At 36.0% G+C, this 72089-nt stretch overlaps 3 protein-coding genes across 3 annotated transcripts; 2 read left to right on the forward strand and 1 right to left on the reverse strand.

The window, feature by feature from the left end:
- The first annotated feature begins 3360 nt into the window (after positions 1 to 3360).
- On the forward strand, positions 3361 to 11529 carry LOC125649704 (proline-rich protein PRCC-like). Its single transcript, XM_048877412.2, has 7 exons — positions 3361 to 3674; positions 4825 to 4988; positions 5129 to 5185; positions 5505 to 6023; positions 7401 to 7466; positions 8156 to 8356; positions 10810 to 11529. The coding sequence occupies exons 1-7, from the start codon at positions 3374 to 3376 to the stop codon at positions 10894 to 10896; spliced, it is 1395 nt and encodes a 464-aa protein (XP_048733369.2). The 5' UTR covers positions 3361 to 3373; the 3' UTR covers positions 10897 to 11529.
- Positions 11530 to 12887: 1358 nt separating this feature from the next.
- Positions 12888 to 30611, reverse strand: LOC125649709 (protein PRRC1-A-like). Its single transcript, XM_048877420.2, has 10 exons — positions 30426 to 30611; positions 30177 to 30318; positions 26367 to 26467; positions 25240 to 25277; positions 25028 to 25125; positions 20646 to 20800; positions 20357 to 20411; positions 18842 to 18951; positions 15902 to 16059; positions 12888 to 14603 (listed from the first exon to the last, which is right to left on the reverse strand). Exons 2-10 carry the CDS (start codon positions 30280 to 30282, stop codon positions 14291 to 14293), a joined length of 1134 nt encoding a protein of 377 aa, XP_048733377.1. The 5' UTR covers positions 30283 to 30318; positions 30426 to 30611; the 3' UTR covers positions 12888 to 14290.
- A 9371-nt stretch (positions 30612 to 39982) lies between these two features.
- Positions 39983 to 52808, forward strand: LOC125651123 (sushi, nidogen and EGF-like domain-containing protein 1; the record flags this gene model as incomplete). The annotated part of the gene is made up of 12 exons (XM_048879713.2): positions 39983 to 40120; positions 41954 to 42244; positions 42532 to 42624; positions 42715 to 42862; positions 42996 to 43109; positions 43377 to 43487; positions 45739 to 45849; positions 46538 to 46648; positions 46762 to 46872; positions 51433 to 51543; positions 52364 to 52454; positions 52625 to 52808. Coding segments are annotated over 12 exons (1614 nt in total), but the record flags the coding sequence as incomplete, so codon positions are not given.
- Between the last annotated feature and the right edge of the window lie 19281 nt (positions 52809 to 72089).

Genomic DNA, 72089 nt, shown 5'->3' on the forward strand with positions numbered 1-72089 from the left:
CTCTGAAATATTGCTCATTGAACTTAGCACAATGAACCCCTTGGATAACAACTGACCCTGTCTGATAGAAGTTTATTTTCACAAAAGTCTCTGTGCCATCAACATCAAATGTAGTTTTGATGACATTGCCATTTTTAAGTTTCGTTGAGTTGTTTTCGCCAAAATAACGGACTACTGATGCTTTCCATTGGTCTACACTCTCAGGTGCAATTCGAAACGAGACATTATTTACTTTGCCGTCACATTGCAAGTGCTCTTTAGGTTCTGTTTTTTCATTCATACTCATTATCATTGAGTCAAAGTCATCACCTGTTAGACATTCGTCGTATTTGGCGGGTTGTTTTACTTTATTTCCACGTGTTGACATGGTTGACGCCATTTTTTTTGGGTGGGTGTAAATGTAGTCCGGGACATACGTCCCGCGATGTCCGATATTGATATTCGCCGATTTAACGTTTTATGTTAGTTTTTCGTTAAATATCTTACTAAATGTGTTTTAAGACAATCACCAAGTGTCTTCATTGTGAATTTGGTGTATGAAAATTCCCTAATTATTTAATAAATGACTTTTATTTATTCTTTTGGGTGTAAAAGTAGTCCCGAAAATTTTACGAAGAAAACTCATTTCCGGTTTTTGTTTCTGCCTTGTTCATAATTAAAATAAAAGGCCGGCAATTGGGTATAAAAGCAGCCAATCGGTGAAAATGGTGGAATATATGAATTTTCTGGTCACATTCAGATTGCAGCACTTATTTTGCAAAAATAAAGATTAAGCTGTTGTACTGAAATTTTAAAATAGGTATGCTTGTTCCCCTCATAACTGTGCATATATTGACCATATCTATTTTAGATATAAATTCTCATGAAGTTTTAATTTTGGCCTCAAAAATCTGAAGCAGGGCTAAATTTGTATTTCAAACTAGAGATTGGCAGTTTGTGGGTGTGATTATCTTTTGTTATTGTTTACACCGGATGTTGACTCACATATTGCAGGAGCATGCTTGTCTAGTTCTAGATAAGAGGGATTGCACCAAAGGCAACATGTAATCAAATCACTGTATAAAGTGGAAAAAAAGTACTTACTCATATATCATTGGTAAATCCAAATTTTATTTTTTAATTATATATAATCACATTCCATTAAAAAAATTGGTTAACTTTATGAAAATAACTCATTAGGACTGTTCAGTCTGATCACTGTTTCAGAGTTTTGCAGGATTGCTGGTACCTTTTCTTGAATAATGTTAAGCATGATGTTTGTCTGATTAAGCAACAATCTCCTAGGCCAGTTGTGTAACTCCCATTAATTGTCTCTCACCAATGATGACAAATGTCCAATTGATCAACCATCACTCTAAAATTACTCGCAATCTGGACTCTTACATGTGAACATTACAAAGTCAAAAGAGACAATCACAGATAGTAGGTCTCCAAATATCATAATGGACAAAATGTTTCTTAATAACCCTTCAATGCACATGTCCTCCATTGCACAGCTACAATTTCCCCCCAAATTCTTCTCATAATTGAAAGGTACCAAGAGGAAAATCATAAGTATTAGTATATAATATATACCAATATTTGTGTATATTATAAAAAAAAACTACACGTTTTAAAAGACATGGATAAAACAATGATGAATTCATTTTGTAGTTCCTAGGGTGAAGTTTTGTTAAAGTAAAAACATAGCCTTTCAGTGCCTCACAGATCGAGCAGAGAGGTAGAAAAATGCGGGAAAACTTTAGTCTATTTTGATAAATCATGCCAGTCTCCCTGTTCAAAATATCGTCTGCTACAGAGCACGTGTAGAGTCAAGCATCAGATTGCTGCTTATTCTGATAACACTGCTAAGCCCTGCCCTCTTGCCATATATGCTTAATTGCTGTAGGGGTGTAAATTTATCTAGGTTACTCCCGGCCTTGTTTTAATGTGTTTTATTTGGCTGTTGATTTTGCTTGGATATTGTTTTATATCATAATAAAAAGATTTATTAAATATTCCACTTGTTATATGAATGCTCGTCCTTCTTTTTATGGGACATCGCTTCGATGGTTGATCCAATACGAAAGAGTGTAAAAATAAAACCGGAACAAGGTGACAGTTTCAACCCTTTTGGTAGTTACATGCATATCAAAGTAAGTAAAAATAAATATTCAAAACATGACATAAAACCAAAAAAATTATTAAAGAAAACTAATAAAAATGTCTCTCAAAATTTGATTTCAGCAGACCTACCCTTTCGGGCTTCCTTACTAGGAAACGGTGCTGCATAAATTCCTGAACATCTTAACTTAAATGAATTTAAATCTTACATTTCTTTGTGTCATTTATTTGGTAATTTCGGTGATTAGCGGTAATTTCGGTGATTCTATGTACCGTTCTTTTAGACACAAATCTTTTTTACCGCCGTCGCCATTACCGGAAGCGGATCAGTGATAGCGGGTAAATCCAAGCGGTGTGTCCGTCCGATCAGTGATAGCAGGTTAATCCAAGCTGTGTGTCCGTGTACATGGTTCTGAACTGTATAATTTTGATGATCAAAATAAAACTCTTTTTAAATACATGATTAGATATTAGGTTTGAAATTATACATTTTCTATATACATGTAGCTGGCGTGACTTGACACTCTGGCACATGTGAAGAAGACTTCTTTAGGACCATTCAAAGAATATTGTTTTATATTGTATTATTGCTTAATATTATTGTTTAATACACTCGATCTCCAATTATGCATATCTACAAGAAACTGGACAGGTGGAACTGTGGAACACATGAACAGTGGTTTAATACCCCACCCTTTTAGATTCCTTAACTCTCTCTCTCTCTCTCTCTCTCTCTCTCTCAGTAAAACGTGTAAAGTGTGGACAAATTTCAACCAATGGACAGAAGGGCATCATCATGTTATTCGCTCCGTGAAGTGAATTAGCATATATTCTACGTACTTGATTATAGCATTTATTCCGTAAATGTGAATGAACGATTTTTGCTTTTTTAAACGGAATAAATAGCATGATTATAAAAAGTAAAAAGTCAATAGTTAACACGTATAAACCAAACATGTTAAACTAATTCGCCCCGCGGAGCGAATAACATGATTATGCCGACAGAAGTTGTGAGGACAGAATTGCACTATGAGGACCAAAAAAAAAGAAAAAAAAAAGTGAAAGATGTAGATAAAAAATATATATATATTCTCTCTCAAAAACCTTTTTTTTTTTCATTATTCGAAAGAGAGTATGATAAACTTTACCTAACATAGAACATTTTTGCCTTTAGAATAATATGTGTGTGTATTCTCTTCTACACATGGTGAGGATGTCCTGTAGGTGAGAGAGAGAGAGAGAGAGAGAGAGAGAGAGAGCATCGGGCTCGATGTTCATCAAATTCTATATTTTTCAGATTTATTGTTTTCAGTCATATTTTATCGCGATATCATACTTATGTAGATCTAGAATGTCTCTTGTTGCTTATTGTGCCAGTGATGATAGTGAGGATAGTGACATAGAAGATGACACACAAAAGGATAACGGAACAGATGTGGTACAACCTGTTCAACTCCCGAAAGAGGAATCCCAACGTGCAAAAAATGGAGAAATATCCGATTCTGAATCTGACAACGATGTCAGAAATGAAGACTACGCAGACGACGCAGTCTTAAATGATAAACTGAGGGGTACTACAATTTATTATTCTGCGTACCGTCTTACTCTGAATTGGAATTTATCTGGACACCAGGCACTACAATGTAGTATCATAAAAGTTGTTCTCTTCAGAGAAAAAATTTACAACTTTCAAGGGGGTGACTCCCCACACCCCACCCCTCCGGCGACTCAGCTTCAAAATATTTTTATGGTTCATCTGTCCACATTACATAACGCTTTATTGTAAAACACTGGTCAGTGTCATTGTATATATTCCTAATTAAGAAACCTCTCCGTCATCCATGAAATCCATGTTGTTTTGCTTTGTCAGATTGACTGTAAACAGTAGGCCAAGCCATTTGAAATCTTGTCGGTACTCCATGATTTTCCCAGTTGTTTGACATACATATAGTAACATACTGGTAGTTTTATTTTCCAGTTTAAAACCAGATTCTAATTATAACTACCCACCTGCTTGTTAAAGGTTTTAATACTGGCCTTCAATATATTTTCTTAAGAATTTCAAGCCACTTTTAAATACATGTACATTAAGTGTTCCAATAATAATTTAAATTATGTTTCATGTTTATTGACCTGTTGAATTATGCATAATGTAAGAATAGAGATGTGACTGACAGTAAGTAATGGAGTAAAAATGGGGGTACCCAGAAATACAAAAATGCCCCCAGAAGTGACCAAAATGCCCCCTAAAACTATTTTTAAAAAATTCCCCTTTAAATGTAATAATGTATACATTGATGCATATCGAGTCTATAATATATACATCATGTCTGTTCAATTTTGATAATAAAATGCTATATTGTGATTGTAAATATAGAATCTCGCATTCACAATGTTTCAAACAACAACTCTAGCAAAATTTGTACATGTATATATCACCAGTTTTTGTACATATAATTTTCAGGTTTCAATTTTTGTAATTTTTTTCCCTATAATATTTGTTTGAATTGTTGATTTTTGTTTGTTGGATATTTTCATTATTAAGATTAATTATTCATATTATGGAATGATTTGAAAATAGTTTTCAGTCTCTTTATTTATTTTTTTAAGGATTTTTATTTTTAAGCTATTGAACTAAATTCTGAATATGAATATTTATATCTTATAAATTCTTTATTTCATCATGATGAAAGTTTGATATTTGCTGTATGTGTGTTTTAGCTTTACCGGAACCTAAATATAAACCTGCTGTAAAGGGAATACCTGAAACGGATGAATTAGAAGAAGAGGTGAAACCCAAGCCAGCAGAGCTAGCAGATGCTCCAAAGCCACCTCCAAAAAAATCCAGACAGCCTGTCAGGATTACTATTCCAGCTCTGAATCCAGTAGGACTCATAATCTTCTGTAGCATTTTAGAAATATTTTTGGTTCATGTATTTTCATCACTAGTAGGATTAGTGACTCACTGTAAAACTGAGAATTTTCCCCCCCATTTTGATATTATGCATATGACTTTTTGTTGCAGGATTCTGATGATGAAGAACCCCCCAATAAACATGCTAAAACAAGTAACAGTCGTAAGGTAAGATCATCAACAGATAAACTTGGTTTATACATAATGATATTTTAAAATCCATATTTGTTGTTGGCTATAGTGTATTTTGAACAGTTTTTTCACAAGAATGGAGTAACATTTTGGCAATGCAAGTCTTGCAAAAATCTTGCATTCAAAATGCATAAAAATACATGACCAATGCAGAAATCTCTTTTATTATCAAAAGAGTTTATAAGAGGAGTGGTCGTACCTCTTAACAGATTAACGGTTTTGTTTCTATCGAGAATAAAATTAGGATTTTTTGATAGTGTCTTCTTATACAAGGAATGGAACATGTTTATTTCAGGGTAAGAGTGGACTGTTTGCTTTATTGCCACCACCAGTACATGCTGCCATCAAAGAAACAAACAGGACATTAATTCCTCACACGCTGACCAAAAAGCCAGCACCTGTCAAGGCAAAGGCCAGTTCATCCAAGGAAGTGGTGGGCCCCCCTAAGCCAGCTCTACATGACAGTGACAGTGAGGGAGAGGATCAACCCTCCAGTTTCTTTTCTTTGGACTCGGGAGACAGTAAAACATCCACTGTGCCTGGTTTTTCATCCAAGAAACTATCACTGCCACCACCTATTGCAGCTAATTCTGATCTTGATAAAAACTTTGTCTCCGAGGCCTCAAGACCTACGGTTCATGTGTCACAGAACCTTACAGGAAATTCAATGTTTAGGAAAGATGTAGATTCACAAAATGCACCTTTACAGTTTAAGGCGTCTGTTCAGGATATGTATCCGTCTTATGGAGCTGGACCAGCCCCTACAGACACATCTTCCTCCACAGAACAATTTGATAAAGATGATGAAATTGAGGTTAGTTAAATGTACTTAGTATTAGTAGCAGTATATACAGTTTTGCATTCCATTAATATATTTTAATACCGTGGAATCAAATTTATGGGGGATTGTCAAAATTTTACAATTTTGTAGGGATGTAATTTTAGAATTTCATTGAAATGCATATAGATTTTGTACATTTTAACATGGTATATATGAATTATTGATTACACTGAGGTTTTAAATTCATACTCACAAAAGTCCACCATTAGAACTTTCTAAAGAACATTGTCACCTTTTAGGACATAGGTATGCGAGGGCATTATTGATCTGACAGATCATTATACATTGTAACAATTAAAAAACTTTACAATCTAAAATTACATGTAGATATAAATGTGCTCCTCTTTATGCTTGTTATTTTATTTTATTGACACATTCTAATTGATTACTAAAAGAGCTTGCATTTAATGAGGTCAAGGGTAGTACATACCCAGCTTGTGACAATGTCATTATGGCTGATAGCAGTGCGTCACTTGCAGGCTTCATTATTGATGTAAACATGACAATGACAGTGAATGTGCTGTATGAAGATTGTTTCAAGTATAATCAAGTTAAATTATTATCATAGTTCTCTTGGAGAAATTGTGTGTGTGTTCCTTGATTGACCATTCTAATAACTAATAAGCCCAATTAAGAATTTGTGTCACCACACTAATGAAATTTTGATGACAGAGAAGAAAGTACACTGTAGGCTTCGTGGGTTATTCTTGGTATTCAGGTTCATATGTTTGTATGTATGTATATACCGAATAAACATTCATTTATTTTATTTATGCAAGATACTTAACAGAATGCAAAATATTCCATATTTAGATTTTTATTCATTGAAAATTAGTCTGACACCTGAGCAATCCGTTTCATTGGACATTCCGACCCTTATTTTCATTCTCATTGTTTTTTACACTGTTTATTCTGACAAAATTATTGTCACCTAGATCAACTCAGATTAGACAGGTTTCATTGTATATGTATCACCATCCCTTAATTAGTGGAGAAATTGCAGGGACTTGGTAATAACATGAATGGTGATGTTCTAATGAAGGGATATTTTGTTTTGCAATCTACATTGTTTTTGTGTTCTGACATGTTCTAAATTGGATTGCAACTTCTGATAATTGTTCTAAATTTTCAATATTGTAAAGAAATAATCATATGGGCAAATGATGGACCAAGCTATCTTTAATATTCAAAAGCTATTCAGGAAATTGTAAAAATTGGTAGGAGTCAGTAGGCCAAATTGATAACTTAAGCCAAACCCCTCCTATCAAGGGCTTGGCTGGGGGCATGGATCTGTATAAATGGCCATGAGCATAGTACTTTAAACAGATTTTGTGTTTGTTTTGTCTGTAGAGACGCAGTGCTCCAACCGTTCATACTGGGGAGGAAGAGTTCCAACAGCTGCTACAGAGTGATGAGGTGAGGCAATGAGGATTAAGAAATCAATTTCATTTTCAAAAATACATGAGGGTATGATCACATTTTTTCATGAAAAGTCTCCATGCACAGTTTTGCAAGACTCGTCTGACATTTGCAAAAGTTTGGTTCTTGCGAATAAACTCTTAGATGTAGAAGACTTGAGAAATAAATAATGATTTGCGAAAGTTATGTCTCACATGAATAAGGAGATCATTGTGTCTTTGCAAAAATAAGGTCGTATGAAATAAGTGATGTATATAGCAGAGTTTAGCACTGCATTTTGGGGGGGAAAAACCTTCAAGAATTTTTTTTCCCCATATTTGTATGTCATGTGAAACAAAGCAACACAGACTATTTAGGGATCCCATTGTTCTTCATACATGTATGTCTGTTGTATTCACTGTATATCTTGAATGTCTGAGGAGTACCTTCGCCTTTACGTGAATGATCTGAATATTCCTTGTGAATGTATTGTAATTTGTATTTCAATTGCAATTTGTATTGTAATTTGTATTGCAATTGCAATTTGTATTGTATTTTGTATTGTAATTTGTATTGTAATTTGTATTGTATTTTGTATTGTAATTTGTATTGTAATTTGTATTGTAATTTGCCTGTAACACGTCATGGATCTCTCTAGTTAATATATATATATTTATATATATAAATTTATAATGTGGTCATTTCAGTTTCTAAAGATGCAAGGTAAAAAACAAAGAGGAAAAGAATCCATCAACATTGTGGATGTCAATGCTGATGATTTCATCAGTACTGTAGACGTACACAAATCCATGACGGAAGAACAGCCTGTCCGGATGTCACACAAAAAGGGAGATGGACCCACATCTCAACAGAAACGCAAACACCAAATCACTTACCTAGCTCATCAGGTATAATCTTATTCAAGTATCAGCATGTTCACATAGCTCATCAGGTATAATCTTAGTCAAGTATCAGCATATTCACATAGCTCATCAGGTATAATCTTATTCAAGTATCAGCTTGTTCACATAGCTCATCAGGTATAGCATGTTCACATAGCTCATCAGGTATATTCTTATTCAAGTATTGGCATATTCACATAGCTCATCAGGTATAATCTTATTCATGTATCAGCTTGTTCACATAGCTCATCAGGTATAATCTTATTCAAGTATCAGCATGTTCACATAGCTCATCAGGTATAATCTTAGTCATGTTCATTTAAAGGGGCATTAGCTGTGAAAGTGATGACAATTTACCATTTTTTCCCTAAAAATCTCAATGTCATAGGAATATATATTAATGACTAATATAAAATAAAAACATTTATTTTGTACAAAAACAAGAGAAACCTAATAAAACTATGTTAGATAGTAAAGAAATAAATAAGGAAGAATTATTGTCTTGCAAGACAATAATTATTTAATTACCAAATTTGCATATTCATGTGCCTGTTATGAGGTTAAAAATTGTTTGAAATAATTGAATACTGGTGTTATTACTAATATATATATATATATAATATAGAACAATTTTCATTGAATTCAATTTTTGGTGACAAAATTACAGATAATACACCTTTAATAACTAAATAAAAATGTACTTATACCTGGTCAAAAGCATTCATAACAACATGCAAGATCTAGACCAGGCTCAAATTTCATGAATTTGTCAGTTATACGAGTTTTTAAAGCATGTCTTTCAGAGATTCGAGTGGTCTAGTACAAAAAGTCGTGTGTATCATTATGCATTGCATCTGCAACATCTAATAATATGAGGTGATGTTGGATCATGATACAACACTATTTAATGTGGTAATATCAATTGTTAAGGTCAATAGTTCATGAATTATAGCATTAATGGTTTAAAAGAACAAGGTACGATTGTTTACATAAAAAAGTACCAAAAATTTCTGTTTTAAATGTGTTTGGAATAAAGCTTGATCTGTGTTTTAAGTAATTTAAATATATGCGAAGTATACTATATCAACTAAATCAAAGTTAATATTACTTACATTTGATAGCATTATTACATCATAAATAAGACTTTTCCCTACCTTTTTATACTCCATGCAAGGAAGTTGCGAAAGGTATGTTTTTGACCCGTCTGTCAGTCCCCCTTTTTTTGTCAACGCAACTCTTCTTGAGACCGCTCAACAGAATTTCGTGAAACTTTGTAGTTACTAAGGACACACTATGTAGATGTGCATATTCCCAAAAAATTCTGATTCAATAATTTTTGTGGGAATTATGCTCCTTTTGAACTTAGAATTTCGAACCCATAGTCCTGTTGTCAGCGCAACTCCTCTGAGACTGCTCAACAGAATTTTGTTAAACTTTGTAGTTAATAAGGACACACTGTGTAGATATGCATATTCCCAGAAAATTCTGATTCAATAATTTTTGTGGGAGTTAAGCCACTATAGTATTAAATCTAGGATTTAGATAGGGCATACATATCATATGTTCAAAAGGGCACTTTTCGTCGCATCAAGACAATTTCGGGGCACTTTTATTGTATCATATTATGATAGTAATAGAATGATCATTTAAAAGTTTATACCTGCTGCCTTGATTTTAAACTTTTCAATCAACCTTGTGAAATAAAGAACAATTGTTTATATTAACAAATATTTTAAAAAAAATTATAGAGAAAAAAAGGGCATGGCGTGGCACCATGCTAGTTTGCTTTAGATTTAACACTACACTATTGAACTTAAAATTTTGAGCCCGTCTGTCCTGTTCTTGCAGTAATGCATAGCATTACCATTCATTATGTGAGGCATTGGCAAGCAATGTTGGAGCGTGGGGTATGTGAGCTTGCTCACCTCTGCTTTCTTTCATTTTAAAAAGAGCTTGATAACTGTTAAATTTCATCAAGTTTATTGCTTAGGAAAAGGTGTGCCCATCTGTTGAGCTTAATCAAATTAATATATATATGTATATATGTGTTAATAGAAGATGAAAAATGTACTTGAATATGAATTTGCTTGATGCATGGGCTATATCTTTTCTGAAAGGAAAACCCTTGAATTTATGAATTTTTTCATTGATTTTGGCATTTTTATGCCAACTTCACGCTCCTGTTATAGAACACAAAGCAATTTTGGATCAAATTAAACATAGTTTAGGTTTGCCTATATGGCACTTATTTGAATGCCAGATTTTGGGACTCCTACTGAAATCATCCATTTTCTGGGCCAGATGAAACTGTACCCGCTTCTTAAGCTGTAATGAAACATATCATCATGCATTGTAACTGCAATGGTTCTTACAGTGGTTTCTTACTCCTCAGACTGTCTGCCATTATTCTTCATCAGTCAGTCAGCAAAATACGAGTAATAATTTTTCTCAATTTTCAGGCACAGGAACGCGAGATAGAATTAAAGAATGAATGGTCACAGAACCGAGCAACAAGGAAACAGACTCAGGCGAAGTATGGATTTTGAGGAAATTACCATCGCCAGATCATCAGTTGTTGGATATACAGTGCTGGATTTTGAGGAAATTACCATCGGTAGATCATCAGTTGTTGGATATGTAGTGTGCTGGGTCTACCAGTTGCCCACAAGTGTGTGTGTACTATAATAACATATCCCAGAGTTGTGTCCATGCAATGATGGGACATAAATACAATACGTTTAAAAAGTGTCAATGCTATCACGTCTACAATATTCATTTTAATATCATTTGTGCTGTAGAATGATAGTTCAAATTTTTCCAAGTGCAAATTTTAGATTAATGATAAGGTGATAAAAACTTATATCCTTTTCTCCTTACATTTTTTTTCTTCATGCCAAATGCTTGAAGGATACTTGCAAGTATACTGCCAATTTGAAATAATGCATTAAAATTTGTGAATCTTATTTGACCAAATTCTTTAAATCAAATTGTAGGAAATATATAATGGTCAGAGGCATTATGATCCCAATCAATGTGATTTCTGGATTTTGATACATGTAGGTTGGGGATATTTTCAATATATCAGATATGTTTACTGCATTTCCCAGACAACCATGCTTCAATACTTGAGCATGCTGTATATATATTGAATAAAATATCTTTTTAAAAAACCCAACAAATGTTGCTGTATTGCCAGCATTCACTTGCACTAGTGCATTGGAGCGATACTGGAATGTTGAATATCTTCCAGTCAGTTGCATGGAGGACAATATTTCTAAAAAGTAGAGAAAACATTTCAACCTCTTTTTGGAGGATTCAAAGCTCATTTGAGCTGAAAGTTTTATAAATTGGCTTTTGTTTGCCATCCATCTGTAAATTTTTCCTTTTCATCTTATCCTCCAGAACTATAATCTGTCTATAAATTTTTCACATTTTCATCATATTCTCCAGAACCACTGAGCCAGTTTCAATCTGACTTTGCACGTATCATCCTTGTTTAAAGGGGATTCAAGTATGTTCAAATGAAGGGTCTTCAAGGGGAGATAATCAAGAAAAGTAAAAAAATAAGGTGGGGGTCATTTAAAAATCATCTTTTCAAGAACCACTGGGCCAGAAAAATTTTGCAAATTCAGATTTGTTCAAATCTCTCCCCCCCACCCACCCCACTAGGGTGGGGCCACATTGAGGAATCAACATTTTAATGTAAATATAGTGGAAATCTTTAAAAATGTTCTTCTCGAGAACCACTAGTCTAGCAAAGTTGAAATTTACATGAAAGCTTCCTGACATAAGAGTAGATTTAAGTTTGTTCAAATCATGGGATGATATGATTAGTCATATTTAGATGCAAATATCATCAGGTAGTTCAAATTCAAGTTTATTCAATTCAGGGGTATGATGGGGCCTCAATAGATCAAAGTTTTACATGGGAATATACCAAACATTAATGATAACAAATCCCTTTCAAGATTAGCAGGGCTACACTAAATCATATGCAAATGTTCCCAAGTTGTGGGGAATCAAGTTTTTTATGCCTCCATGACCATAACTGGGGGCATATATTGTTTTGTCCAGTGTCCGAAACTTTAACCTTGCTCTTAACTTCAAATGACTCTTGTATTTCACATGTACATTCCCTCTGACAAGACCTATTTTTGGTACCAAAGTTTTTAACCTTTTGACCATGAAGTTTGACTTACTTTTAAGAAAAATTACCTATTCAGTATCTGCTGAACTATTCAAGGTAGGGCTTCATAATGTGCAAATAGATTCTTTATGGTAAGGCCTTAAATTTCATACTTGATCTTCGACCTTGTGACCTTCACCTTGGAGTTTGACCAAAATTTCTACCATACTCATATCTTTTGAATATCGAGTGATAGGGCCCTTGTATTCCATATATACTTTCTTTCAAAATTCTATGTCAGAGCTACATTAAAGGTACATGAATGTGTATATAGTACTACATATAGTAAATGCTCAAATCTGTATTTTGGAAAGATCACTTTCGTCACAACATTAATGATAATACACACCATTCATCTTTGAAAGATTTATTGATAATTTTTCACTATTTTCAGCGATGTCAAGAATAGTTTTTTCAATTTTCATACTTGGTAATAAATACAGGTTCCTTGCATGTGCAATATGTGTTCATTTTGGAACCGTAATGCACCCCTTTTGGAGTTTCTGTTTCAAACTTTGCTGTTCACTGAAGTTATTTCATTAAATTCAAATCAATGATAGCATTTGAAATTTTCAAGCTGCATGTTTACATTTGAAAACAAATTTTCGTCTGACAAATAACAATTTTTTAGATAACACATTGATATACATGTAATGTTAGAGGGGCATGGACATGATTTTTGATCGATATGAAATTGACAATATCTTGTTATACAAAATAAAGATCTTTCATGAAAAATTGGATTAAAAATATTTTTACACTGGATATACTTTGTATTTACATAAAATCCGGATCCCCAGATCGTTTTGGTCAACCTGCTATCCAGGAAACATCAAGATTTCTAAAAAGTATGTCAAAAGCACTAAAGCATTTTGACATGTTAATGATAAATCAATTCCGGGTACAAGCACAAATAAGGGAGAACATAAAATTTTACTTATAAAAGCCTTTTTTCACCAAAGCCATCAACTGATGGTTGAGTCATGTGACATGTTAACATAAATAGGGGTTGTGCCTTGTATTGAACAGAAAAAGTTTTGATGTCTCAAATGCATCTTTTCATCAGTTTTTGAAATGTAAGTTTGATGCTATGTTTTACACGAATCAAATACTATCATAATATCAATGAAATATCTAAATATTTTTTTGTACCAAAATTGTGTCCATGTCCCTTTATTCTTCATCTTTTCTTCCTGTTTTGTTTTGTATGTTACTACCAAGTATGTAATATAGCATAATAAAACATACCCTTTTCCATATCAACCCTCAACCAATATCTGCCTTTGGGCCCCTGTCTGCCATTGTGGTCTTGGGTTAATATAAGGTGAGGGAAAAATGTGTACATAATAAATCCAAGTACATGAACATCATACTTGTTTAACTAAATGCCCTCAAAATATAAAAAAAAAAACCTTGTCTGTTAAACTTCAAACAAACCAGACTTAAATTCCCATATGTAACATAAAATTTACATGGAACTAGATTTGGTAATGTACATGTATATACACTGTAGGTAACTAGTATTGAATTTTACATTTATCAAAACACTGCATAAAATAATTCCATGAAGAATATTGTTGAAGAACAAATTTTTATGGAAGCAAAGCAATATATTTGTTTAGTCAAGAATCAATCACGTGCATGATTCTAAAGACTGATCTGCGTAAATCATTTGTGTGCAAGTAACTGGTTTCTACAGATGACAAAGAGCAAATGGTATCGAAATGACATAAATAAAAATAGATGTATAATATTCATACAGCAGGGCAGGGCAGTCTCTGCTTATACATATAAGCCAGAGTCTTAGCTGCCAAAGTCAGAGATTCACGTCTACTGACACCAGTCAGTGCTGCCTGCCAGTCAGATCGACCAATGTGAGGCATGGACTCTTCCACAATTTGACCAATTGAAACTGCCAGTCCAGCCCAACGTAGGGGGTAATCTGATGGTGTCCTGTCCTGGGCTTGGAGAATGTATTCAGCTGGGATGGCAGCTGGTTGTGAAAATGCTCGGAGTTCAATCCTATGAGCAGGATCTTGTAGAATCAAGCAACTCATCTCATACCATCTGTACTCAAAAAGAAATATATATCAACAACTATAATTATACCCCCCGAACGAAGTTCGGGGGGGTGGGTATATAGGAATCACTGTCTGTCTGTCCGTCTGTGCAGATTCGTGTCCGGGCCATAACTTCTTTGTTCTTTGACATAGGCATACCATATTTGACACATGAGTGTATCACCATGAGACGATGTGTCATGTACCTTCATGACCTCCATATGACCTTGACCTCAAGGTCAAAATTAAAGGTTTTTACAATGGATTCGTGTCAGGGCCATGCCTTCTTTGTTCTTTGACATAGGCATATCATATTTGACACTTGAGTGTATCACCATGAGACGATGGGTCGAGTACCTTCATGACCTCTATATGACCTTTAACTTTGACCTCAAGGTCAAAATTGATTATAGGGTTTTGACATAGTCATACCATGAGACATGGGTGTATCACCATGAGACTATGTGTCATGTACATTCATGACCTCTTTATGACCTTGACATTTGATCTCAAGGTCAAAGTTGATTTTGTTTAAGAACAAGATTTATTCTGGGGAAAGGAAGGGAAATCTGAAAGAAACACACCAGGGTAGAGTGGGACCACAAAAGGGGATCAAAGTTTTATACAAGAATACATAGTGAAACATCTTTTAAAATAATCTTTCTCAAGAATAACGGGGCCATGATTAGTCATATCAATATGCAAGCATCTTCAGGTAATTTTAAGCTTTTTCAATTCAAGGACCCCAGTTGTAGGGTGGGACCACAATAGGAAGTCGAAGTTTTATAAAGGAAATTGATTAAAACAAATTCTGTTCAAGAGTAGCAGGCCCACACTAAATCATATTTTGTATATAGATTCCTTATGGCAAGACCTTACATTTCTTGCCAGGATTTTTGACCTTATGACTTTGTATCATGGTTATGTTGTGGCCCTTTGGGACTAGGTTGGGGCCACACTATTAGGTCAAAATTTTTCATAGGAATAAAGATTGAAAAAAATCTCAAAACATCACAACAGCTAAACACCAGCATGGCCAGGGTGAGCAATGTGGCCTATGGGCCTCTTGTGCAACTGGGCCCTAGCCAGTAGCTGTCAAGTATAATTTTGATCCCTGGCCTCTCCCAGCGATGATGTCTTAGAACATAAGGTAAAGATATTTTTTAAATTTCAACACCTACCATTGCTTTTCAATTTTACCAAAGTAATATCACTGCACTTCCAAATTATAAAGGAAATCTCTGGATGAAATCTCACCTGTCTGGGAGTAATTCGACAATGAATCCTTCCACTGACAAATCTCACCTGTCTGGGAGTAATTCGACAATGAATCCTTCCACTGACACAATTGGTTGTCCTTCTGGTAAATTTCCCTTTTCCCGAAGATTTTGGATCCTCTCCTCAGCACCTTTTAAACCACATGTATAACCAACAGGTTGGGTTGCAGTTGTTGAACTGCTTTCCTGCAAGACCAGAAATCAATTGAATGATGATTTACAATTCAACAAGAGTACCACAAACGGTACAATATACGCTCGTCAGACAGTGAACTTCAACCTGGAAAGTGGGTCATGGTGCACCAATCCATCTGACATGAAATGATTATGTATTTCTCTGAGAGGGAGGTTGTGACAAAATGTCGGTGCAATATCTATCTATGATGATTAAAAGTCCAGGAAACCATTTGATCTACTTTTATCCCTAAAGTAGGTCATGCTGTACCAATGAAGTTGAAATGTGAACTGATTATGTATTTCTCTGAGAGGGAGGTTGTGACAAATTTCCGAGCAATACCTGTGACCACACCGAAAAAAAAATCTGGAAAACTGTTTGACCTACTTCTACCCCTAAAGTAGGTCATATTGCACTAATCCAGCTGACATGCTAACTGCACTTGTATTCCTATGTTAGGAAGCCTTTGACTAAATATCAGTGCAATATCTGTATCCGTAATGAAAAAAAAAAAAAGCCTGGGAAAACTGTTTGACCTATTTTTAGCCCAAAAGTAGGTCAAGGATGGAACAATCCAGCTGAAATGCAAACTGAGCTTGTATTCCTCTGAGAGGAAACCTTTGACTAAATATCTGGGCAATATCTGTATCCGTAATGAAAAAAACAAGAGGCCCATGGGCCACATCGCTCACCTGAGTCACCTTGGCCCATATCTGAAGACTTTCCATATATATTTGCATGTAAAACCTTAGTCCCTATTATGGTCCAAACTACCCTTTGCAAACTTGAATCTACACTATGTCAGAAAGCTTTCATGTAAATTTCTTTGGCCCAATGGTTCTTGAGAAGAAGATTTTTAAAGCTTTTTCCTATATTTGTATGTAAAACTTTGAACCCCCCCCCCCCACTTGTGGCCCCATCCTACCCCCGGGGGCCATGATTTGAACAAACTTGAATCTGCACTATGTCAGAAAGTTTTCATGTAAAAATCAGCTTTTCTGACTCAGTGGTTCTTGAGAAGAAGATTTTTAAAGATTTTTCCTATATATTTGTATGTAAAACTTTGATCCCCTATTGTGGCCCCATCCAACCCCCGGGGCCCATGATTTGAACAAAATTGAATCTGCATTATGTCAGGAAGCTTTCATGTAAATCTCAGCTTTTCTGGCTTAGTGGTTCTTGAGAAGAAGATTTTTAAAGTTTTTCCCTATATATTTGTATGTAAAACTTTGATCCCCCCTTGTGGCCCCATCCTACCACCGGGGGCCATGATTTGAACAAACTTGAATCTGCAATATGTCAGGAAGCTTTCAGGTAAATTTCAGCTCTTCTGGCCCAGTGGTTCTTGAGAAGAAGATTTTTGAATGACCCCACCCTATTTTTGCATTTTTGTGATTATCTCCCCTTTGAAAGGGACATGGCCCTTCATTTGAACAAACTTGAAAGCCCTTCACCCAAGGATGCTTTTGGCCAAGTTAGGTTGAAATTGGCCCAGTGGTTCTGGAGAAGAAGTCGAAAATGTGAAAAGTTTACGAACAGACAGACAGACAGACACCGGACAAAATGTGATCAGAATAGCTCACTTGAACCTTCGGTTCAGGTGAGCTAAAAAGCCCGGAAAACTGTTTGACCTATTATTAGCCCAAAAGTAGAACAAGGATGGACCAATCCAGCTGAAATTCGAACTGAACTTGTATTCCTCCAAGAGGAAGCCTGTGACTAAATTTCAGTGCAATATCTGTATTTGTACTGAAAAAAAGCCTGGAAAACTGTTTGACCTATTTTTAGCCCAAACGTAGGTCAAGGACAGACCAATCAGATGAAGCGCAAACTGAACGTGTATTACTCCAAGAGGAACCCTGTGTCTAAATATCAGGGCAATATCTGTACCCATAATAAATAAAAAGCACGGAAAACTGTTTGACCTACATTTAGTCCTGATGTAGGTCATGGACGGATGGACCAATCCAGCTGAAATGTAACCTGAACTTGTATACCCTCGAGAGGAAGCTTATGTGTAAATTTCAAGGCAATATCTGTATCTCTAACACAGAAAAGTCTGGAAAACTGTTTGACCTACTTATAGCCCTAAAGTATGCCAATGACGGACCAATCCAGCTGAAATCATATGTAAACTCACTCTAACACTTCTTGAGGGAGAAATTGTGACCAAATTTCAAAGTCGTACATGCATCTGTTACAGAAAAAAGTCAGAAAAACATGACGTCGGATGGACAGACAGCCAGTCAAGCAGACTGACACATGGACAGCGCCATAACATAATACGTTCCGTCTAATGACAGGCGTATAAAAACTAATATACTGAATTTTGTTTACTGTACTATACACCCCAATTTCTCACTACATTTAATTCAATGTTCAGACACCCCTATTTTTCTCATGTTGGTTGATTACTATATGATCGTATGCCAATTAAGTGGGAAAAGATTTTGCCACATGAGTAAGAACACACCTCTCCCCGTGTCTCAGTAATTAGAACACTTACAACATTACACTTTCTTTATACTGTAAACACACATTTTTATGTGCAGTACTTATTTCCGCCATGTCTGCGGTCACATAAAGTCTGCATAATTTCATATCAGCAGACTTAAAAGGTACATGTATATAAGCTATTTTCATATAAATCATATGCAACTCAGTAGATTTTCGTACCCACGAACTATATCAAAAAATGATAATCCACGAAATTATGACTGTGGAAATAAATACGGCTATAGTATTTAAATAATACAAGTCACAATAAACAATGCTTTGCGTTTGAACACATACCATTCCTCTGACAATAGCCTTGCCAAACACAGTCTGAAATGCCTCTCGGATTGCCCCGACTTTATTCTCTTTCTCTGACGTCACCACTACATAGATATCACCACCAGTTCCTGGGATTAAAACAAACCAGGTCGGTGTAAGTACAATTCTAAATTTGACATGTTGCACTATTATGTAATTTGTTGGCCTGTTAGTTAGAGTGATTTCATAATATATTTTTAGTTTGAAACAAGATGCCTATAAGCCACAACGCTCACCTGGGCAACCTTAGTTCTGCTATTCTTCAGAAGATTTAGAAAAAAATATTTCTCCTCTATTCCCATGAAAAAATTGTGGTCCCACCCTAACTACGGGGTCTCTGAGTCCACACAACATGGGGATGCTTCAATATCAATATGACAAACATAAGGCCTTGATATTATGGAGACGAAAGTTTTGTTTCTTATGTATAAACATTATGTAAAATTTGATCCCCAATATTAGCTCAACCAGGGTCCATAATATTGAAAAGAATAAATTTAATCCACACATATTGCAATTTTTTTTCAAATTAATGATTCTATTGTGGTTGTGGAGAAGATTTTCCCCTGTATATTCCCATGTCAAACTTTAATCCCTTATTGTGTCCCCATCCAAGGGCCTTGGATTTGATTCAAACAAATTTGAATCTGCACTATCTGCAGATGCTTTCATATTAACACCTCTAATCATGGCCCTATTGTTTTTAATACTTTCCCCTATATATTCCCATGTAAAACTTTGATCCCCCTATTGTGGCCCCATCCTACCCTGGGGGACCACAATTTGAACAATTTAAAATCTATACTATGTCAGAAAACTTTGATCAGAAAACCTCACTTGAGCTTTTAGCTCTGGTAAGCTAAAAACTTGAGTCTGCACTACCTGAGGTTGCTTACATTTTAATATGACTAATCATGTCCCTGCTGTTTCCCCATTGTGGCCCAACCCTACCATCGGGGGCCATGATTTGAACGAACTTGAATCTGAACTACCTAAGGATGCTTGCATATTGATATAACTAATCCTGGCCCTGCTGTTTTTGAGAAAATTTTGAAAGATTTTCCCCAATAAATTCCCATGTAACACTTTGATCCCCATTGTGGCAACATCCTATGCCCAGGGTCATGATTTGAACAAACTTTAGTCAGCACTATAAACTGAGGATGCTTAAAATAATTTTCATCTCTTAGCCCAGTGGTTCTGGAGATTTTTAAATACCCCACCAATTTTCACTATTTCTTAACTATTTCCTCTTAAAGAGGGCATGGATTTTCCTTTGAACAAAATTGAATCTCCTTCACCCAAGGATACTTTATGGAAAGTTTGGTTGAAAATGGCGCACTGGTTCTGGAGAAGAAGTCTAAAATGTTGACAGTTTGCGGTTAGCAGACAGATGCTGGACAAAATGTGATCAGAAAAGTTCCCTTTAGCTCTCAGCTCAGGTGAGCAAAAACCACGTATTGTCTGAACTACAGATTTCTGAGTTTTTCTTACTGATGACCTCTTTCATCCCAGGATCAAGAGTTGTAATCATGCTCTCCATGGAACTCTGGGTAAAAAAAAACAACAAACAAGTGTGACTTTCCTTCTTTTTACAAACAATGCTTTTATGGATACTTTTCCTGTATGTCAATGTCTCCTATACAGAATTTACATTTTAAAATTTTCAACATTACATAAAAATAATGTCTTCCAACATTTCAACATATATATATAGCTACCAACATTTTAACATAAATATGGCTACATACTGAAAAGAATGCAGGAAATTATAAATTCTCACCTTAGTTTTCTCCACCATTTTGTTGACAATGTTACTTCCTCCTATCCACGAGAATAACCCTCCTCCCTGGTTACTTGGACTTCTGGAGTACTCTGGAATCATCTCGACTGGGACCGGGATTTGAGAACTGGCTTCCCTGGGGGTCTCTATTGGAGCTATATGATGATTAAAGAAGTAAAGAATTAAAACAACTAAAGTAAACACAGTTTACTAACAGCATGTTTGTAATATGACTGAAAACTTGTATAGATTTACAATGTACATATGTATGTTATTTCCAGTGTCACAGAGACCTATGGTTTCCACTAACAATAAACATATATGTAAGGTGGCTCATATGTAAAATAATCATTTTGCGAAATGGAAGACTATCATCCAAATGCACATGTATACAGTTTGTTTTTGAGAAAGACACTTTTTGTTTTTTCACTTTGAAGAGATATGTTGCTTCTTTTTTGGTTTTGTTTTTACCTCGGGAGACAAATATTTTTTTTCCCTTTTAATATACATGTATATGAGTGAGCTATGTTGTTTTTAATGTGGTTGAGCTGTGCTTGGTTTTTACCTGAGATTACTACATTTCAATGCTGCTCCTTTTTTAACAAAAGGAGTCATGTTGCTATCTAATACCTTGGGATGACATACTATTTTCCTAAAAAGAGGGGGGGGGGGCTATGCTGGGCATATACCTGAGGGAGCTAAGCTGGGTATTTACCTGATGGAGCTGTGCTGGGTCTATACCTGGGAAAGCTATGCTGGGTATCTAATTGAAGGAGTTATTCTGGGTTTTAACCTAAGGGAGCTATGCTGCTTTTTTTTTTTTACCTGGGGAAGCTGTGCCAAGTTTTTACTCAAGGGTGCTTTGCTGGATTTTGGTCATTGGGAACTATGCTGGATTTTGGTCTTTGGGAACTATGATGGATTTTGACCTTGGGAAGCTATGCTAGATTTTCACCTTGGGGAGCTATGCTGGGTTTTGACAATGGGGAGTAATGGTGGATTTTGATTGAGGGGAGCTATGGTGGATTTTGACCTAGGCGAGCTATGCTGAGGTTTAACGCTGGAGAGCTATGCTGGATTTTGAACTTGGAGAGCTTTGCTGGATTTTTACTCTGGGAATCTATGTTGGGTTTTGACCCTGGGGAGTTGTAGATTTTGACCTGGGGGAGCTATGCTGGATTTTGACTGAGGAGAGCTATGCTGGATTTTGACCTTGGGGAGCTATGCTGGATTTTGACCTTAAGAGCTATGCTGGGTTTTGACCATGGGGAGTTATGCTGGGTTTTGACCTTGGGGAGTTATGCTGGGTTTTGACCTTGGAGAGCTATGTTGGGTTTTGACCTTGGGGAGTTATTGTGGATTTTGACCTGGGGGAGTTACGGTGGATTTTGACCTGGGGGAGCTATGCTGGATTTTGATCTGGGGGGGCTATGCTGGATTTTTACCTGCTCAGTTCAGTTTAGGCTTCCCAAGAACAATTACAGTGCTGTATATAAATGTACCTCGGTGCGCTTCGCACCATATGAGGTCACAATAAAGAAAGTATGTCACAACTTACAAGTTCTTATGGTTGTATCGTGGTCATAATAGTATGTCGTTATTTACTACTTTTATCAAGTGATAAGCAATATACATGAAAAATTTCTTGTCAAATGCTTATCATATCAGGGCTTGAAACTAACTTTTTATGTCATCAGTCCAGTCTGACTGACGGGGTATAATTTCAACCAGTCCGCAGAAAATTTACCAGTCCACCAGAATTTTCCAGAAATAAATAAAAAATTTGTTAATGTTATTAAAATTAAATATGTAATTCAACTCAATATGCCTCAGACAATATTGTAATACTTATGTGAGATTTATATTTACTAATCGGGTACGCCTGATATCTACAGAGGAATGCCAAATGCACATTTAAGATTCATAAGAATATTTTCCAGAATGACGTTTTAGAAAATTGACCAGTCCCATCGGATTGACTGTAACAAATGTATGTCAGTCCGCCAGACTTTTAACCAGTCACAGACTGACGGGCATATGTTGATTTCGAGTCCTGCATATGAATTGTATATTATTTCTTTTTCATATCAAATCACTTGCCATTTATCATATACACAATTGTATAGTTTGCACGAAGGTGATATTCATTTTATATTGTTACCTTGAAATTGCCCCTTTATCTTCTGATTCCAATTATCGCTGCGTTTAATTTACATAATTATTGCAACCAGCTGCAGTAAATGTAAAAGTGCAACAATGTACAGTGTACGCTGGGGTTTGAAGTTTGTATAATTATATTCTTATTACATTGATATATCAGAAAAGTGTTGGGAAAAACTTCTGACACAAAAAGAAACTCCTTTCCGCATCAGATGATCTCTTGCATACTCTTGAAAATTAAAAAGCATGTTGCATTAGATGCATTTTAAACTTCCCTCCTTTTATCGGAGAACTTGCTCCCAAGACTTTTCCGTTAATGTAAAGTAAGCTTTCTTTTTCAATATAAAAAGGGCCGTCATGCATATAACCGATATTGTTGCACTTTCATGATTATTACAATCATTTTTGTTGGTTCTAAATATATAATGTCACATGATAGTCTCGTGATAATAAACATGTCTCGATGAAAATGTATGGAAGCCTACTAGGTATCGGTTTAAATGTTGATTCGTTCTCAGATATTTTTCATTAAATATCATCCATATATAAAACATTTAAGACTATTTTATGTATGCATTTTACTTTATTTTTGTATGGGACGCCTTAACTCAATTGAGTGGGGGAGCTATGTTTGGCTTGTACATTGGGAAGCTATTCTGGGTTTTTACATGGAGGAGTTATGGTGGATTATTACCTGGAGGTGCTATACTGGATTTTTACCTGGGGAGCTATGCTAGGTTTGACTGTTGGACTAGCTATGTTAGGTTTGACTGTTGGACTAGCTATGCTAGGTTTGACTGTTGGACTAGCTATGTTGAGTTTTTACTTGGAGGAGCTATGCTAGGTTTGACTGTTGGACTAGCTATGCTAGGTTTGACTGTTGGACTAGCTAAGTTGGGTTTGACTGTTGGACTAGCTATGTTAGGTTTGACTGTTGGACTAGCTATGCTAGGTTTGACTGTTGGACTATCTATGCTAGGTTTGACTGTTGGACTAGCTATGCTAGGTTTGACTGTTGGACTAGCTATGTTGAGTTTTTACTAGGAGGAGCTATGCTAGGTTTGACTGTTGGACTAGCTATGCTAGGTTTGACTGTTGGACTAGCTATGTTGAGTTTTTACTAGGAGGAGCTATGCTAGGTTTGACTGTTGGACTAGCTATGCTAGGTTTGACTGTTGGACTAGCTATGCTGGGTTTGACTGTTGGACTAGCTATGCTAGGTTTGACTGTTGGACTAGCTATGTTGAGTTTTTACTTGGAGGAGCTATGCTAGGTTGGACTGTTGGACTATCTATGCTAGGTTTGACTGTTGGACTAGCTATGCTAGGTTTGACTGTTGGACAAGCTATGTTAGGTTTGACTGTTGGACTAGCTATGTTGGGTTTGACTGTTGGACTAGCTATTTTAGGTTTGACTGTTGGACTAGCTATGCTAGATTTGACTGTTGGACTAGCTATGCTAGGTTTGACTGTTGGACTAGCTATGTTGAGTTTTTACTTGGAGGAGCTATGCTAGGTTTGACTGTTGGACTAGCTATGCTAGGTTTGACTGTTGGACTAGCTAAGTTGGGTTTGACTGTTGGACTAGCTATGTTAGGTTTGACTGTTGGACTAGCTATGCTAGGTTTGACTGTTGGACTAGCTATGTTAGGTTTGACTGTTGGACTAGCTATGCTAGGTTTGACTGTTGGACTAGCTATGCTAGGTTTGACTGTTGGACTAGCTATGCTAGGTTTGACTGTTGGACTAGCTATGCTAGGTTTGACTGTTGGACTAGCTATGTTGAGTTTTTACTAGGAGGAGCTATGCTAGGTTTGATTGTTGGACTAGCTATGCTAGGTTTGACTGTTGGACTAGCTATGTTGAGTTTTTATTTGGAGGAGCTATGCTTGGTTTGACTGTTGGACTAGCTATGCTAGGTTTGACTGTTGGACTAGCTATGCTGGGTTTGACTGTTGGACTAGCTATGCTGGGTTTGACTGTTGGACTAGCTATGCTGGGTTTGACTGTTGGACTAGCTATGTTAAGTTTGACTGTTGGACTAGCTATGTTAGGTTTGACTGTTGGACTATCTATGCTAGGTTTGACTGTTGGACTAGCTATGCTAGGTTTGACTGTTGGACTAGCTATGTTAGGTTTGACTGTTGGACTAGCTATGTTGGGTTTGACTGTTGGACTAGCTATGCTAGGTTTTTACTTGGGGAAGCTATACTGGATTTTTACCTGGAGGAGTTATGCTAGGTTGGACTGTTGGACTAGCTATGCTAGGTTTGACTGTTGGACTAGCTGTCTGCACATTAGACAAAGAAGCAGGAACTTCCCTGTTAAAAAGCAAAATTTGAAAAGATGAGCAATTGAAAGTTTTGATGTTTACATTTTTTCAACATGAATTTATATAAAATATAGCAGGATTCATGATGATGGCTAGAACTTACCTTTGTGGAGGAGACACTGGTGAAGATTCTCTTGAATTCTACGGATGAAACAAAAATAGCTTTTTAGGGACATACATTTCATATCTTTTGGTTTCATCACTTTATGTTAAATACCAAGTTTCATATCTAGTAAGATCAAGTAAGGCCAAACCAATCTATAATCAAGTTTGTTAAAATCACTACATCCATCTTTGGAAATCAGAATTATAAAATATATAAATTATTTTAGCCACTCACATCACGAAAACTAAAACATTTGATAGCTACTCGTCCATGAAATTTATATTTTTTCCCCTTCTTTATCACCATTATTCAGAAATTGAATATTGAATTTATGTAAATACTTAACATGTTAATTGAGTTCATATCTACTGTTACCTGTTCACCCTTTGAAAACTTGCAATTCTTAAAATTATCACTTTAATTTATCACTAACCTCTTGCAATTTCTTGTTAGAAAATTTAGACTTTTGTAAAATAAGTCTTTTTCACTTGAAAATCTGTAAAACTACTTCATAAATTGATGTGCCTAATTAGCAAAATTATTTTTTTCTATTTCAGAAAACAGAATAAAAGGTAACTGTCCACTTTAATTTCCATAAAAATTGTATTTCTTGGCCAAACCATGAAATTTTACACCTTTTAGTGATATTCTGATTACCATTGATCATCAATAACCTGTTGCTAAAAGCCCTTCCATTCTTATTATTAATAATTGCATTCAATTACAAGTAACATTACAAATTTACACTCGGTACAACAGTATCGTGCAGTGATTAGGACATGCAGTCATTTTACAGATAAATGACAAAAAGCAGACTGTGATGCATACAATCCACAATCAGGTACTGCCTTTTTTATCATCAAAAATGCTTGATTCTTATTGTGAATATTTAATATTGATTTCATTGGTTTTTAAGCAATTGTGGTTTTCAATTATTTCCAATAACTGATAATGAAAACATTAATAATTTCCCATGACTAGGCCTAACACCACTCAAAATAACTGGAATACAATATATAATGTACTGTTATAACTGTGGGTTATGATATATAATATACCTGTTATAACTATATATTACGATATATAAAATACCTGTTATAACTGAATTACTGTATACAATGTACCTGCAATGTTGGCACTGATGGAGAGGCACCATAGCTATTCATAAATTCCGGCAATGGAGAAGGAGCAGCCACACTTGGGGTAAACTTTGTGCTAGGTGTACCTGGAAAATATGGCAATGTTATACTTCACATTCTTGACAGTCATTTACAAAGATTTATCTCTGTATATAGTTATGTTAAACACGTGTCTAATGCAAGGATTGTGGAAAATATTTTCCATTTTTCCCACCAATAGCACAATAAACTTTAACAAGAGGCCCAGGGGCCTTATAGGTCACCTGAGTATCATGTAACAACCTTCCAATGTTTGAATTAGGTTTGTGTTTAAATATAAGAATTTTACTTTTGGATGGAAGAAACATTGAATAGCTATGTGGTCAGCCCCGCCTTTGCACCAGAACCCCTGACCCAGGGGCCATAAATTTCAGTTTTGAAAGAAGCATCCTTGATCATCATTATCATACTATTAGTTTGTCTACTTAATACCCAGCAGCAGAGGAGAAGATTTTCAAAGAAATAAAATGCATTTTCACTATATGATCAATAGGGCCCCACCCTAATACCAGAACCCCTGACCCAGGGGGCATGAATTTCACAATTTTGAAAGAGGCATCCTTGCTCATCATAACCATGCTATTGGTTTGTCTACTTAATACCCAAGGACAGAGAAGAAGATTTTCAAAGAAATAATGCATTTTCACTATATGACTTGAGCCCCACCCTAGCAACAGAACCCCTGATCCAGGGGCCATGAATTTCACAATTTTTAACAAGAGGTACTGTGAGCAATGCTCACTAAGAATACCCCCCGCTTACCCCAATCTCCCAAAGGGTGTTGGTAATAGGTATAAACTACCTCTTTTCTGAGTGTTGCTACTTCGATGTCCAGTGTGCATGACCTTTGACCTTTTGACCCCAAAATCAATAGGGAACATCTTCATCCCATGGGTAGTCCATATATATGATATGGTGACTGTAGGTGGAAAGGATAACGCTTTAGAGCCCGGAAACCATATTGCTACTTCAATGTCCAGTGCGCTTGACCTTTGACCTTTTGACCCCAAAATCAATAGGGAACATCTTCATCCCATGGGTAGTCCATATGTTTGATATGGTGACTGTAGGTGGAAAGGATAACGCTTTAGAGCCCGGAAACCATATTGCTACTTCGATGTCCAGTGTGCTTGACCTTTGACCTTTTGACCCCAAAATCGATAGGGAACATCTTCATTCCATGGGTAGTCCATATATATGATATGGTGACGGTAGGTGGAAAGGATAATGCTTTAGAGCCCGGAAACCATTGCGTCTACAGACGGACGGACAGACAGACAATCCGATTCCAGTATACCCCCCCCACAACTTGTTGCGGGGGGTATAAAGAGGCATCCTTGCTCATCATTACCATGCTATTAGTTTGTCTACTTAATACCCAGAGACAGAGAAGATTTTCAAAGAATTTCTACACTTTCACTATATGACCAATAGAGCCCCACCCTAACACAAGAACCCCTGCCCCAGGGGCCATGAATTTCACAATTTTGGTAGAGGGCTCAACGCTCATTATAATTATGCCCACAGTTTGGCTTCTTGATATCCAGGAGTAAAGAAGAAGATTTTTTAAAATTACACTCATTTTGATGGTTTTTGCCCCACCCCTCAGGCCCCAGGGGGGCAGGGACCACGAATTTCACAATTTTTGTTCCCCTCCACCCACAGATGCTATATGCCAAAATTGGTTGAAATTGGTTCAGGGGTTTCAGAGAAGATGCTGAAAATGTTCAAATGTTAACGAACGACGCACGTCGCACGATGAACGACGACGGACAAAAACAGATAGCAATAGGTCACCTGAATGAATTCAGGTGACCTAATAATGGTAAGATTTGGAACTAGCAGTATACTGACTTAAGCACCCTCATCTTCCAAGAAATTCAGAGAATCCTTCACCCTGCTCGATTCTGGTTAGAATTTGCACTACTGACTGGCAGTATGATTGCTCTTTTTTTTTTAAAAAATTGATAGTTCATCTGCACATCTACATTTCTAATTGTTTCCATGAAGTAGGTATGTAGTTTCGTTTCAATGGATTTTTTATAATATTTACTGCATTCACGACCAACTTTACAAGGTGTTCTTTTTCATAAGAATCCACAATGCACTTGAACATTACATTTATAGCAGTTTCATTTTAAGCTTATGATCAAGTTATTGAAGGGTGCTGATGAAATAAATCTACAAATCTCATAACTTTCTAAAATCTGAAAACACATGTAACTTTGTGAAAGTCAAAGCTGTTTTCATTTTCATAATTTTTATATCCAGGTTGAACCAAATTCTGGAATAAAGAAGAACATAATGGCAGTGTGCAAAACTAACTTTAAAATCCTATAGACTTTCAGTCCATAGTCATTTCATTTCCTATAGACCACAACAAATTCCTATAGACCGAAATTTAACATGCAATATTCATCGTTATTAAAAAATAAATAATAGACACATATTCGATTTGGTAATTCGTTCATAGTTTGATTATATTCTTTTTCAATTTCATGCACAAGCTTTTCAATTAGAATTTTGTTTTCTTTTTCATTTTGTTCCAACTCAGTTTCACTGTCTGATTCTTCATCTAAGTCACTTCTACTACATTTCGTTTTCTCATAATTTTCTGCGACTTTAGCCTTGCTGGAACTTGTTGTACTGACCGCCTTCCATTTGATTCCAGGTTCCAGGGCGTGCACCTTCCACATATTTTTAATCGTTCAAAAAGGACTTTCCAAATTTGCACGAAAATGACGTACATTGAAGTAATTATCAAATTGATCCCCCCGTTGAAAATGGAATAATCTGATTCAAATAATTTGTAATTACATTGTGGAACATTTCATTACAGCTTAGGGGTGAACAGAAACATAAGCGTAATACATATGAAACTGATCCTGCTTCTCATATATGTTTAATAAGCGGCGGGAAACAAGTTTTTTACTCAGAATTCCTATAGACAAGTTGGTCTATAGCTATTTTGATTGTTATAGACCGACCCAATTTTCTATAGACATTGTCTATCAGTCCATGGTTAATTTCGCACACTGTAATTGTGTGAAACAGTGATTCTAATTCCCAGGGGTATCCACTTTCCCAACGTTATCCCTATCATTTATCAATATTACATTTAAACCAAATATATATAAAACCTATCATAGTTATAACAAGGGCCCTACCAAGTGGGACAGCCTCATCACTGCTTAACATAATGCAACGGGTATCATACTCATACAAAAACTTTCGAATTAGATTAATATGCAGTTTGACCTTGACACCAATAAGTTTATGTATTCACTAAGTAGCAAGTACAGCATAGCAAGTACAAGGCTAAAAACTAACAAGAGACCCATGGGCCACATTGTTCATCTGTGTCACCTTGGCCAATATTTAAAGATTTCCCCTATATATGTATCTTATATGTAAAACTAAAAAATAGGGATCAACCCTATTGTGGTCCCAACCACCCCAAGAGGGGACATAATTTTCATAAACTTGAATCTTGAGTCAGGAAGCTTTCATGAAAATGTAAACTTTTCTGGCCCAGTGATTCTTCATCAGAGGATTTTTCTTATATAATTGAAACTATGTAAAACTTTGACAATAATACCCAATGAAAATACACTAAATAGCAAATGAAAAAAAAAAATCCAACCTACCAACCCTACTTTTTTCTTCCCCCTGCATTTTGTTTCATGAGAATGTTTAGGGCTCATAAATGATTATCATGTCCTAAATATGAAATAAAAACAAGCACAATTTATATACCTGCTGGTGATTTGAAAGGTTCTTCACTTTCCTGCATTTTCTTTGCCAACTCAGCTTCCTCATTAGAAATTATTTCTGTAGATTCGTCAGACGATTCTTCCATCATACTTATGATCTTGTTCTAAAGTTCAAGGAGATTTAACTGAAAAAGAATGTGCTATTCTTGTCATTGCGATTCAAAAGATAAAAATAACATTGAACTTAAAGTGAAGATGCAAGATGTTGGTATTTTATTCATTGTAAATTCACCTGACAAATGATACTAATGGCCCATTGCTACTCTCTTGATTAATTATATCGTTGCTGTAAGCACAAAATTGCGGAACCCAAGGATTCGATTCTTTCACTTCAATGATTTTCAATCAGTAAGTCAGTCTCTCACTCTCCTCAAGTCAATCTGTCAACTTCTCGGCCACGTACATGTGGATATTACTTGAATGTCGATCCCGATCAAGGTGTCAATTTTTTTTTTTTTTTTTAAATTGCCTCGCTGCACGGCGATAGGCCAGTGGACACCGATAGGATACATGATCTAAAAGACTTTTAAAAGTTGATTGTTTAATGACAACCATAAGAAGTAGAAACTTCAGATGCATTGTGCCATGACATATGCCAGAAGTGGTGTAAATCAAATGTGGCTTCTAAACAAGTCCAGACATATATATGCATTACAGTACAATTAATTGTAACATATACATGTATATATGTCTCTGCACTTTTAGTTTGAAACCACAAAACTGTTTTCAAATCAACAACATCAACGTGTGACATTTTATCACTAATTACACGACCATTCCTCACAATGAATTAAAGACAAACTTGTTGACATCATAGAAAGTTGCTTCTGCAATAAAAGTGGGAAAAGAAAATATATCTTGTGACCAGTCATTCAAAAATTACATTGTTAATAAACACCTCTCTGGTTCTAACTAGTAATACGAAGCTGATATCAAAAATATGCTGAATTTTCTCATTGACAATTTTTCGTAGTTTTTTTTTTTTTTTTTTTGGTAATCAGGTTGGAATTTCCGTGGGCACGAATTGCGCTCCTTTATTAGCTGATCTACAGGACCCAGTTGCACGAAGGTTAGTTAACTTTAACTAACAGTTAACTTCCCATTAACTTTTACATTTACATAGCGTTAACTAGACGTTAACTGTCAGTTAAAATTAACTAACGTTCTTAGGAGGCAGAATTTATTCAAACGCTTAGAACTACATGAGAAGGAAAAAACCCTCTTCCTGTGGCCCTCAACTCGACATTTAGATATATCAACATTTTATCTATTTTCAATAATTATTTTCATTCAAATGTCGATTCGATATATCCACGTACACTCGATTCATTGTATACTGTTTAATGTCCCTCTCGAGAATTTTTCACTCATGGAGACGTCACCATTGCCGGTGAAGGGCTGCAAAATTTAGGTCTATGCTCAGGGCTTACGCCCTTTGAGCAGGGAGGGATCTTTATTGTGCCACACCTACTATGACATGGGGCCTTGGTTTTTGCGGTCTCATCCGAAGGACCGCCCCATTTAGTTGCCTCTTATGACAAGTAAGGGTACTGAGGACCTATTCTAACCACAGGGGCTAAACCCGTTTTGGACCCGAACTCTGTGATACCATATTAGGGTATCACAGAGTTCGGACCCAAAACGGACTTAGCCCTTGTGATTCTAACCCGGGTCCCCAGTGAACTCGAAATGAAAGACATCAGAGTCTTCCACATCTGCTTTATACTTAGATGTTTTATTGAACATAGATGATAACAGCAAACTAACGACTCAACTTTATGACAAACGGGATGACTTTAGCTTCTCCATCGCCATCTTCCCATATTTATGTAGCAATATTCCAACCTGTGTATGGTGTTTATGCCTCTCAATTGATTCGATACGCAAGTGCTTGTTCTGCGTATGGTCAGTTTTTAAATAGAAGCAGGTTACTGACAAATAAGTTGATGTTACAGGGTTTTCTATAGTCCCGTTTAAAGTAAGCATTTCGCAAATTTTATGGTCGTTATAACGATCTAGTTTGCTTGTCATCGGGTACAATATGCTGTCTAACATGCTTCATACCAATGAGGTCGTTCTTTATACATTGATTCAGACTACGTATTACTCCTTTTACCCGATAGAAATAGGCTCACGACGAGTGTGACTGGTCGACATTCAGGGGATGCTTACTCCGCCTAGGTACCTGATCCCAGCTCTGGTATGTCCAGGTGTCCGTGTTTGCCCTTATCATAATTTTGTATTTTTATAGGAGTTATAAGATTGGTCACTGTTCGTTATATTCACCTTTCATGTTCAGGTGTGCTTGAATATTCTAGAGCTTCCCAATACCGTCTAGGAACAACATATGCATTGACTGTTCCTTCGCCAAGCGCCCGGGATTGGAATCAAAAGTCATGGGTCTTTCGGATACATGTATGACCTTAGAAATGGAGGTTCCATATCACGGCAGGTGTTGGCATTATAAAGAATCCTCACAGAGTTCTACGCCCGTAAGCGTAAATAGTTGTGGCATTTCATCTAAAGCTGCATGGTGACGTCTCAACATAACCCCCCTCCCCCCTAAAAAAAAAAACCAACCCGTACGTAATCGAATACCAAGCAACATAGCATTGGGCTATAAATAAAACAAATGATGGAGATGGATTGGGCATGTGTTGGGGAAAGAAAATTTACAACATCGTAAATTAAAGCAGACCAGATACAGAGGAAAAAAGAAAGATCAAAATAGACCTGGAAACAGATGATGAAGAGTGAGACGACAGAGATGGATAAGACGAAGACCCATGGAAACCTACAGAAGAATGCTATTGACAGACGGGAGTGGCGGACACTACGAAGACCCATGGAAACCTACAGAAGAATGCTATTGACAGACGGGAGTGGCGGACACTACGAAGACCCATGGAAACCTACAGAAGAATGCTATTGACAGATGGGAGTGGCGGACACTACGAAGACCCATGGAAACCTACAGAAGAATGCTATTGACAGACGGGAGTGGCGGACACTACGAAGACCCATGGAAACCTACAGAAGAATGCTATTGACAGACGGGAGTGGCGGACACTACGAAGACCCATGGAAACCTACAGAAGAATGCTATTGACAGATGGGAGTGGCGGACACTACGAAGACCCATGGAAACCTACAGAAGAATGCTATTGACAGACGGGAGTGGCGGACACTACGAAGACCCATGGAAACCTACAGAAGAATGCTATTGACAGACGGGAGTGGCGGACACTACGAAGACCCATGGAAACCTACAGAAGAATGCTATTGACAGACGGGAGTGGCGGACACTACGAAGACCCATGGAAACCTACAGAAGAATGCTATTGACAGACGGGAGTGGCGGACACTACGAAGACCCATGGAAACCTACAGAAGAATGCTATTGACAGACGGGAGTGGCGGACACTACGAAGACCCATGGAAACCTACAGAAGAATGCTATTGACAGACGGGAGTGGCGGACACTACGAAGACCCATGGAAACCTACAGAAGAATGCTATTGACAGACGGGAGTGGCGGACACTACGAAGACCCATGGAAACCTACAGAAGAATGCTATTGACAGACGGGAGTGGCGGACACTACGAAGACCCATGGAAACCTACAGAAGAATGCTATTGACAGACGGGAGTGGCGGACACTACGAAGACCCATGGAAACCTACAGAAGAATGCTATTGACAGACGGGAGTGGCGGACACTACGAAGACCCATGGAAACCTACAGAAGAATGCTATTGACAGACGGGAGTGGCGGACACTACGAAGACCCATGGAAACCTACAGAAGAATGCTATTGACAGACGGGAGTGGCGGACACTACGAAGACCCATGGAAACCTACAGAAGAATGCTATTGACAGACGGGAGTGGCGGACACTGGTCAGGGAATTATGTCCTGCTGCACTAAGAGGATAGTAAGTATTAAAAGTTTTACATACAGGAAATGATAAAAAAAAAAAAAAAAAAACTCACTTAGAGTAACACAACAAAAATACCCTGCATTGCTGATTAAGAAATAATGGTAGTGTGTACATGGATTTTAAACACTAACCTACGTAATATTATCTACGGAGGAATGCTAATTTTGACATGGGTGATCATCATACTGAAATCGTTTTCTTTTTTTTTTTTTTATTGTGTACAGCTTGCAGAAGAAATTATTAGAGTCCATCAATGAAACGCAACTGCAAATCCCTTCGTATATATGTGGATTATGATACTTGTAGAACCCCCCCCCCCCAATATTTACTTAATTTATCCATATAACAAATGTGATGAGTATTTTCGAGCCCCGGCACGTTATAGAACCATAGGCGTAGCTTGGGTTCGAATATTACCGAGACAGGGGGTCTGGGGGGCTGCGCCTCCCAGAAGCTATCGACATTTTAACAACGTAAAAGGTGTTTTTTTTTTTTTTTTACCGAGGCAGCTGCCTCGGTTGCCTCAATGGAAGCTACGCCACTGAGAACCCTCATTGCTATACGGCCCTGATCGCTAAGCATTCATGTAGGTCTAAATGTGGTACTTCAATTACAAATGGTGACGTCTTTTAATATGAGTGAAAATTTCTCGACGGGACGTAAAGCTCTTTTACAGCGCCCGGAGTGAATGAATACTCATTCATGTATATACATATATATTGACCCCAATTCAACTTGGATATACTACAAATGCACCAGTCTTTTATAAGTAGTGGCTTTTTTGGATTCGTGGATTGGGAATGATTTAAAAAAAAATTTGAAGGTCAGATAACAAAGCTACTGCTGTTGGTCTGCGTCCGTTCTCCGTCGTGTGTTAACAATTCAACATTTTTAACTTCTTGATAACTACCATTTTGATTCTCTTTTAAGTTGGAAAGAAGCATTTTTGGGACAAGGGGAAATAAGTGGTCAATTCCAGGACTCCTGCAGTCCCGGTGGAGTTAAGCAAAAACTGCCAGAAATTGACCAATTTCCAAAAACCTTCTTCTCTGTAAAAAAAAAACTGATGGCAAAGTCAGGTAAAGCAGGAGGACTTCTACCAAAATTATAAATCCTGATCCCAGGGTAGAGGTTCTGACTACATGTAATGGCATGAATGCACAAAAATCACTGCTAATAAACATTGCACTGTTGGATTAGTAAACTGTCTGGTAGTGGCTATCTAAATATATGTTTGAAACTGCATTATGATAATCAACACTATAGTTATACCCCCAGCAAACGAAATTTGGGGGTTGGGGGGTTATAGTGGAATCAGCATGTCGTCCGTCCGTCTGTCTGTCTGTAGACATGATTTTGTCCGTGCATGTTCTAAGAAACTTTCTGAAAAATTGTACTCATTACTCACCGTATGGAGATACATGTGCACCTGGTATTTCCACATTGACTGAGCATTTTTTCTACAGGCTTTTGTCTACTTATGGACTTAGTCATTTTTAAACTAAAAAAAATAGTATATCTTCAAAATTCATGAAGAGATTTGAATTAAATGTTGTAAATACATTGTTCTTAGACTGAAGGTATGCAGTCCATATTTTAAATTAGAATATTTAAAGTATTATAAAGTTATACTCATTTCTATTTTGTTTTTTTTAAAAGAAAAGGGGGAATGTCTCTTTGTCTGGACAATATTTAAAAAACAAATTAAAAAGGTTTGAATCATACCTTTTACATACATTCTTATTAAAATAAAACAGAATTTATGTACCTTACATTTTCATTTATAGTGAATGTATGGACATCTCCATTTTCTATATATCCATTTTCTGTTGGCGTGGGTGGGGGTTGGGGGTGTTGTGTTCATACTCTAGCAATTTTAAAACCATGTACCGAATTAAAAGAAATGATAATAAACAATTAAATTCTCTGAAAATCCTATTTATTGGTATAGTGTTTATATTGAGCATCGTCGGAAATATTTTAACATTTGATTGAGTTTTTTAAAGCAACATTTTCCGGGGGGAAAAATACTAAATGACCATTTGAGTAGACAAGTTTTGGTTTGATCTGAGAAAGTCTGTTTTAATACAATCTTAATGTGCTCCGCGGGGGGTATTAGTCCCGATAGGACAGTTCTAGTGGAACCTGTAATTATACTGATTAACCCTGTAATACGTGACTGACAAAAATAGTTCACTTGATTAACGAAAATCACAATTATGTTTCACTTATGTGGTTATAAGATGAAATTAAGTTCACAAATCTCTATGTAGACCAGATGAATTCCTGGGAATTCTAAATATTGAACATTTTAATCAAGATTATTGTCTCCATTTAAGATAAAGGTAACGATTGTCACCAGTACGTGAAGGGATCCGAGGAGGCCGGTCACATTGTGTACATAAAGCATGTCTGTTTTACTGGGACCCAGGGGTTAATGCACCTGACTAAAATACCACATGTACTGTAAAACTGAAAGCTGAAAAACTTATTTGCAATTATGCCTCACGTTTGAAGGACGGTGCATGTATATAACAAAACATATTGACCCTTATATCAATTAAAGATGAAATCGATGAAGTGCTCCCTTTCATTTCATCTAATTAAACATTTCTCGCTATCGTCAACTCCTGTAAATTCCTTTTAATCTTTCGTTTCGTTCAAATGTCGCTGCTGAGTTATAGTCGATAAAGTACTAAATTTGGAGACAATTAGTGATTCTTTTGGTGCCGAGAGTACAGGGCATAAAGCGAAATTTAATTGTTGCCCTACATGTTTGATCATGATCAGGGTATCCAATCCATGCATTCCTTCTTTCGAGGTCTGTTTACACTAAGCATGTCTTAATTACCGGTGTAACTGATTGGAAAACACATGTACATGATTCAGTCTAACAGCAATGAAGCAGGGTTTGACAGTAGTCAAATTCAATATTGTTTTTATTTGAAGGTAAACCCTACTGAATTACATACGAATCTTTGCCTTAAAATAGCTACCTGTATACGTTTTTAAAATGTTTAGATTTTAATCACGGGATCCAAAAAAAAAAAGAAAAAAAAAAAAGTTTTAATCAGGGAATTCAAAGTGCATTTCTTTTGTATAAATATACATGCACTACTATGTAGCAACAAAGCAAAGATGGAATAAGCTTTGTAAAATCATTTATATATATAATTTTTATGTCCTTCAGTTGATATCAACATTTACATGCAATGGACATAAGTGCTTTCCATGATCTGTGGGAATGAATTAAATACAAGGCCGTGTTCTAAAATTGAAAAATTAAAAGCAACCAATCAGAATCGTCCCAGGCGTTTGATAACATGATAGTACCCCACCCCCAAGAACAAAAGCGACAGAGTAATGAAATTTTCTTTCTGTATTCATTGTTCACCACGTATCATGGAGAGAAAAAAAAAAAACATACGAGAGACTTCTAGATTTTGTTTTAATCAAATTTCAAAATAGTTATAAACAAAAAAGTTGTCTGTAATCAAATTGAGGTGTGGTATCAAACTACAGCTGTAATGGTAGCCCGCACCTATGGAGCGCCAAATTAACATAAACTTAAATAATTGAAGATATCTTCAATTATTTGAAGATATCATCAATTCAATTATTGCTTTCTCTAATTGAATTAATGCGTGCATTAAATCAATTATTGCTCTCATCAAATGAATTGATGCGCGCTTCAATTTAATTATTGCTCTCATCAATTGATTTAATGCGCGCATCAAATGAATTGATGCGCGCTTCAATTTAATTATTACTCTCATCAATTGATTTAATGCGCGCATTATATCAATTATTGCTCTCTTCAATTGAATTGAAGCGCGCATCAATTCAATAGTTGATATCATTAATTCATTTGAAGATATCATTAATTCAATTAAGGTGGGTCCTTAGTCCTGGATTTTTTGGGGTTTAGGTAGCATTTTTTTTGTTTGGAATCAATAGATTAACATTCAGAGTAATGAGAAAAGGCAAATTAGTTAAGGATTTCCAGATTTATTTTCATTACAGACACTACTGAAGTAATGTACCCCTATGTAGATTTTTATGAAATTCATTGGAAACAGTTATCTGTTGTTATTTTAAAATAAAAACAACAACAAAAATTTTAAACTGCATTTATTTATCAGGAGACATGTCAATAACTAAAACACATGTCATTTTCAATATGTTCATCAAGTTTTAGTATAATAAGTGCAAAATTATTGAATTAGCCTTATTCTCCAAAATGTTAAAAAACAAACAAATATGGATACAATTTCCTTATAGCATGGTTTACATATCATTTTTTTTCTGTTTATATTAGTAGATGTACATCTGTTATAGTTATTTATGAAAAAAAATCCATACCTTTCCTTAATAATTTAAAATCTATAGCTTCCAGAGTATGTATACCCCCATAAAAACCCTAAGTCTGGCACCATACAACTGAGCTATTCAAAACCACTAATGGATTAAAATTTTATGTAATTTCATGAAAAGACACAGATAATAATTCCTTATCACCTTGGTAAAATGTTTGTGAAAAATATAGGAAATCTATTGCATAATGGACTTGATAAATAATTTAATGAAAACAGAGTTATTGTCCTTGGATTCAATATTTTGAAACGCATCATTGACTATTCAAATATAACTAAGACTTTTGAAATATTTTATGGCTAACAAGATTTTTTACAATAACTATTGAAAAAAACTCCAACAAAATTTATGTTCCAGTCATTTAAAACTTATTGACTTTGCACAATCTTATGACATCACAGGAGTGTGGAACTACGTTAATGTCCGCAATAATTCAGAATTGAAGATATTAATTATTTGAAGAGATCTTTAATTGAATTGTTGCGCGCATCAAATGAATTGATGATATCTATCTTCAATTATTTGAGTTTATGTTAATTTGGTGCTCCATTCACACCGGAAGCTTTTTAAGTCTTAAAGGGGCATTGACACGATTTTGGTACAAAAATATTTGGATATTTAAATAATAATATGATAGTATCTGATTCGTGTAAAACATAGCATAAAACATAACATAAAAAAAACTGACTCAAAGATGTATTTGAGGCGTCTAAACTTTAATTTTCAAAACGAGACATGAACCCCTGTTTATGTTAACATATCACGTGACTCAACCATCAGTTAATGGCTTTGGTGAGGAAAGAAACTTTCACAATGAAAATTGTCTTTTCTTTCTTATACTTGTGCTTGCTCCCTTGATTTAGTAGAATATATTTCTCAACATGAATTTTAGAAGGAACAAAAACCCCAACTCCAATTCATCAATTATATCACTTTGTCTAGAGAAATAATACTGATGAATTTGTCATGGAATGGAAGAAAATATCATTGCAGTGTCATATCTCACCTTTTTCACAACTAAAAGTTTCTCTAGGGTAAACAGGTGTATGGCCTTCGCTACATATACATGTATATAAACCAAGTACTTTGCACTTAGCATGACAATCTTAAAATTCTTCTGGCAAAGTTTTTGAGGTTTGCTTCCCGTTTACTCTTCAACTCTCTTGACAAGATTAAATGTGTATACAACTTTGTGATGGGTGACTTCAAAGCTTGGGGAGATATTTATATCGATATTCCACATGGGGAAATTGTAGAAAATCATGATTAAGCCCATGGATTTAACATAAATTTTAACAATTCTTACATTAAATAGCTATTAAGTTCCCCCCTTTTTGGAACGCTTTCTTCGTACACTGAATAAAAGCAAAAACTTAAGATCATACCATCATTGCTGCAGATTGAACATCTAAGAATGGTCTCCGAAATTGTGATTTTATCATTCGTTTTGTCGACACTTGCTAATTTAACTATCGTTATCCGCTCAGTTTATTTTATCCTTTCGGTTCAGCTGCGGGTGACAACCAATTATCAGCAGTGGATGATGGCTCCACATCGAAAATCCCCATATCTGTACCTTTTCCTTTCTTTGGATCACTCTACAATTCTACATATGTAAGTAGGTGATTAAGACTTAATTTTCATATAATTTCCAAAATATGATTTTCGTGTGTGGTTAAAACATTTTCTTTGATTATGCTCTTCTTTCTTAGTCCCCTACCGACGAGGTCGAAGGGAACTTTAGGTCTGTCTGTCCGTCCGTCAGGCCGGTAAATCAGTTTTCTGCACTTTTTTCTCTGTTCTTGCAGATATTTATTTCATATTTGGTACATTGTTTTGCCGTAACAAGTTACAGATCAAGTTCGAATTTCGTCTCGGTCCGTTGATTTTTCGCTAGGTTATGGCCTTTGGACTTAGAAAAATTGCATGAATTGTCAGTTTTCCAGACTTTTTTTTGTTGTGCTTGCAGATATTCATTTGATAATTGGTACATTTTTAATTTGCCTCTACACAGTGGATAAGAACTAGTGGACATTTCTGCAGATAAAAGTACTTCACTCATTAAAACTTCTAGCATAGTAATGCAACAATGCAGCTAAATTATTCATTATCACCTACATTTCACGGTTCATTGACTTGGTTAAAGACCTAAACCTAATTAAAAATTTGTCTTTTTTCCTAATCTAGCCTTTTTACCTGAATAGTAGTTGATTTCTAATCATTCCTATCCTTTTGTACCAGAATTGTAATTGATTTCCAACCACTCCTATCCTGGTTCCCCAACTTTCCCCTTACCGTACATAGTGAAGTTCGAATATTGTTGTGGTCCAATAATTTTTGCAACCAGCAGGGGACTATGTATTGCTATGCGATAATCTCAGAATGCTTGGTTTTATTATGTGTACTTTTAAAATAACTTTTTAGTAAGACGTGGTATATTTAGGTCACCTGAGTTACCTGAGTTTACTTAGGTGACCAATTGCAATTGGTTGTCGTGCGTTAACAATTGATCATTTTAAACGCCTTCTTCATAACTACTATTCCAATTCTTTTCAAATTTGGTATGAAGCATCTTTGGAACAAGGGGGCATAAATTGTACATTTCAGGACTCCTGCACCCCTGGGAACTTAGTAACAGGGAAAAAGCTGCCAAACATTGATCAATTTTAAAAAATCTTCTTCTCTAAAACTGCACATGTGTAACAAAAACTGAATGCATAGTGATGTAGAGCAGGAAGATCTCTACCAAAATTGTAAAGTTCATGATCCCCGGGGTAGGGGTTCTGACCCTAGGGTGGGGCCAAACTTAGTATATGGTGTTTATGTGTAAGATATTTAAATGACATCTTCTTTCGTGCTATTGATACTAAATTGAATCTAAATGGATATTTAGAAGAAGTTGGTAGACAGTCCTTTACCAAAATTGTAAATTCCATGATCCTAGGGGTAAGGGGTTGGTTTCAGGGTGGTGTCAAAATTATAATAACGATTTGAAGGACTTATTTAAGTTTACCGATACTGTGTAAAATCTAAATGCATACTTAGGAATAGCGGAAAAGGATGTACAAAAAAATGGTGAATTTCACAACCCAGGGTTTTGACTCTAGGATGGGTCCAAATTAGCCATATAATATCTTTTAATGTTAATGCACATATTATATTATGTAAAGTCTTTCATCAGTGTATGCACTTTTGGGGGTATTGAAGTTTTAAGAATACGTCTTGTTTTATACTGTTGCTGAACATTAGAATTTAGCTTAGATATTCAGAACACTCGTACTCAGGTGACCGATAAGGCCCGTGGGCCTCTTGTTTAAAATATTTTTCTTACCAAGTTATGTTATTATTATTAGGAATATTAACAAAAACTCTGTTTGGAATTTTTTTTAAAAATATGATGAAAGTGCTTTAGTAGACACAGTGATTGTGTTTATGAAGTTTTCATAGGTTAACAACAATGGTGATATTACCTTTGAAACTCCGCTGACGCAATATACATCAGAACCTTTTCCAATAAATGGAACTCACAGAATTATAGCACCCTTCTGGACAGATATTGATACCACTGAGGGAGGGTCGTTATGGTACCGCACGACTAACGATGTAACTACCCTACAAAGAGGAGCGAGTACTGTCCACTCGCTCTTCCCAGACATCACACAGTTCACCCCCACCTGGATGATGGTTGTCACTTGGGATGACGTGGCGGCTTACAGTTGTTCTACTACCTGTAATCAGGTAAGGTGACATAGTATATTTCTAGAACGAGTTCCAAACTCCAAACTACACACACACACACACACACACACACACACACACACACACACACACACACACACACACACACACACACACACATATATATATATATATATATATATCTGTGTGTGTGTGTGTGACGTCTCCACATGAGTGAAAGATTCTCAAGAGGGACGTTAAACAATATATAACCAATAAATCAATATATATCCAAGTTAATGATTTAAAAATAAAGTCTATTAACTTGTTGATCCTTTTCTACACAGAGAAACACGTTTCAACTGATTCTCATTACCAATGGAATTCATTCATTTGCTGTTTTCAATTACAACAAAATAATATGGACTAAATCAACACAGGTAAATCTTATTCATTTTTCGAGTACTTTTTATTTTTCCATTGATTAGAATGAATATTTTAAAATGTTTGTGTAATTACGGTGACTCTAGGTTGGCTTCAATGCTGGTGACGGTGAACACTATTTCTCGGTTCCTGGTTCTATGACAGACGCTGTATTAAATCTCACTCAGATGTCCAACATTGGAGTTCCGGGACAATTTGTGTTCCGAGTTGACGAAGCAAAAATTTCTAATGCAGGTAGGTTTGATGAATCTTGTATTTTGTAATGATCTTTTCTATATTTATCTAGATGTCTTTCAATGATTTGAAATCCTTATCACACGTGCTGAATACAAAATAATCATTGAACCTTTATCTTAAATTTACACAGATACTGTTGATGAATGTGCCAGCTCTCCCTGTCGTCACGGGAATTGCTCAAACGAATACCTCTATTATGAGTGTATCTGCGATCCGGGTTACTCGGGGGTTAATTGTGAAAATGGTGAGGTTTATCACTACAACGTTTAAGAATAATACGAAATTCGGTTACATGTATATTACGTAAATATATTAATTACTATTTACACAATACATGAAATACTTCTATCTATATTTTACATGATAAAAAATATTTCACTGTGCAAATATATATATTCAAAAACATCGACAAGTTGCCATTACTATGCTTTTTTAACTGTATCTGCGCAGATCTGTAGAACTCGGTTAGTGACTCCTTACAAAACAAAAATGAAAAATGTTGTCTTCTCAGAAATTGATGAATGTCAGAGTTCCCCGTGTCTGCATGGAAACTGCTCTGACGGCTTCAATCATTACACGTGTCATTGTCAAGCGGGATACAGCGGCAACAACTGTGAAACAGGTACGTGTAGTGGAGGAGGGTCAAGGTCATTTACACGGTAAAGTCATTTTAGTCTGCATTGTTATTACATGTACCATTTCTCCGATTTCAGAGTGATTATTTACCATTACATTTAAAAGTAAGTGAAAGCACCATTACAATTACATTTTAAAAGTAATTATTATGAAATCCATTATGTTTTAAAAGTAAGTCATGACCTTTAAATCCAAAAGTAATGAATTAACATTGCAATTATATTCAAAAGTAGTTTGTTACATTTGCCCTTAAATTGTTTGGCCGTTCCTTACATACTGATTTTGACTACAGATTACTCCGTTCACTTGATCAAGATACAGGGCTCACGGCGGGTTTAACCGGTCAACTGGGAATGCTTACTTCTGCTAGGCACCTGGCCTGGAGGTTATAAAACTTTTTCCGTACTCATACTCAAACTCAGCTATGTTTGTTTTGAGTACAACTCTGATCAAGTTTCGAGACATGCTCGAAAAATCTTGAGCATGTACTCCATTTGAGTGTGAGAATTATAACCTTTACTTTTGAGTATGAGTATGATTTGGATCACAGAGTTTGAGTATGACTGCGTGCTCAAAACAGTTTTATAACCTCTAGGCCTGATCTCACCTCTGGTATGTCCAGGGGTCCATATTTGCCCTTCTTTTACTTTTGTATTCTTTATATGGGATTTATAAGATTGATCACTGTTTGATTACATAGGTAATCGAATTAATCAATTTTTGTTCGTATTAATTACCATTAGCATTAGATCCAAAAGTAATTGATAACCATAGCCAATAGATTTAAAAGTTATTAATTTCATTACAATCAAAAGCAATTCTTAATTATAGCCATTCGATTCAAAAGTAATTGATTACCGCTGGTATTACCTTCAAAAGTAATTCTCTACAACGCTAATATTTGACATTTAATCAAATAAAAGATCATCGTCATTTGATTGAAAAGTAATTAAGTATTGTTGCCATTACATTCAAAAGTAATAAACCCTCAATGCAATTACGTATAAAATTCATGTTACTTTTCAATAATACATCATGCGTGAAATATGAGATATCACAGACACACTCAAATTCAATTATATATTAAGACAACTCCCTGGACCTGAAATTAAGATTTTATTCAAATAATTGCACATGCAACTGTCTACAGAACAAGTCAGAAACTCATGGCTTGTATGCATTCAAAATATCTATATTTTCCAAAGGTGAATTATATAGGATTTTCACAAGCAATGTTGGATATGAAAAATACTTAAATATGCTTCTGAAATTCTGGGAATTCTTTAAAACATTCTTATAATAAACCATCACCTACCCGTTCAAACTGGTAGATGACCAGGTCTTCCTCATAGTGAAAGATTGTAGATGTTATGAAATCGAGACAATCCACTGCATGACAAATAAGTTGATGTTACAGAGGTTTCAATTTTCAATAGTCTCCTTTAAAGTTTACATTTCGCTAAATTTTCAATACAACCTGTCATTGGGTAAAATGCTGTCTGACATGTTAGCCATTCTTTGCATACTGATTTTGACTATGGATTACTCCGTTTACCCGATCGAGATGTAGGGCTTACGACAGGTGTAAACGGTCGACAGGGGATGCTTACTCCTAAGCACTTGATCCCACCTCTTGTATATCCAGGGGGTCGTGTTTTCCGTACTCTAAATTTTGTATTCTTTATAGGAGTTATGAGATTGATTCCTATTGGTAATCTTCACCTTTTCATATAATGTGACATATTTCAAATAGCAGATGGATTTCAATACATCTTAAAATCTAAAGCATTGCCAATTTGTATGGGAATGTTATGGGATAGTAGATATTGTGAAAGACAAAATGTATACAAATTCTGTGAAATTATGACAACTTCAAAAGTTAAAGCACTGGGAAATTCACGATTGTTTCGAAATTAACTTGGAACTTGTAATTTACGGGTAAAATTGGAGTTTAAAAAACGCTGTTTTTTTATATCGACCATTGTTAAATTCCTGAAACTTTTTAAAACACAAAGAGATGTTAATCTTTGCATATGAAAATCATTCATTGGTAATCGACTAAGCATCGTTTTAAACAAAACATCAGTCACACTACAGTCAGTGAAAAGCAACTGGCAGGTTGACATTACAGGCTGATTCTAAAGTATTTGATTGCCACTGACATATGGCCAGTAAATAATTTCATAGTTGGATGACTATCTAATGTTCAAATGTACATAGCTCTTTTTTCTGTACAGAAATTGACGAATGTGCAAGTTCTCCGTGTGTGTATGGCACGTGTACAGACTTTGTCAGTGGTTATGCATGTAACTGTATGACGGGCTATATGGGAATGTACTGCGAAACGGGTAAATATATATATATCTTTACTTATTTAAGGTAAATATATTTAGAATTCTGATTTTGTAAACTCTCAGTATTTATAATGTTTATATGTGTTAATCATACTTATCTTATTCATTTTTTTTTTTTTTAAAAATTCCGATTCCTAAAACGCTCGTTACCCTACAAGCATTTGTTTAAACTTAATAAGTTATTTACATGCAAGTCTTACAAGACTTTACAGCTACGTTTTATTCATTAATCCTTATCGACATTATTTTAATGGTATCAGACCCGATATACCAGATGACGCCATATTGTAAAAAAAAATTCTTTCATGGGTCGTGATATCAGCAGTTTGATCTATAGATACTCATTCTTGTTAATTGACTTTCATGGACATTTTGTAAAACAAATTTGCGACAATGCTCATGTGTAAAATACAGTGTTTTAACAAATTTCATAGTAAGAGATAAAGAATTCACGAAAAATAAGTGACCATATTTTCAGTGTATTGTTAACTAAAATTTGGCATATGACGTAATAGAGAATGGTAAAATTGTTCCGACAGAGAGCGCAAAGCGTGTGCAATGATGGTGAAAAATGAGAGGAAAACAAAAGCGACACGACCACAGATCTGTAACGGTCGAATATAGGACCCCCACAATAAGCCTAAATAATTCTATTCAACTACATTTATGTATTTTTTGACAGATATTAATGAATGTCAAAGTTCTCCATGCATCCATGGAAACTGTTCAGACCATGTTAATCGTTACACGTGTCAATGCTATCCGGGATATGCTGGAACAAATTGCCAGATAAGTTAGTATATATCTACTCATGTATCCCAGATTCTTCCATATTTATTTCATGTAGTTAGTATTATCATGTAATCTTTATATTTCTTCTACTAACAAACTTTATTCTCCATACAGATATTGACGATTGTGTTGACTCTCCTTGCTTTCACGGAAACTGCACCGACCAAGTCAACGGATACATTTGTGAATGTGAAGCTAGGTACAGCGGAGTCGTTTGTGAAACCGGTTTGTTCTACCAATCAAATAACCTATCAACACCCCTCTTCGTATCCTACTAATGTTTTGTTGTTTTTAAAAATCTAACCGTGTCTCCACCTTCTGATATTCAAAACGATGGTTGAAAAAGGAGCAGACGTACATGGCTATCTATTTCGTTATTCAGTCAACTGAGTCAAAGACTTATTGTTTCTTTTTATATTGTTTCTTTTTATGCCCACGTGCAATACACAAGTTTCGAGATATCAGCTCTTCTGTGATGGAGGTACATTTAGTGTTTTGTTGAACGCTTGGGTGGGTACAAGATCTATACATATATTATAGACTGGCTATGCAAATAAGGATACAAGTTATGAAAGCGTAAATTTTGTTTATACCAGCCGTTGGTATACATTAAAATGACCATATCAAGAACAATATTTGTTTGAATTAGGCCATTATATTAAATATGAAATCTATTTTTTATTTCCTCATCTGCACGAGTGATGCTTTAATCAAAGAAAGATGGTGATTATCGATTTTTGCTAGAGCTATTTCATTAACTTACTAAAGTTGTGTGTCCCAGCAGCTTGGGTGGTTGCATGAGATGTCTGGTAATCATTCTTTCAGCAATATATGAAGACAACGATAAACATTTGTACCCACCGCGTGTGCACAAAAATACATTTTGCGTCTCACTGTGCGCAAAAGTTCAACAAAGGGAAAGAACTATTGGGCAACTCGGAAATTGCGTATTTAGTTGTTGCTTGTACAAAATTCATTATCAAAATAAAAATTACCTTTTTGTAATATATACTTCGCTGTCACGAGTCACGGATTCATTTGGAACTATGTCCCAGGTAATATACATGTACTACTTATGGGTCTAGTGTACACATTCTCAAAGATGGATTAATTTCCTAGAATAAAATGCACGACGAACCCCCTAAATTTTCTCAGAAAAAAAAACATGCCCTATGTTTATCTCTGGTAAAAATATAATGAAATGAAGTAGAAATTCATAAACACAAATAATAAATTAAAATGAATTCCTGTCTTATACTGTATGTTGACATGTAATATATAATAATAACACCTTCTTTATTTAGACAGGAGAGCACAATTAGTACAAATGACTAGTTTACATTGTGGTCCTGTATAAAACATATTCACAGACAGATAAATGAGAGAATAGTAAAATAGATAACATAATATAAAATATATACATAAAATATACACACGATATCACTGGGAAAAATAAACATATACATATCTATATATCACTTATTTGAGTAATAATGCTGCAAATATGCTGATTTAAAAGATGTAATAGAACCACAGCTTCTGACAGACTCGGGCAAATGATTCCATAAAATTGTGGAGGAGACCGTTTATAATATTCAGTTCGAACTTTTGGTAAATATAAAATGCCACTATCGTTACTTCTTGTTGTTCTGGAACTAACTTGGCTGACAAAACTAAAAACGTTGATATATACTGGTGTCATGTTATTAATAACCTTAAAAGCAAGCACTAGTTTTCTATATACAAAATAATCATGAACAGGCATCCATTTCAGAACACTAAAAATATCAGCTGTAGAAGTCTGAGGTACTCTCACCTTCAATATAATTCTGGCTGCCCTTTTCTGTAGTTTAAAAAGTCTGTCAATAAAAACCTTGTTTTTGGCCGAGCACCAAACTGTGCAACAATAATTGAAATGAGGAAATATAACAGTGTTATAAATTTTCAATAATGCTGCATGTCGACATAAAGATCTGAAAAGTCAACATAATCATCTGACAAGTGGACATCACTTTCCACCAAGTCGTAATAATTATCTGACAAATCGACATAATCATCTGTCAAGTCAACATGTTGACTTGTCAGAAAATTATGTCAACTTGTCAGATAATTATGTTGACTTGTCAGAAAATATGTCGACTTGTCAGCTATTATGATGACAAGTAAATTACAGTAATTGGCATTACAACGCTTTAATAACAAGACACAGAGTACCTAGTCATGGTGATTATTTTCTGACAAGTCGACATAAATATCTGACAAGTCGACATAAATATCTGAAAAGTCGACATAAAGATCTGACATGTGGACATGATCAGCTGACAAGTGGTGACAGAAATATGTCACCATACATTGGCAATCAAATATAAAGTATGTCAATACCCTTGATAAGGAACAGATAGCCTTAAGTAATTTTGTTGTACAAGTACCTTTCAACAATGCTTAAATCATCCTCACAAGTCAAAGGTTTTTGATACGCACCGCTACTCTATCTATTCCGGTCAACAATGATTGGGAAGCTCAGTTTGTGATGGACCAATGAGATCATTTTACAGCGTAGTTAGCCATGTTCTTTAACTGTTGAACCTACCTATGTCTAAATGCTATTTTTCTATTGGCTACAGATGTATTAATTCTTTTCCTGGTTTTATATTTATATGATGCTTACTCCTCCTAGGCACCTGATTCCACCTCTGGTATATCCAGGGGTCCGTGTTTGCCCAATTCTCTATTTTGTTTTGCTTATAGGAATTATGAGATTGATCACTGTTCGTTATCTTCGCCTTTCATTAGTACAAATTCTGACATCAAGTATAACCGACATTTTTCAATGCATAAATGCCTAGGATATTCTGAGTAGCGATGCGGGTCAAAAACCCTTGACTGGCGAAGATATGCTTAAACTGAAGGTTAACCATTTTTTATTTACATGTACTATAAAACCACAGATCACATTAATTGCTGTTTATTGTGCTTCTTCAGACTCCAAGAGTACACACCCCTATCATCAACTTTTCAGCTGTACAGAGAACCTATGAACATACATATGTCGCAATGAACATTTGCGTTGCAATATGCTTAGCGCTTTTCAGTACAGTACTTTGATTTAGATAGATTGTTATATGAACAAAACGATTTAAGTATTAACTATACTACATTTTAACACCAAAAACATAACACTAACATACATACATTGCCTGACAGCCAGCCGTGATTGCTGGACGCCCGTAATTTATTGTATTCTAAATACACAATTCGCAGAAAAGCAAGTCGTTTTCCCATATACGAAAATTAAGATAACCTTCCAACTCCATATACAGAATATGAGCAATACAAAAATAACAATACTTTTAAATATACCTCAAATCCCCTCTATATAGCATCAGGGCCGGCCAGGAAAAAACTAGAAATAAAACGATGAAAATCGCAAAAATCTCTAGAAAACCTGTATCCGTTGCCAAGTGCCGCTGGATGCAGGGGTTTGTGAACGGACCTCACAACTTATTTGTAAATGTTTTAACCTTTGCATGGCATGGATGAAAACATAAGATTTAATTATCTTTTAAGTTTCGTCTATCTCGTGACGAGCGGCGGCTAGAAGTGAATACCTGAATTGCAGCTCGAAAACCTCTTTTTCTAACTCACATTTTATTGGCTAACAATGGATCATTCCATTCTACCTGTACAATATACTGTACCGTCAATACAACATTCTCCCGCTAAATAACGAAACGCGGGAAAATATAAAAGTTGTCACCCCTGAGATGGCATGGCATGGGTTAGGATAAATGAGTGGAGAAAATCAACATTTTAGAAAGGTAGTCGTGTGATATAATATTAGAAAAATCTTGGGAAGTATAGTTAAAAAATGGTCACTCAATGGGTGGGGAATATTGATTGATTGTATCTTGTTTACAGGGCCGTAAATTACATGGAGGCGGAGGAGGCAGCTGCCTCCTCCAACTTTTGAGCCAAAAAAAATTAAAATTTAAAGTTCATTAGAATTTATGTTGTTTCCAATAACTAAGAACATGATACCTTCCTTAAAAAGCATTCCAAATCTTTCTTTTAGAATGAGTTAGTCAAGTAACATCTTAGAAGGCCCTAGAATCAAGGATTTTGCACGAAACGTGTTCAGTGTGCACAAAATGTGCTCAGCGTCTGGGGGCCTGGGCGGCCCCCAGACCCCCGCCTAATTTCCTGCCTCCTCCAAATTGAAGGTTAATTTACGGCCCTGGTTTAACGTCCCTCTCGAGAATTTTTCACTCATTTATAGACGTCACCAATACCGGTGTAGTGCTTCAAATTTAGGCCTATGCTCGGCTCTTACGACGATTGAGCAGTGAGGGTTCTTTAGTGTGCCACACCTACTGTGACAGGAGACATCCGTTTTAAGGTGATCTCCTAGGACCCGTGACATTCATACCTGACAGTTTGGCGATGGAACTGTCACTACATATTTTAACGACTTAGGTCTGTCGCAGCCGGGATTCGAACCCGACCTTCCGCATGCGGGGCGAACGCTCTACCTCTAGACCACCGCGGAGATCGGGTAGGGATAGGAATGGATGGTGTCATCCTGGGTTACTGAGTGAAAATTTTGAATTGGGTAACAAAATCTGATATCTGACCATTTGATAAATAATCATACATGTAGTTCTGAAAGGAAAGTCCTAATTGCTACATCTGCAACAACATAAATGAAAAGTTTCTTGTTTTAGGGTACTCGGGTGACATTTAAGACCCATTGACCTATTTTTGAAAGCTGCTTTTTTGTATTTTTAGAAATTGACCGATGTACAAGTTCTCCTTGTGTACATGGCTCGTGTATTGACAAAATTGATGACTACTTTTGTGTCTGTGATACGGGATACCACGGAAGAAAGTGCTCTGTTTGTAAGTATCGAAGTTGAAATACCCAGTTTGAAACATCAATTGCATGGACATAGATTATTTTTTACAAAATGATATGGGGGATTGTTATACTATTGATCCATGAACCGAATTCGATTTTTTTTTTTTTAGCTCTATGCAGAAACCTGTGGTTGTCTTTATGAAATTGATTTTTATTTATTTTTTACATAGCGAATTTTTATTATCACATAAATACAGTAAAACACACTTAAAACGAACACTATAAAAAGAATTAATGCTTATTGCGAAGTGTTGTTTATTCTTCCATGAGAGAAAAATTGTGAAAATTTTATTGAATACATGTATAACGAATTTTGGTTATAACCAACCGTTTTTCGCTGGCCCTAAAGGTTTGCTATAACCATGTTTTACTGTGCGATGTATACACATTTCATATTATATAATCTTCTTGTAACTGAGATGAGGAAGGACAGAGAAACATGTTCGTTTTATCACATGTTCCTTGGTTCACAATTCCGTGCAAAATGTAAACCACATATATCGGTAATTTTCATGTGCTTTACAGGAATTATACTTTATGTGAAGAATTTGGGTCGTTTTGCTTTTCAAGACAACAGATGAAAGGTCGAGGTCACTGAAAGGGAAATCTGTAAAATACCAAACCAAAAAATTAAAACCACCAAAACATTTTATCCATCCCACCCCGACATATAGGTATGGTATAAAATTACTTGTACATATGTACATAAATCTTTTGGTTTCAGTTACAGGTGATAGGTCACAATATTTGAATGGAAATACTCTGATGTATTTGATAATTTTAGATGTTTACGGTTTTCAGTTGAGTTCTCCTATTTGACACCGTTATGGGTGGGATTACTGGTTTTGCTTTTCACAATTATTCCATTGATTTTGTGGAAAAAATCCAAAAGGTATGCAATTTCAGTGTTTGTAGCGGTAATTGGTGATTTTTTAAAATCTAGCTTTATCATGTCAAACATAATTTTATGGAATACGGAGTACCGATGTCTTTCGAACATGAAGTGACAAACTCGTTGAAATCCCTTATAATATTATGTACATGTACTTTTGTGAAATGTAGTCAGGAGAGCGAGAGGAGGACAGCACTGGGAATCATTCATTTTGATGACGTAACTCTGGGCGCCAGTAAGAAATCTTATCGTAATCAAGAACCAGTTGTATCCAACTTTCTGACGATTCGCGGCTTCATATCCTTGATATGGCATAAAGACAAGTCATCTTGGAATCTGTGTGGTGGCCCGTAATGGGGTATTTTTAAAATCTTTATGTACACATGTGTTATTACATGTTCATTTTTCACACTATTCTGTTATAGTTTTCTTTCAATGTTACCATCTCTGGAACATTTGTAGGCTTAATTTTGTTCTATTTTTTTTCAAGGTATAATTACTTTCAAATCAAACGTTTTGTCTAATTGATGCCTGCTCTTATAGTGAAATGTGAATATTGATCTTAAAGTGATATGTGAATATTGATCTTAAAGTGAAATGTGAATATTGAACTTAAAGTGAAATGTGAATATTGATCTTAAAGTGGAATATAAATATTGATTATATAGTGGAATATAAATATTGATTTTATAGTGGAATATGAATATTGATTTTATAGTGGAATATAAATATTGATTTTATAGTGGAATATGAATTATACTGATCTTATTGTAGAATGTTGATATTGTTATCATCATGAGATATGAATATTGGTTGTATAGTGAAATATGAAATATGTTGTTCTTATAGTAAACTATGGATACTGATTTTACAGTGGAATATGAATATTGATCTTATAGCGGGAAATGAATATTGTTCTAATGAAAAATGAATATTGATCTTACAATGAAATATGAATTTAGACCTTATAGCTAAATATGAATATTAATCTTATAGTGGAATATGGATATTGATGATCTTATAGTGGGATATAAATACATGTATTGATCTTGTATTGAAAAAAGATTATTATACCCCCGCAACAAAGTTGTGGGGGTATATTGGAATCGGGTTGTCCGTCTGTCCGTCCGTCTGTAGACGCAATGGTTTCCGGGCTCTAAAGCGTTATCCTTTCCACCTACAGTCACTATATCACACATATCGACTAACCATGGGACGAAGGTGTTCCCTATCGATTTTGGGGTCAAAGGTCAAGCGCACTCCTAAGGAAGAGACTACCCAAAGTTTTGTCATGCCCTTTCTAAAGGTAATTTATACCTATTAACAACACCCTTTGGGAGATTGGGGTAAGCGGGGGTATTCTTAGTGAGCATTGCCCACAGTACCTCTTGTTGAATTTGTAGTGAAATATGAATATTGATCTTATATGATGAAATATGTATAAACTTCTAATAGCGGAATATGATCTTTAGTTGAATACAGATATTGATCTTCGTTGAGAAATTTTGTTTATGCTATCTCAACGAGTAATCTTATCGAAGACATGTATATAGACCGATCGCGATAGCTCATTTATAGAATGTTCGCATCATAACCGGGAGATCGGGAGTTCAAGCCCGCTCGTGCCCAACATAAAACCAAATTGAATTCAGTTATTAACAACGTTCTTCAATTGATATTCTAAGTATTAAAACTTAATGTTGTACAGTCAATGTAAAGCTAGTGCATTTGTATCATATACCGGTCAAGGTAATCTCGGTTGAAATTCGGCTCGGCTGAATATTTGGACTGACGCCTTCACTGAATCTCGGGGCAGTCCTTCATAATTCATGTCTGGAAATTCACTTTCAGCTTCAGCCGGTTCTACAAATTAATGTGCACTTGGGTGACACTGCTGTTCGCTTCAAATAAGTGATTTGACTGTTAAACTAACTCTCTATCACTATTAATGTTGTATTACTTACCGTTTTGGTATAGAAATCCCAAAATGAAAACAGGCACTACATTTTCCGTTAAAATGAAGATTTCCATGGCACAATATTTTATCTCCTGGAATTGAAGAGTTCCTATAGTCTGCTTTATCTAGTTACTGATACATCGTATCTCTACACATCTACTTGCATTTCGCTAATTCAAAAAACAAACTATAGGAACTCTTCAGTTTTGGGAGATAAAACTATAGAAGTCTTCATTTAAACGGAAAAATTAGTGATAGTTTATTTTATGGAATTTACATATTTAGACGGTAAGTAATATAGCATAAATAGTGATATAGAGTTAGTTTAACAGTCAAATCACTTATTTGAAGCGAACAGCAGTGTCACCTAAGTGCACATTAATTTTTAGAACCGGCTGAAGCTGAAAGTAAATTTCCAGACATGAATTATGAAGGACTGCTCCGAGATTCGGTGAAGGCGTCAGTCCAAATATTCAGCCAAGCCGAATCTCAGCCGAGATTACGGTCAAGGTAGTTCAGTGGTAGTGCGTTTGCCTCATGATCGGAAGGTCGTGAGTTCGAGCCCCGCTCGTGCCATGACGGCCATAAGACATAAACATACGTAGTGATTGCTCCTTCGCCAAACGCTCATCATTTAGAAGTGAAAATCACAGGTATTTGGGTTATGACCTTAAAAATAGAGGTCCCGTGTCGCTGCAGGCGTTGGCACGATAAAGAACCCTCACTGCTACAGCCTTGAGCAGTAAACATGCATCTAAATTTGAAGTACTTCACCTGCAACTGGCGACGTCTCAATGTGAGGAAAATTTCTCAAGGGACGTAAAACTAACATTTGTATTATACTTTAAAATGTAGAAATGTGTTTTGTAAGTTCACATCAATAAACGCTAGGAAAGACGGTAAAGTGATTTCCCAAACACACAATAAAGTTTATTGATATTATAAACTAATCACTTTGATAATAAGATTGTATTGTTCTGACGATTATAGAGGGTGAAGCCCTCTCACGGCCCTTCAGGCCGTGAGAGCGGAGCTCTGCCCATAGGTAACACGTACAGTACCAACCAGACCCAACTTGACAGAAAGCAGTCCCAGGGCAGTCCCGCAGCAGTCCCAATAAACAAACCGAAAAGCAGTCCCAGCGATCCCAGTAGGCGGGGTTAATAACTAGTGGGAGGAGCTAAGCCGACAGTGAGATTATCAATAAACATACATTATACATGAAAACAGCACATATTCAAAATACTTGTGCGACACTTTTTCATGAATTTACAACAAAACGATAGTTTATGAATACGAGTGAAAAAAGATACATGCAGAATTTATAAGTCTGATAACCACAATTTCACAACGTATAATCAATTGACGTCTGGCAATTTTGTTGTTGTTATTCATTATTATTTTTTTTAATATTTCATACATGTGAAGTGTATCTTGGGTTCTGAAAATTCTGTAGCATAATTATATTTATTTCTTGACTGGGTTATTGAAATAAAAAGTCGCCTAAATGATTTATTCATTTATCGTCTATATTAAACTAGCAATAACTGCTTTCCACTCACGTGTACACGTATTTTAAATTTGTAAATGATTGGTTAGATATGGGTTACTTATTGCCAGCATTGTTTAATTTCACTACAACATTTAGACAGATTTAAATAATTATGGAGATTCCAATCAAAGTGTATATGTACATGTTGTTTTAACTTGTCAATCATAACATCACGTGATTCATTCACGCTTGGTTTAACAAAACAGTCCCAGAAAACAGTCCTGGGGACTGCTTTCTGGGACTGCTTGGGTGTCAGGTTGGTACTATATATACATGTTTAAAAGGAAAATATAGAAAACTAATGAAAAATTAAGGACGTATGCTACACAAGAGAAATTTGATATGGATGAAAAGAGGAGGATATGTGCAACAATATTTTGAAATTGAAAACTTTCAAAATTTACTTTAGTTGAAAGCAATCTGAGAAAAATTTAAAACCCCTGCTGGACTCGAACACGTCCAGCAATCGACATGCTTTTTTCTCTCTTTTATTCAATCGACGTGCTAACCTACTGCGCTACTCAGCTAGGCGAGAATTTTTTAATTGAATAGACAATTATTGCTGATATATATATTTTCCACCATGTTTTAAAAGGAAGTCAGCCATAATGACGATAAAGAATACCTCCTTAAGCCATACCTATGGAACTTGAAAATTTTGGTCCCAATAGCGTCGATTCGAATATTAGCGCGTGGACATGTATTTCTCCATTTTGAATCTCGTCTATCCTAATTCACGTCGTTCTGAGATGTTGTATAAAATCCGTAAAAGCATGTACATCTTATTTTCTTAATCATATATAATCACTCCTCGATTAACGCGATTGTGCCATGTCTCCTATGTTTGTAAATTTGCTAAATTATGACGTCACAATGCACTGTTTACATCAATTGCGTTATATTTCCCGCGTTTAATATATAGGCGGATCAAATGTCCAAAATTAGGATGCTTTGATAAAGCTCTGTCCTCGTGCTAACTTCGGGTTGTATTTTGTTCTGTCTAATACCAATACTTTTTGCTTCGCCCTCAAACACGGTCACACCATAAGACATATTAGCGAGCGAAGCTCGCGTCGCGACGAGCTTGCTCCAATGATTACACATTTGAGTCACGTGATTTGCTCTTCATCAGCTGGAAAAAAAAGATGAGTATTACCCGTAATGCTTCTGAAAAAGTATCGTCGTCACTGCGGTATACGTCATGGACAACCCCGTAGATAAAACAAATAGTTTAGAAAACACCAAAAAGTTTTTAAATTCCAGACAAGCTTCCTCCATCGTAAGTGTTGTTGTTGATTGGTTTGAAAAGAAAAAAGACAAGAAAAAGCAGCTAATATGACGTCACAATGCACTGTATATATCGACCGCGTTATATGTCCCGCGTTAAATGAATAGGCGGATTTCAAAATGACTAAAGTCTTGCTGCAAGATTTTATGGGTCTTTGCTCGCCTCAACGGTCACGCCGTAAAAAATATTAATTCACTTACAAATACGGTGCTACAAGCAGCTTCCACCTTTAAAAGCGGGAAGAGAGCGGATGTTTTCGCATCCCGAGCCCGTTGATATTTATGAGTATATCGACATCCCCAAACACTATATGTTAGGAAACTATGAGTCATAGTTTTCTCGTCTTATGTCGTCTGTTTCACAGGCTACGCAACTTCCGAGATATCAGCTCTTCTGTGATGGAGGTACGTTCAGTATTCTGTTGAACGCTTGGGTGGGTACAAGATGTATACATATACTATAGACTAACTAATATGTAAATAAGGATAAACGTCATGAAAGCGTAAATTTTGTTTATATCAGCCGTTGGTATACATTAAACTGACCATATCAAGGATAATATTTGTTTTGAATAAGGCCATTAAATTAAATATGAAAGTATTTTTTAATTCCTCTGCTGCACGACTGATACTTTAATCAAAGAAAGGTGGTGATTATCGATTTTTGTATGAGCTATTTTATTATCAAATACTCATGAACTTACTAAAATTTTGTGTTACAGTAGTTTGGGTGGTTGCATGATGTCTGATAATCATCCTTTAGGCAATATATGAAGGCAGCAATAAGCATTAGTACCCACCGCGTGTGAACGAAAGTATGTTTTGCGTCTCGCTGTGTGTAAGAGTTCCACAAAGGGAAAGAACTATTGGGCAACTCGGAAATTGTGAATTATATCGCTTGGATTCGAATTTACTATTAAAGAGTAAAAATACAGAGTACCCAAGTTCGCCGATGAAAAAACAACAACCCAAAATGAAATGATATAAAATTCTACTCTTTATTCTAATGTAATAATACATAATCAATCTACATTACGACTAAAGTTCATCCCGAAATTCCGTATACTTCCCAAGATATGCAAAAATGAATTCAGAAAAATACCTATTAGTGAGCGAAGCTCGCGTCGCGAAGAGCTCGCTCAAATTAAATGATTACACATGTACAGTAAGTAGCGTGACTTGCATGCTCTTCATCAGCTGAAAACAGGCCTATTACCTGTTCAATCGGATCACGCGCTCGTCCTTTTCCGTAGCCGGTAAGAAGACTCGGACGTGGATCGGCGCAAGAATTGCATCAAATCGATGCATTTCTTCGCCGGAAGCGCGTCCGTGGATGAGTGTTAAAAGGCCAGAACCGAATCCCTGAATAATATTTTATTTCCATTTTCACCACAGATTCAGTTTTGGTATCATTAACGTCTTATTCACTTTAATACATATCATGTAAGTGGAAATTGATAGTGGTACAATATCTTAGATGTGTATAATATCTTAGATGCATTTGAAAGTTCACGTTTCATAGTGTAACGTACGACTATGACATCATAGTTACGTTTATGTATACGTAGCAACCAACTCTGATGGCATCGATCCACATACGAGGTTCATTTGCGGTTACGGAAATAGACGAGTAGTTACGATTGTTACCCGTTATGTTTCTGAAAAAATGTCGCCGTCACTGCGATATACTTCATTGACAACCCCGTAAATAAAATAAGTAAATTGTTTAGAAAGCACCACAAACGTTTTTAAATTCCAGACAAGCTTTCTTCATAGCTTCGTAAGTTTTGTTGTTGTTGATACTTGCTTGGTTTGAAAGAAAAAAAACATCGCAGCTAATATGACGTCACATTGCAACTGTTTACATTGACAACGTTATATTTCCCGCGTTAAATGAAGAGGCGAATCAAACGTCTAAAGTCTTGTTGCAAGACACTTCGCACGTCTCAACGGTCACACCGTAACATATATTATTTTTTGGTCGAATTTTAGCTGGGCCCTGTCACTGTACCTTCAAACAGAATGTTTGTGCATTGCAACAAGCGATTACATAGATGTCATTTGAAAGTTGAATTTCTTACCCCAATTCATAAACTCATTTCTCTACTATGTAAGATGTTAAATTTATTCCTTAGTACGTCCGGTAATGCAAACCCCATTTAAACCAACCTTGCTACATGCGACTGAAAAATTATTAATGAATTCTAGTTTTGTGAATAAATCTTAATGTATCATTACCATAACAGTGGAGAGGGGCTCAATAGTGTTGCAATTTATTCAATAATTATATGCGAATGCTGAAATATTTCATCATTCTGTTACAACTAGGATTGTGTACAATATTATAAGCATTGTTCTAATTCTCTCTTCTAAAACATGCCATTGCTACAAGGGAATTGTTATATGAATTTCATTTTAAAAAATTAGATAAGTGCATATAAGGGGGGGGGGGGGGTCCGCGTATGTATGTGCAATAGTGTTGAATTTATCGATTTAATTTTAAAATTATCATTATAGCGAGCAAAGCTCGCGTCTCCATGATTACACAACTGAGTCACGTGATTTGATCTTCATACTTTTCGATTAATGCGATTATACCATGTCTCCGATGATTGTGAATCAAACTTCCGCCAGAGTTCGTTTGCTCATAAACTATATGTAGATGAGGCCTCGACGGGGATTTTGTTTGTGCTAAACATCGACGCTGAATATAACGTCACAATGCACTGTTTACATCAATTACGTTATGTTTCCTGCGTCCAATGAATAGGCGGATCAAATGTCTAAATTAAAGTTAGGAAGATGTTTTGATAGAGCGTTAGGTGCTAACTTAAGGATATTTTTTAGACGGTGGCTATTAGGAGTTTTACGAAGAGGCTTACTTTTACAATCGACGGCAGACTTTTACAATTTAAAGGGGCCAACTCCAAATATGAAAATTTGGGAGTTGTATTTGCAAAATTCAAAGACTTTACCGCAATCATTTGCTGTATATATTGTTTAAAGAGACACTACAGTTCATTTTCCACATTTTAATAAAGTGCTTTTAAAAACATGTATTAATAAAATGATAAAAATCATATCGATACTGACAATTTTGAACAATTGAATGCATCAATTTGCTCTAAACTCCGCTTTGAAGATCATCCGGAATTCAAAGGTTTCTTCATGCTGACTCGGACTTTTGAATGGTTATTTACATCACGTGGTTTTGAATGACAGCGAAGGTGTTGTGTAAGAAATTATTTAAATTCCCCTTCCACATTCACCTTTCAAGTATAAAATTATTCCCTGCTCATTATAATAAGTGAATAATTATATAAATCATTATTTCAACAGAAACCCTCCCATGTTCCTATTGACCGATGTTTTACAACTAGTTAACACGTGTCGTGTTCAGATAAAAATAACACTTACTTTTAAAGCAGTGTCTTCGCGGCTAGTCCCAGTGACAGATTTAGGGGGGGGGGGGGGGGCAGGATCCCCTTCCCTTTTTCGCCACAAATTGTGAGTGAAACTCCAAATTTTGCACCCAGAATGGCCGATTATTTTGGCTGATATTGGACTTTCACATCCCCCTTCGGAAATCCTAGATCCGCCACTGAGTTACAATCGTTTCTCCTAGCTCTTTGTTTTCCAACGGTTATACTGATCCCAAGGTCAATTTTATTTCACGTATGAGTTTTATCCATTTTATTTTAACCTCTTTTCTCACAGAATCTTTCAAAATTCTGGATCTATCCACTACACTTTCTCTCACTGGACGACATGCTGCGCTGTTTACTGTCTATGCGCATGCGTCTGAAGACCGAAGGAGGAGACTCGATATTTTTTGTATAGGCCATCAAAAAGTATTAATTTTTATGTTAAAACAAGAATTTTTAACTTTAGATAAATGTTATTTTCGCAAAGTTCATACATTCAACAATGCAACAAAAATTGAGAAAGCCCTGAGGAAATTGTCATTTCATGATTTTTCCGCAAAATGAGCTGTAGTGTCTCTTTACCGTCCCACTCGATAATTTTTAACTTGGTAGCTCAGTAGTAGATAGTCCGAAATATCTGCCGTTTTCCTGGCTTTTTTACGATTTTGATGGCACGGTAAACATCAAAATCGTAAAAAAAGCCAGGAAAACGTCTCGGTAAAGATCAAAATTGTAAAAAAAAAAAAAAAAAAAAAAGCCAGGAAAACTTAAATATTTCGGACTAAGTAGTAGAGCGCTCACTTCGTTGCCGGGAGGTCGTGAATTCAAGCCCCGCTTGTGCCAATCTAACCCAAGATTGATTGATTTAGTATTATTTAACGTCCCTCTCGAGAATTTTTCACTCATATGGCAAACCTAAGACTTGATCCTTCGCCAAGCACCCAGCATTTAGAAGTGAGAATCACGGGTCGTTCAGGTATGACCTTCAAAACGAAGGTCCCGTGCCTCGGCATGCGTTGGCACGATAAAGAACTCTCACTGCTACGGCGCTGAACGCTAAACAAGGCGGGGTCTACATGGTGACCTCTCAATATGAGTGAAAAATCCAGAGAGGGACGTAAAAGCAACCTATCAATCATATAGAGATGTCACTATTTCCGGTGAAGGGCTGCAAAATATAGGCATATGCTCGGAGCTTACGGCCTTTGAGCAGGGAGGGATCTTTATCGTGCCACACTTGTTGTGACTTGAGGCCTCTGTTTTTCCAGTCTTATCCGAAGGATCGCCTCATTTAGTCGCCTTTTACGACAAGCAAGAGGTTTTGAGGACCTATTCTAATCCGGTTATCCACGGGTTACGGTATTTCTAACGGACAAGCGCATGTCAAATGATTAACCTTATATTGATAGTATTATTAGCCGACCCCGGTATAAAACTTAGTGACCTGGTGTCATCCCGTACCAGGTCACTAAATGACTAGGTAACGAATTTACCCCACCGATGACCTATTTTGATAATATGCATGAGGCTATTGCATACCAGAACTACAGACAACACCATACCATAAATATTCCTTATTCAAAGACGACTGTATTTAAACGAGCTTTTGTGGTCAGACAAAATCATACCATAATTTTTTCCCTGCATTGCACATGTTGCATAGAGAGCTGGGTTTAATTCCAGGCTATTGAGAGGAAATACAATCCTATAATTTATGTGCTTCATGTCGCACCCTTTTTGAAGGAAGAATACAAAATTCAAATATAACAATTTAATAAGAACACTAACAGATATAAATATAACATCATTAAACAGAGTCTATTTAAATTGATATGAACGTGATGAACACAGAACTGGCAAAACATGGCACAAACCACCACACTTTTCAGTTATTATTTTGATATGTTTATGCTGAAGTTGATTGTCCCCATTGTGCATCCGTGGAAAGATGGCATAATTTGCTTGGTCTGGACACTCGAAAACCTGGTTTCTGTTTGAGATTGTAGAGTATGATCACAGTTAAAGTCACCAAAGAGATCCGAAATGTTGATTCCCTGCAATTCGGCAACCGCTTCATGATCACCATGTTCCTGAGGTAATGTCACCAGGCTAGTGTCTCCAACAGATTCGGGTGGAGGTAGAGCAAGTGTTGCAGTGCTCGGTAAAGCAGCGACAGTTTTAAAACTCTGCAGTGCAAGACTCTGCCCCATTGCCTGTCCCATGGCGATTTTTCCCTCGGTATCGGTTCGTTGGTAGACTGTTAGAGACTGCACTGATTTATGTCCAGTCACGGCCATTATTTGTGATGGACTAAACAAACATTTGGTTAAAATTGTAGCACCAGTGGCCCTTATTGAATGGTTGGTATAGATTTGTGACAGATTTGTGTCCTGGCTTAGTTTTGACATGAATGATGCTAGTTTTTTCTCACCCAATCGCACGTTACAGTACCAAGTTTCATCATCATCGTCAAATGAATCCCTTGGTCTTTGCCATAAACTTGAGCAACTGGGATGGAGTTTGCCAATATACTTTTCAAAAGATCTTACCGGACAGAATGGAGATCCCGGGGATTCTGGCATCACACCGGAGGTGGTTTCCCTGTCGTTACCTCTATGGTTTTTAGTTAATTCGTCTGTACATTTCGCCACATATTTCAGTCCTGATTTTGGTTCCTACATGACCTCAAATGTTGATTTTGACATGATATGCATGTTCTCTACAGATATCCGGCAAAAGTATAGCCTTACATCAAATTGAACTTTATTCAAAAGTCCGTACGGGGTTTGGGGATTCATTTGCTTCTACTCCTACAGTTTTTGACGGTCACTCTCGTTAATAACAGGATAATGTTGTACACTCCCTTTCCCTATCCGTTTTAGCTCAGCCAGGGCAGCCTTGAATGACACATTTGCATCGCGAAATTCGTCATCTTTTATAATATCAAATTTCCTTTTATATGGGGGGTCCCGCAAGTACCTGTTGATCGCATGCCTCATGTTTTCAAACGTTGTGGCCTTGTAAAATTCACCATCCTGTTTTCGTGCATTCATGTAGAAATGGCAAAGCACTTCGTTCAAGCGAACGGCATCGAATTCTTTGAAATTTTGATTTTGATTGAGTTCTCCTAAGTAGGCCTTTAACAAACGAGCTGCCTTCTGATTGCTTCGAATAGTTTCTTTGGAGTTAATAAGTAATTTCTTTTTTTCGATCTCGTCTGCTGCCAAACTTGCAAACCGTTTGGCCACCATTGTTGTTGACAAATGCAACAAGAAAGATAACTCGCAAGGACGCCTGGTATAAATTTTGACGGTGACCTGGGATAGAATATCCCATGTCTTCACGTGACCGTAATGAGCCAATCACTATTCAGGATCCCCGCGCTAACTTGTCAGAGGTGGGGTAAATAGAATATACTAGTACACTAGGGAGTAATCAATTTTCATGGGTGTAAATTTCCATGAGTCATTGATTTACCATAAACATTGTTGATTGTACTGTGTATATTAATTGATATACATGTATAAAATTACACATCACGTATTGGTTGTCTACACGTTAAGACCTAAATATTCAACACGAAAGAAAGGGAAACAAGGACGTGATATTTTTTTTTTGAAAATGAAAGGGATGGGCTATAAAAATATATATATATCGACAAGCCTACCCCCTCAACGTTTTGATCTAGTATAGAGCTGCCGTCCAAAGGTATGTGTGTGTGTGTGTGTGTGTGTGTGTGTGTGTGTGTGTGTGTGTGTGTGTGGATGGACCGCAGACAGAATCCTAAAATGTGATATATAGAGAACTTTTAAGCTTTCAGGTTTAGAAATCGTCAGGATAACTTGAGTTTGTCTGCTTACATTGAGCGCACTGTGGTACACTTATGATGTACAGTAAAACTTAAAACAACTCTTTCTTTTTAGGGCAGTGCATTGCGAAAGTGTCGAACAAATGTAGAAAGAATAAGAATTGCTAAAGAGTTTACAATACTGTATTTATAAAAACAAGAGGCCCATGGGCCTAGAATCACTCTTCTGATACATTGTAGGACAGGCAAAAAGTCTCACTAACCAAGATTCATCAATTAACAAAGTTTGATGATGTTAAGTCAAATAGTACCTGAAAATGTAAATGCAACTGTCCAAAAGTAGGTCACGGTGACCTACTTTTGGACGACACACTGAAGACTAAAGAGGCATCAACTGACAAGTCAAATAGTATTCAAATATAGCCGTCAAATTCCAGAAGAAGGCCACAGTGACCTACTTTTTGGTCGACACACTCCAAAGACTTAAGATGCATCAACTGACAAAAATTGATAATTGAAGTCAAATAGTATCTGAAATATTCAGATATACATGTAAACGTCAAATTCCAAAAGTAGGTCACAGTGACCTCCTTTTTGGTTGACACACTCTGAAGACTCAATACCCATCAACTGACAAAGTTTGATGATTGTAAGTCAAATAGTATCTGAAATATTCAAATATAGTTATCAAAATCCAAAAATAGATCACAGTGACCTACTTTTTAGTCAACACACTCTGAAGACTCAACATGCATCAACTGGCAAAGTTTGATAATTGTAAGTCAAATAGTATCTGAAATATTAAAATATAGCCTTCAAATTCCAAAAGTAGGTCACAGTGACCTACTTTTTGGTCAACAAACTATGAAGACTCAAGATGCATCAACTGACAAAGTTTGATGATCCTAGTTTTCATAGTGTCCAAAATATGCATCTAAAATTGAAATTGTGAAATTTGAATGTCTGCAAAATTCAAAAAGTAGGTCACTGTGACCTACTTTTTTTTTTTTTATAAATATGTTTCGAGGCCTCTAGATGCATCAACCTACAAGGTTTGATGATTCTAAACCTCTCGGTATCTGAAATAACGACCTAAAATGTATTCATAAATGATTAGCCCTAAAATTCAGAAAGTAGGTCATGGTGACATACTTTTCACATGACACAGTTGAAGGTCCCATGATCCATCTACTGACACCTTTTGATGGTCATAGGCTCAAAAGTGTCCAAGATATGCATCAAAATCCATTTAATAATAATTACCTGCGAAATTCAAAAAGTAGGTCACCATGACCTACTTTTGAGACAACATGATATTAAGTCCTAAGATGCATAAACTGACAAAATTTGATGATCCTAGTCCTTATACTAAGCAAAATATCAAAGTTTTAACAAAACAAAATTTAAGGTCAACTTTGAAGTGACCTTGAGACCACACCCTTTGCCCCAGGATGATGCCTTGAACAATTTTTTATCTACTTAACCTATCCTCATCCTTATGCATAAGTTTGGTGATAATTTGCCCAGTGGTTCTTGAGAAGATTTTTTTAGCATCCACTACTTTTGTTTGCATTTTCCTAATTATATCCCCTTGTTAAAGGGTCACAAACGAAAGCCCTTGTGCCAAGGATACCCTGTGACAAATTTGACAAAAATTGGCCAAGGGGTTCTTGAGATATAGCCCTTTTCCCAAAAAGTTGACGCACACCGCATACTGCACGCCAGACATATAGCTTTCGGCTCAGAAGAGCTAATAATTGTAGGATTAGTGTTTTTACTGAAGCAGTCTGTATATTTATTTCGGTCCAATTTCTGTAGTTGGAGTTGATCCCTTTAAATTGTAAAAGTCAACCGTCGATTTTAAAAGTAAGGCTCTTCGTAAAACTCCATAGTATAGCCACTGTCTTATTTTGCCGCTGCAGTGGGCGTTCCTGCATATACACGGGGATTAATACTAGGCTGAAGCTAGCAGCCACTAACCAGCAGGCAATAAGGCTATAGAAGCTAGCAGCCAATAAGAAAGTTCATCAAAGTACTGCGAGTTTTCAGACGGAATACTAATCAACAAATTCTTAATAACAGAGTTTCATACTTGAGAGTTTCTGACGTTACAGCACATAGGGGGATAATGAATGTTAATAACAAATTAATCATTGAAGAGTCCACAAAAAGAGTATGCAGGAAAGAAAGTGGACACGTAGGACTATCATTTTCCGCCCTCAGTTTGGGGTTGTAGGAGTACCACCTGGGGCCACCAAACGATGGGACAACTTTTCAGACCTCTCTGGGTGTTGGATTAAAACAAAACTGATAAAGGACTACAGTTGTATAGAACAATGAAGTCAAATATATAGAATCTTTAAAAGAGGTCCCATATTCCTTTAAAGGAAGTGAACATAAAAAAAAATATTTGTTGCATAATAAACTTAAAAGACCTCCTGAAACTAAATAGTGTGGCCTGAATTTAATTTGCTTGTTTCTATTACGAGATTTGATCAATTAAACACTCTAAGTTGAAGGTTTATGGAGGTCATCCATTATTTCCCAGTATGCATCAGTGCTCTGATGTAGATCAGACACATTGCTGTTGTTGACTGGGTCACTATTATACAGCAGAAATTTATTGGATTCATATTAGAATTGATGGATAAGGTTTTGGAGCAAAAAGAATTGAAATCAAATCTAATTACAATGCATTAAGATAAAGAAAAAAAACACTCCCACAAAATAAATCCAGTTCCTCCAACTTCTGAACTTACTCAGAAGCACTATAGTACTGTTATATTTCAAGATTCCAAATCAATTAATTTTATTAGATTTTAAAATATTGGGAGATAATTAAGGTGACTGTGTCTTAAAAGTACTGCAATATAGGCATATAATTTATATATTTTATAATAATTGATGTACATGGACCACAGATAAATTTCAGAAATGCAATTTACAGTTATATTATTTATTTACACTAATAAAAATTACTTATTCAGAATCTGTATCAAGATCTGAGGTTTCAAGAAATCCTTTATAATTGCAGTGCTCTTTAGGAAATGCTCCCATAATTTATGTCACAACAAATGAGGGTAAAACTACTCTGATTTTCCCCCCAAGAGGCTGACCGCGTCTAACCTAGTTGATAAACTGTCTGTAGGCCATAAATTTTGATAGCATGCATGCCTGCAACAGAATTGTTACTGTATTCTATCACGTGTGTGTGTGTAATTGGAAATATAACAAATGCCATGTTATGTTTAGATTTTAATACGGCATGTGAATACAGAAGGTATTTTTCATTTTCGTGTTTTTCTTGTTTAACTAACAAGTTGTTATCCAAGTCCTCTGAGACCCTTCCTCTCTGGATACATAAATCCATGGATAAATGTAAGCAGTATCAATTATAACAGGACTTAGACACACCATGTCAAAATATGGGTGTAGAGAACTGCACTTTATGTGTATATCCATGTAATCTGACACAAAATGTTCAAACTCATGACAACAAAGACACCCCTTGAATGTACATAATTCCTCTCTCATTAAAATAAATTGCTGGTAAAGAAGAATTATTCTGAGAAACAATTTCTTCCTCTGTAACATCAGGTTCAAACTGATATCCCATATTTAATTCACTTTCTGCTGATGACATTTTAACATTGATGCTTACAGTGTGCCAAAAATACACAATGTGTTTAACTGACATCAGCATCAGTGCTGCCCTCTAGTGGATGCTAAGAGATAACGTAGCAGGGAGGTAATGTTTTTTTTCAATATGGCAGCTCCCAAGGATTGAAAAGATTCGTTAATCTTTATGAAATATCTCCCTACTAAAGAAAGCTACATCTTATTGATTTTCAGAATTCATTATATACATCAAAATGACAAATTTAAACCCTTTGTCACATTTTCATGTTCACTTCCTTTAAGGGCAATTAAGCTCACCTGAAAATTCCTAGGGCTATTATCTTCTACCCTCAGTTTGAAGCTGTAGGGGTATCACCTGGGGCCTCCAAGGGTGGGGATACTTTTCAGACCTGTCTAATAATAAACTAAAGGGTGTTGGTATAAAACAAAACTGATAAACTAATTAATTAACTACTAGAGAACAATGATGTCAAACACATACACCTCTTAAAAGGGACCATATAGGCCTTTAAGGGCAATTGAGCTCACCTGAAAGTACATGATTTTACATCATGAAGGGTCATAATGGAGGTTAATAACTTAATCTTTGAAGAGTCCATTAAACAATTGATTAAACATTAAACATTAATCACTTGAACATGTAAAAATGGTAGCTTCTGAGCTACCTGGAGAGTTAACTCTCCTGCACTTCGTTGACAAGCGCTGTCTGGGCTTGGGTGACATTGTTCCTGTAACAATACACATCGTACAACAAATTGTCAAATAATTATGAAAGGTGGCATTATTTAGCAACCAATTTGCCACTAGGAATGTCAAATCAGTATAGAAATACATAACATACACCTACATATGTAATGCACAAGGTGCATGATAAACTAATGAAGTGTGAGTATGTAATACAGTAACTGCCATACACACAAATGTCAAAGTAGACTAAGGATTTACTATGCATAAGAAACTTGAACTGATATAAAAGGATAATGATAAAAATGAATATTTGCTTAATGCGATATCAGCAAACCACATGGCCATTGTGATATTGAACTGAATTATTAGTTTTATTAAGAAATAAGGTAAAACGACACATTTTTAAAATAGGTATTGAGAATAAATTGTGCCTAACCTGTAAACAGTTCTTAAAACAAAGGTATTAGAGTTGTATAAATTCTCAATCATGAAATATGCACTCCAAACAGGGTGACAAACATCAAGAGAGATGGTTTACCACTATTAAATGACATCTAAGGGTGAAACCAATCCCTGGGGTACTCTACATAAAATATAATAATTATATAATTCTGACCCATTATGAAAATAGCAATGATTGACTCGGACACAAACTAAATCTGGGTAACTCCCACCCAAAATGTAAATCTGGGTAACTCCGACGCAAAATTTAAAGCTGGGTAACTCCTACCCAAAATATAAATGTAGGTAACTCCGACCAAAAATGTAAATATGGGTAACCCTGACCCAAAAATGTAAATACGGGTAACTCCGACCCAATGAGCAAATAAGGGTAACTCCGACCCAAATAAAAATATGGGTAACTCCGACTTAAAAGAAAATATGGGTAACTCCGGCCCACAGAAATGTATTGGTAACTCTGACCCACATAAAATTATGAGCAACTTTGACCCGCTTGCAAATAAAATGAGAAAAACTCTAATTTACACGATTACTATGTATAGGTACCTAATAATTAACCCATATATGTACAAGAAAGATCCCATATGCATTTAATTGAAATTGCTGTTAGGATTCTATTGGACTGTGATAAAATTGAGACAGACTATGTATCAGTCTATTGCATAAGACGCATTCAAAGGTCATTATGCCTTGTTTATTGAAAAGAAAGCAAATAGTACCTGTATGTGGGTGTTGAACATGATAATTACAAGAGTCAATCAATAGAACATAGGTACCATATTACCAAGATATCATATACATGTCAAATACAATTCAACGGATGTTGATCTGATATGCACCTATGAATGCTTTGTTTGAAATTAAGCTTAGGTCAGTGTATATTAAAATATTCTATATACACATAACGGAAAATATACACTGTATACAATTCCGTGCAAAATTCTCCGAAGGTATTTCCTCATAGGCTGGCTGTGGGAAGGGGTGCAATCCAGGTGTACACCATCTGGCCCAAGATAAGAGAAGGAAGCCCAGAAACCACGGTGACGCCAAAATACCACTCCCGATAAGTGTTTTGTCATCATATCCAGCTGGATGTTGGTCCGTATCACCATTTCGTTGTATCCCGGACAGGTGGCGGACGGGAGTCTACGAATTAATTGGCCAATATAAATTAAGCGAACTCCGACACCTAGCACCAAATATTCCGCCAAGGAAACAATATCTTTGGCCAGTTGAGCAGAGTTCGTAGATCCTGAGATGTCATTCCCTCCTATTTGTATGAAAACCACGTCGGGAACCTCGTCAAAACGGAACAACGCATGCCTAGATCTGCCCGCTAAGTGTCCCATATGGCGTGCACAAAGCCCCCCTTTTCCACGAAAGTTTATCGAACAAAACTGTTTTTGTAACCTTAGATTTAACATGTCCTTCATCTCACAGAATTCCTGTAGTTGGCGAATGTAAGTCTCCAATAATACATACGTTAAGTGGTTTGTTGATATCCTTTATCGCTTGTAATTACATAGCGTTTCCTGCACTGACTGACTTCCCACAGCACATGCACAAAAATTAACAGAGAAAACGAAGGAAACCATTTTCCTCACTTACTGTTTAATAATGATCATCGAAAATCACATTAATTCCCAAGTTTTAAAAAATACAGATCACACTTTATTTGCAGTCAAGTCTGGCTACAAGCAAGTCAAAAATGTAGAGTGACGCGAAGTTGGAGTCACGTGATTAATTACTGAATGCTGATTGGATAATATTATAAAGTATTGAGTTTGGGAGAATAGAAACAAATATTCAATGTATGTTACAAAAATCAGCTTGAAAACATGAAAATACGCATTTAAATCATAAATACAATTATTCTAATAATTGTTGTTTGAATGGAATTCCATACAGTTTTGTCATTTAGGGGTCATGTTGTCATCATACCTTAAATGGACGACCCACATAAATAATATATGTAAGAAAGCAAGTACCACACTAGGCTTTCTGAGACCCTTCACCTACTCGTAGAACAGCATACATCTCCCTAGTACGTTCTACACTAGAGTACGGAAGCATTATATGGGATCCCTTCCTTCAATCAGATATCATCAAGATGGAGAAGATACAAAGGAAATCAGCTCGTTTTATTACTGGAGACTATAAGAACCGGACACCAGGGAGCATTACCAACATGCTTAAGACCTTAGATCTTCCATCTTTACAAGAACGAAGGAAAGAATTACGCCTAACGTTCCTATTCAAGGTGGTTGAAGGGCTAGCACCAGCGATACCGCCTGATACTTACTTGGTAGCAACCACCAACAAACGACAAATCAAGGCCAAGAAATTTACTGACTTTGAAAGACGGAAAATCATACATAGTACCAACAATGGCCGTTGTTTCGATATACCATCATGTAACACACCTATCAGAAGAAATTCAGTCTTCATACGTACAGTCATTGACTGGAATGAACTGAGTGACCACCAAGTGTGTTCAAAGACTGTAGAAGGCTTTAAATGAAACCTTCAGGGCGAATAAGATCTACATGCGCTCTCTCATTTCCGTTGATCATATGCCAGAAGTGGTGATTCAACGTACCTATACAGATACAGTTTCAACCATTAATATTGATAAGTCACATGAGGGTGGAACTACCTTAATTGAGAGTATCATTGATAACTCAAGTCTATGTGACATATTTTTCAACACTTATTCCTTCACCATTTGAATTTGATATTGTACACATTACACAAAGCGACGAGTTTCCTTCAGCAGAAGATAAAGATGTTTGGTGCATGGACAGTTCAAATCAAAAAA

Source organism: Ostrea edulis, chromosome 5 (genome assembly GCF_947568905.1).
Source record: "Ostrea edulis chromosome 5, xbOstEdul1.1, whole genome shotgun sequence".
Taxonomy (NCBI): Eukaryota; Metazoa; Mollusca; class Bivalvia; order Ostreida; family Ostreidae; genus Ostrea; species Ostrea edulis.

Excerpts from the sequence above, each read along its gene's own strand:
- LOC125649704 (XM_048877412.2), top strand. The coding sequence starts at position 3,374 with ATGTTCATCAAATTCTATATTTTTCAGATTTATTGTTTTCAGTCATAT. Across the intron at positions 4,989-5,128 it reads CTATTCCAGCTCTGAATCCA|GATTCTGATGATGAAGAACC; the intron begins GTAGGACTCATA and ends TTTTTGTTGCAG. Across the intron at positions 6,024-7,400 it reads ATAAAGATGATGAAATTGAG|AGACGCAGTGCTCCAACCGT; the intron begins GTTAGTTAAATG and ends TTTTGTCTGTAG.
- LOC125649709 (XM_048877420.2), bottom strand. The coding sequence starts at position 30,282 with ATGATGGAAGAATCGTCTGACGAATCTACAGAAATAATTTCTAATGAG. Across the intron at positions 25,126-25,239 it reads CCAGTGTCTCCTCCACAAAG|GGAAGTTCCTGCTTCTTTGT; the intron begins GTAAGTTCTAGC and ends GCTTTTTAACAG. Across the intron at positions 16,060-18,841 it reads AGGCTATTGTCAGAGGAATG|GAAAGCAGTTCAACAACTGC; the intron begins GTATGTGTTCAA and ends CTGGTCTTGCAG.